At 41.3% G+C, this 72,089-nt stretch overlaps 5 gene segments (V, D, J or C); all 5 read left to right on the top strand.

The window, feature by feature from the left end:
• The first annotated feature begins 3,946 nt into the window (after positions 1 to 3,946).
• Positions 3,947 to 5,116, top strand: LOC136665236 (Ig heavy chain V region XIG14-like). The segment is given in 2 exon segments: positions 3,947 to 3,998; positions 4,809 to 5,116. Coding segments are annotated over 2 exon segments (360 nt in total).
• A 12,728-nt stretch (positions 5,117 to 17,844) lies between these two features.
• Positions 17,845 to 18,297, top strand: LOC136665345 (immunoglobulin heavy variable 4-38-2-like). The segment is given in 2 exon segments: positions 17,845 to 17,887; positions 17,990 to 18,297. Coding segments are annotated over 2 exon segments (351 nt in total).
• A 23,684-nt stretch (positions 18,298 to 41,981) lies between these two features.
• On the top strand, positions 41,982 to 42,584 carry LOC136665235 (immunoglobulin heavy variable 3-7-like). The segment is given in 2 exon segments: positions 41,982 to 42,030; positions 42,271 to 42,584. Coding segments are annotated over 2 exon segments (363 nt in total).
• A 1,402-nt stretch (positions 42,585 to 43,986) lies between these two features.
• Positions 43,987 to 44,444, top strand: LOC136665234 (immunoglobulin heavy variable 2-26-like). The segment is given in 2 exon segments: positions 43,987 to 44,029; positions 44,119 to 44,444. Coding segments are annotated over 2 exon segments (369 nt in total).
• A 16,508-nt stretch (positions 44,445 to 60,952) lies between these two features.
• LOC136665232 (Ig heavy chain V region 6.96-like) lies at positions 60,953 to 61,707 on the top strand. The segment is given in 2 exon segments: positions 60,953 to 61,037; positions 61,394 to 61,707. Coding segments are annotated over 2 exon segments (399 nt in total).
• The last annotated feature ends 10,382 nt before the right edge of the window (positions 61,708 to 72,089 follow it).

Raw genomic sequence — 72,089 nt, 5'->3', positions numbered from 1 at the left:
TGTCTTTCTTTTGCTGCAGGTGTGAAATGTGATGTTGATCTAGGGCAGCCCCGGTCAGTGGTCATAAAGCCAGGAGACTCTCTGACCCTCAGCTGTAAAGTGTCTGGATATTTAGTTACTGATAATAGCTACGTGACGGGTTGGGTTCGACAGCCTGCAGGGAAACCTCTGGAGTGGATTAACCACATCTGGGGTAGTGGGGGCATAGCATATAAAAATTCTCTGAAAAGCAGGTTCAGTATTTCTAAAGATGCATCCAGCAGCACAGTGACTTTACAGGGACAGAGGATGGAGCTTCAGGACACAGCTGTGTATTACTGTGCCCGCTATCCACACACATTCAAAACATTAAAGAGTCTGTACAAAAACAGATGTTGTGGACTTTACTTGCTATTATTTCCAGTCCATAACGGTCATAAAGAACAAGTTAATAAATTCTCAGTGTCAGGAAAACAAGCAGAGACCAAACAATTTCACAGAAAATGACAAAAGTCTCAACAGCTCAAAATATCATCATTTATCATCCACATCATCCACCTAATCCACAGTTCCAAAGATAGATAGATAGATAAATAGATACTTTATTGATCCCCAGGGGAAATTCAAGGTCTCAGTAGCTTACATACATCACATACAACAATCACTAAGCAGCAATGGACTAATAAAGTTTAAAAAAAAAAAAAAAAAAAAAAGAACATCAAAAGGTGAAGAGGAAAAGGGACATAAAAATTCTGTCTTTGACTTAGGGAAGAATATCAAGCCCAACTCTCACCTCAGATCCAAACAAATCCACAACTCTGTAATCCTTTCAAGACCATGTTCACAATTTTAATCCAATACACATTTTATAGAATTCAGAAGATGTTTCCTCATCATTTGCCAGCTCTCTGATCTGTTTTGGCACTGGAAAAGGGTTTGTTGTTTATACGCAGCCCTGGCGTCATACGGTGAAGGAGAATCACTGGAGGAAATGGCTGCTCTTTTAAAGAATGGTGTCAGAGCAGTGGTAGAGGATGTGGAGAAGTGGGCGGGGCTGTTTGGAGGGGGTCTTCAGAGTGAGAGACCTATGCAAAGTCAGAGTCCTTTAGAGGCTTTTTATTCCCAGTCTCCACTCAGTCTTTATGCTGGATCAACACCACTCAGTGACCTGGAGAATGGACGTGAAGACCTTCTGGAGCTTTCTGTTCATGTCTCTCGCTACAAGTAAGATCCTGCTGCTTCTCTACTGGATGTTATTGTTGTCAGCTCCAAGAACATGTCATTTAAGGTGGACAGAACAAAAAGTCAATACAAGGACATTGTGTATCATTTGTATCGACACGTCATGAAGTTTTGGTGCAGTCTAAACAACAACTGACATGTTCTAGTTCTGTAAAGTAACTGGACGGTGAGAAACACAGGGACGTGCTGTTGCTTTATTAATTGATGTGTTGTTTCTTTTAGAGAGTTGGGGTCAAACGCTGATCCAGTCTGAAGCAGCGGTCATTTCTCCTGGAGGGTCTCATAAACTGACCTGTACAGCATCTGGACTAGACTTTGATGGCCGCTGGATGCACTGGATTAGACAGGCTCCTGGAAAAGGCTTAGAATGGGTTGCAGCTATTGCGGGTGACAGCAGTAGCAAGTACTACTCTCAATCTGTCCAAGGAAGATTCACTATCTCCAGAGACAACAGTAAAGACCAGCTGCATCTGGAGATGACGAGTGTGAAAGACACTGACACGGCGGTGTATTACTGTGCTCGAGACCCACACTGACACAAGAGCTTACAGCGCAGTACAAGAACCCCTGCAGTGTGGAGGATGAAGGAGATGTAGTTCCTTTCATTTCTGTGTCTCTAGGCAATGCAAGTTCATTTATAGGAGACATTTCATACACAAAAGGCAGTTTAAAGTGCTTTACCGAATCAAAATGGACTGTAAAAAACAGTTCATTTTTAAAGTGTATCATCAGAGCAGAGCAGGCTACAGTAGAGTTTACTAACACAATGTCAATTTTTAGTATTTAATACAAAAAAATTCAGCACCCATGTAATTATTTATTGTGGCCGGCCTAAGGCACACCTGTGCAGTTCAGTGTATATAAAGAAATGTAATAAGTGTAAGGGCAGTGAGCGTTTGGCGAGTGGTGACTTTTGTGCATGACCCCATCACACTGTCCCTACAGCACAGAGACAGGCTCTGGATTTACACACATCTGAGTAATAACTGGTAAAAATTTTGAAGAAAAAAAATGCCAAAATGGCACAACTCAAAGGGTGGATTATATGAATCAAAGTGAAAAAATTCAAATTAAAAAACAGAACAACCTCTCCAGAGAATGGGGACTGAACATATTTTCTGCTTTAAAAACAGTCAAAAGAGAATTCAGAATTCCTTCTTATATTTGCTTCATCTCTCAGATCAGAGCGGCTCCCACTTGTTTGTGCTAACTCTTCTTAGCATTCTTTTTTCCTCTTATTTTTGAGTTGAGCTAAACCCATTTTTCCCCTTCATTTCTGCAGCCTCATTAAACCACCAGTCAAACGTCAATCAAGGTATGACAGAGGTGTACTGTTTGCCACAGCCTTAAAAGCAGGGACCAGCAGGTACATCTGGTTGTCACTAATTACCCTTTGGTATTCTGGAACATTGAGTCTCCCAGAGTATCGGTGCCTCCCTTCCGTCGCCCCCTGCTGGCATCCGGTGGCACAAGCTGACCCTTACATTCTCAGAAGTATTGTCTAGGCAAGTCTAGCCAAGTCTAGCACTTTACAGTTTTTTTCTGTAAAATCATTACAAATGTGTTCTGTTATCTAGAACACCCCTCATTAACAACACCTTACATCTAGCCATTCATCCTTTTAACTTAAAATCACCACTGTCTGAGCAAAACTTGAGCTTCCCTTGACATTATGTGAGTGTCACAGTGACCAGGTCAATAGGTCTGTTCTAAAAGTGCTTGGAATTACACATTTCTCCATTGACTCACATTGAAAGTTGTTCATGTTTTTCTCCTGAAAAGTAGCCATTTTGGAAAGAGGAGGTTATTGTCTCACAGCAGCGATATGCAAATCACCCCTAACTCTCCTCATAAGAGCAGTGTGTCTCGCTGCAGCAGTGTCCATCCTCTAAACACAGCACAAACATGTTGTGTTCAGTTTCTCTGCTGCTGCTGACCGCTGCCTCTTGTGAGTCTTTCAGCTCAAGCCTCACTTCACTTTGTCTAATTCACTGCTTCAAACGTACTCAGATCTTTCTTCTTCTGCTCCTTCCACAGGTCATCACGGAACAGATTGGATCCGACAACCTGCAGGAAAAGCTTTAGAATGGATCAACCACATTAATTATGATGGAAGCATAGCTGCTAAGGATTCACTGAAAAACAAGTTCACCATCTCTCGAGACATGTCCAGCAACACAGTAATTCTCCAAGGAAAGAATCCGGAACCTGGAGACACAGCTGTGTATTACTGCACTCGATACACACACTGATACACAAAGACCACAGTGCTGTACAATAACTACTCACCTATACTCCACACCATGATGAAGTGTGAACAATGGACTGGAAGTGACCTGTGGACATTAATACATGTTTACACCACACACACACACACACCCTGGCTTGTGAAATTTATGGTGGTAACAATTTGGATGGATATTTCGTTATTTTACCCAGAGAACCACTGGTGTCCATTACTTCTAAAAACAGAATTAAAGGTTGCTGTATCAGTTATTAATAAATGTTTCATTACACAAGTCCACTTCAGATGACCTTGAGCCCCACCGTGCACAATATAGTTTTGACTTGCATTTGATCATGCAGAAATTAAAATACTCTTGAAAATATTCTGAAATTTTAATGTAGTTGTGTCTGAGGGTTGGAAGGTCACAGGAGTTTTGTTGTGTTTTTCTGTGCTTTACACATCTATCTCTTCTCACTGTACACCAATTACTGAACCTACATGGACCTCTCAGTCAAAATCCTGAAGTTTGCAGATGATACTAGCAGAGCATGTACTGATAGCTAAGGAAGTTCAACCTGCCCCAGAAGCTGATGATGCAGTTCTACACAGCCATCATAGAGTCTGTCATCATCACATCCATTATTGCATTCAGTGACAACTTGAATTTCTACCTGAAATAAAAGTCTAACTTTACACACAACATTGATGTTAAAGGTGTAATCAGTCATTTCATCCTACAAAGTGCACCGTAAAATTCTTATTAATATTATATTTTATAACATTCTCTTTAAAGTCCAGCATCACATCAGATGAAGAATGAAATTACTTTGTTGTCCCTGAATGAACCAGTTTATTCTCCATAGAGTGGATATATAAGGGTATATGAGGGTAGTCAAATTGAAAGCAGACTTACTACAAAATCTATCATGCATCCAGGCCACTAGGTGTCAGTATGAGTTCTGTTTCATAACACGATGCAGAATCATTGGAGAACATTACAGTAAACATTACCTGGTGTTAAACACGAGGGGGCGATCTTACTTCACTCACACAATATACACCACTGGAGTCCTCTCATGGGTCACTAGATAAACAAATACCAGCTTCCTCCCACTGGACCGCTGTGTATTTAGGAGATCAGACTCTCTCTATTAAAGTGTGGAGAACATTTAAGAGCCCACAGCTCCAGCTTCAACCCACATTTCAACACCAACCATGTTCTCTACATCTCTACCGCTCCTGCTGGCAGCTGCTTCCTGTCAGTTCCTCAGTAAACAACACTCAACACTATTTAGATTATGTTCATGTACAAGATGATGAATCTAATCACTTTGCATTTCTGTGTATTTCTAATCTACAGGTGTCCATTGTTATGAACTGACCCAGCCTGCTTCTGTGGTGATCCGTCCAGAACAGGCACTCACCATCGACTGCAAGGTCTCGTATTCAGTTAATAGTGAGCACACAGGTTGGATCCGACAGCCTTCAGGAAAAGCTCTGGAGTGGATCGGATGGATCAGTAACAGTGGGGGCACAGCTTACAGTGATAAACTGAAAAACAAGTTCACTATCTCTAGAAACACTGGGACAAACACAATAACATTACGAGGACAGAGTCTGGACACTGGGGACGCAGCTGTGTATTACTGTGCGAGGGAGTCACAGTGACACACACTAATGAACACGGTGTACAAAAGCCCACAGCAGAGTGTCTAGACAGCTCATACATTGCTTCATATTGTTTTTTTTTTTCTTTCATTCATTAATTAGTAAATTTGAAGAGTCCATAGCCAGTAACACTGTTGAGGGTCAAGAAACCTTACTATGTTTTATTTTGTAAATAATATATAGCAGAACACTCTCAGAAACAAATGCCAATTGCGTTGATTAGGTTGCAGACTGGGGTTCCATATCCAACACAGACAACCATACAGCACTACACCAACTGAAGTCCTTGGACAAGATTCCTAACCCTACATTCACTAATTCCTGTAATATGATGGTAACAGGAGGTCACTCTGGGAAGTGTTGCCAAGTGCTGTAAATGTAAGTATAGGTAGTTTCTCTCGAGACTGGGGTGTTCAGGACCGTTGATTAGGAAATGTAATTATATCTTAGTTCAATTGCTGTTGTATTTATTTATTTTTTTAAATTTTTTATTTATTTATTTATTTTTTTACAAAGTGAAGTATATTTTATATTTTATTGTCCATGTTACTAACTGTGTTTCACATATGAGAGTGTTTATGAATGTCTTAAACTCTATACTGTCCAAAGGTAAAGGACTCACAGGAAGCCCCTCTCTCATTCTCTCTCAGACCCAAAGCATGAGAAAATGTAAACAAATGCCATATGTTTCGCCAATATGGAAAAATAACCATATATAAAGGAAACAGAAAAGAGCAGAAAGGGAGAGACGAATGGAATTGACCTGATATTCTCCTAGCCCCTATGGCTGGTAAGATGCTGTCCCTTTGTGAAATAAAAAATTATTTTAACCTCTAGACGGTGTTTGGCAGAGAATCTTCTTCATCATCCACACCACACCACCCCAGAAGAAATACACAACAAAATTATTCACTGTATGTGCAATGCTTTGAGTCCAGCTTCTTTTATTCTATTTATTTCATTTTATTTCAGTGTCCTAATGCACTGTTGAATATTTATTTTCATGCATTTACTGACTGAGTTACAAACGCCTACAATTGTAGTCAGTGATTTAGTATTACAAAAGCTGAGAAAACATTCCATTCACATCCTACTGAGATTGTCCCTCAGTCACAGCAGAGGCCTGTAATATTTCGTAAAGATCTGAGAATGTTGAAATGAAATTTCCAGTAGGGGGCATTCACTAAAAAGTCCAATTTTCTCTTAATGCAACTGCAGCTGTTTTTCATAACACTGACTCGTCATGCAAATGTTGTCACATCTCTTCTGCATAAACAGAGTAAAATGAGCAGATCTCTAGGTTTCTGCTGACTTTGACCAGCTCTGTGTCCATCAACATAATGATCATCACCTACTTTCTGCTGCTGCTCGCTGCAGGATGTGAGTCAGATGTTTCTCTCTCTGTGAAGATCCATATGAATGCATTTGAACAATGAAATAAAAATGTAATCAGCTGCTCCTCTGTGCCTCTGTTTAGGTGTCCACTCTCAGGTCGTCCTCACACAGTCTGAACAGTCAGTAACACTGTCTCCAGGTGGATCCCACAAACTGACCTGTGCCTGCAGTGGGTTCAGTGTGGGTGACCACAGGATGCACTGGATCCGTCAGGCTCCTGGGAAAGGACTGGAATGGATCATGCACTATTATACTAACTCAGACAAAGGCTCAGCCCAGTCAGTTCAGGGCAGGTTTACTGCGTCCAAGGACAGCTCCAATTTCTACCTGCACATGACTCAACTGAAGGCTGAAGACACTGCAGTGTATTACTGCGCTAGACACTCACAGTGGTGGAACTCATACAGACAGCTGTACACAAACCATGCAAGTGAAGAACAAAGCAGACATGGTCAGAAATAAGAGTCTGCGTAAAACTTTCGATACAACATTGATGTTAAAGGTGTAATCAGTCATTTTATCCTACAAAGTGCACCATACAATTCTTATGAATATTATATTTTATAATTCTCTATGAAGTCTAGCATCACATCAGATGAAGAATGAAATTACTTTGTTGTCCCTGAATGAACCAGTTTATTCTCCATAGAGTGGATATATAAGGGTATATGAGGGTGGTCAAATTGAAAGCAGAATTACTACATAATCTATCATGCATCCAGGCCACTAGGTGTCAGTATGCGTTCTGTTTCATAACACGATGCAGGATCATTGGAGAACATTACAGTAAACACGACCTGTTATTGAACACTAGAGGCGATCTTCCTTCACTCACACAATATACACCATGGTGATGATGAACACTATTCAGACACTTTAAATAAGCATTGCACAATCATTTCACTGCACCTTCTGTAAAGTTGGATTTCATTCATCCTTCAGTACATAATGCATCATCTACACAATGTTACTTCATTTACATGTTTTTATATTTCAATATGTATATATGGTTACAACTTCATCACATCACAATGGTATATCACAACTGCACTTTATGTAAATTATGTAAATAATGTTATATATTGCACTTCTGGTTAGATGCTAACTACATTTCATGGGTCCTGTACTTGTACTCTGCACAATGACAATAAAGTTGAATCTAATATAATTTAATGGAGTCCTCTCACAGGTAACTAGATAAACTGACCAAGTCTGCTTCTGTGGTGGTCCGTCCAAAACAGGCTCTGACCATCGACTGCAAGGTCTCGTATTCTGTTACTAGTGAGAATACAGGTTGGATCCAACAGCCTTCAGGAAATGCTCTGGAGTGGATCGGATATATCAGCAGCGTTGGGACCCTAATTTACAATGATAAACTAAAATACAAGTTCACTATCTCTAGAGCCACTTGAACAAACACAGTAACATTACATGGACTGAGTCTGGACACTGGGGACACAGTTGTGTATTACTGCGCCAGAGAGAGAGGCTCACAATGACACAAACTAACACACCCAGCTGTAGTGGAGTATGGACCGAATAAGAGTTCTTCATAAAAACTCTCCACTCTAACAAGGATTTTCGTTTTGCAACAGAATCCAACATTCCACAGGATTGTATGTGTGTACGCAGACCCGTTTTAAAACACACACACGGACTCACTTAAAGCCTGCATCAAAGGACGCCTGGTTACAGCCAGATAACAAACCCATTTTATTATGCTTTTAAGCAAAAAGGAACTTCAAACAAAGTGGGATAACTATGAGTTACAATCCCGTTTTTACGACGAGTGGCGCCTAAATGACGGAACGTTATCTCCTGACCAACAAACAGGTGGCCCCAAAAATTTGACCTTGCACTGAACTCCTGGAAACTCATCCGCAAAGAACGAACAGCATGGATCAACAAGCGACCCCAAGTGGACATTGGCGAAACTACGCCTCGCCCGAGGTCGCCTAAACAATAACGAAAATTAATCAAATTCTGATAAATATGTGTACGCGATATGTATGAATGTCACTCTTTGTGTCTCCAGATGAACATCTATCAACCAATGAAGTGATGTGTATTACTGTTTTCAATCATGAACGAAAGTTCTGTCTCTAACTAAGAAAACGAATTAACATCTTCTAACATAATATTGTAAATGGGACGTAAGCACGACGTACCCAAAATAAAATTATATGTAGATGTTTGATATTAATAATCCAGGACACTCATTGTGATATGTCACTAACATGTATAGGAAATTTCGGTATACACAAATTTTCTATCTTATTCTTTCTAGGATCTCTCTCTGATTCCTGCCTTCCCCCTTTCCTCTCTCGGGAAGCCAGTCACGTGAGCCTCGAACCCCGGATCCAATCAAAGGAAGGGCACCTCCCAATAAGGCGTGACCGCGCTACCTTTGAAAAGAGGGTGCCGACTCATTTTCTCGCTCTTACATATTTTCGCTCTTACGTTTTTCTCTTACGTTTTTTCTCTCTGAACATTCTCTGAACGCTCTCTTAACTTCCTCTTCTGAAGCTCTTAGCTTCCGCCTTACTCTCGCTACTTCTGCTTACTTCACGCGCTACCACGCGCTCTATCTTAAGCTATTTCTTTAAGTTCCAACCTCTCGAAGCGAGACGTTTCCTCTTCTCCACGCCGACGAACAAAGACTTTTGAAGGACCTCACTAAGCTCCCAGGAGACGTCTTGAGTTAGCTAGTGTGAAAGAAATTTATGAATACGTCGAGTGATTTGAATACCTTCTTTTCTTTTAATTGTGTTTATGTTTTATCGCCCAATCTAAGTTTAATCTCACGACTGATCAAAGCAGGTGAACTTATTCATGGCCAGAGTAAGAAACACCACCGAGATAGAAGAAAGTCGTAGAATAAGTAAGCCTATTGAATCGATTTTCAGTTCTGGATCTGCAGGAACTAGTGAAACTTTTCGTCCAAAACGTCCATATGGTTGGACTCTCCTGCTCAGGACAGTGAGCCAAAGAGAGGATCCTGCCGCCTGCGTCATTACGCTCCGAGTACGCCCGAGGTGACTTGACCGACGAAGAAAGAACTCCACGCTGACCCAGCCTGGAAACTTCCGCGGGAGAACTGTGGAACCAAGCGAGACGCCATCACTTCCAGGACCTCAGAGAGCCTCTGTACCCAACGGGTGGTGAGAATCGATGAAAAAGTAAGCTAAACCTACACATTTCCAGAGCTGAAAATTGAATTAAGTCTCTTGATAAATTTATACGTTAATTAAACCTCAGTTAGCAACGCATTAGTCACAAGCCATAGTGCCTAGCTTATCTTTAAAGTCGAATCGGCTTCCCCTGCGTTGATGCCGTGAGATTTCAAGGATATGCTATGTTAAGTAAATATCCTTCTTCCTTTTGTTAATAAATACCTTCATTATTTGAAATCACAGTGTGTGGAGTCTGTTCATTAAGAGTCTGAAGATCCTGAAGATCTCACTTAGCTTGGCTATCATTCATTCTCAAACTAATTATTAACGTTTTAATTGCTTAAGCCAATTATAAACTTTAATTACTATCATTAGTCAAATATCAGTAATCATAAGAGTTTGAATAAGGTCAACGCTATAAACACAATATATAAATATATATCAAATATATATTCATATATTACGGTATATGCATCAACCATAGCATATTATCATTAGTATACTACACAGCTTACAAAAACAGTGAATCTGCACAGCAGCTGTAAAACACGGAGATGTAAATATCAAGCCTTAACACTAGGGGACAATTATCCTTCACTTACTGCAGGACAATGCAACAGATTCTATTGGACAGATGTGTGTTTATGTAAATCCACATCTGTATTCTGTGCTGCAGATAAAAACAGTTGGCTATTGGTTAATGGTGATATCACTTCATCCCTCAGAAGTGGATCTGTCCATTTTCAGCCATTAAACATGATCTTCATGGGTCTAAGCTTTGCTCAGTGCTGTGTTGTTGTACTGATGATAACACAAGGTACGTTTGACTCAGAGTATGGTTCAAAATCTTCTGGATTGTTCTTAACTGTTTCTTGCTTGATTTTCCTCAGATGTTGTAATTGCTGACGTCCTTCTCGGCCAGTCTTCTGCTGAGGTGAAAAAACCTGGGGAGAGTGTGAACATCTCCTGTAAAATAAGTGGTTATACCATGAACAGCTATGACATGCACAGGATAAGTCAGAGACCAGGGAAAGCTCTGGAATGGATGGGATGGATGAACACTGGTACCAATGCTGCAACATATGCAGACTCCACTAAGGACCACTTTGTAATGACTGAAGACGTGTCCACGAGTACACAGTTCTTACAGGCCAAGAGTCTGAGGGTGGAGGACACTGCTGTTTATTACTGCACTCGAGACCACAGTGATGGAGATGATGGAGCAGCTGAACAAAAAACACACTCTGAACAAACTGAAGCACTTCCTGTTCTTGTCCATACACAAGAAACCCACAGTGGGTGTCAGTTAACACTCCAACATCAATTTTACTCAGTAGGAATCTTAGTATTTTATTCCACAACCAGTTAAAGTACAGTAACATTGCACAATAATTATGTGATTTTATACACTTCATTGAAACTCTAAGATTTTAGCATACATACAGAAGTGGAACTGTGTTCCTTTCATGATGGAGCTCTGTCAAGTGCCTCTGGGAAAGATGAAGTGGTGGTGGTCATCCAGAGCTAATAATCCAACAACAGAACCCAGACACCCTCATGCTTCTGTCCAAATTTAATCAGAGCCCCACACCCATGTTCTAACATCTAATATAAGGACTCCCCACAGGAACAGAAGCATTTACTACAGGTCAATCACTGTCGATGCCATGTGAAGGACTGGCGACCCCTCCAGGGAGTATACCTGCCTTGCGCCCAATGATTCCAGGTTCCAATGACCCACCGCGACCCTGAACTGGATAAGCGGTTACAGATAATGAATGAATGAATGAAAATCACTATCGATGCTGTACCCATCAGAAAAAAAATGTTGGACAAGCTCAAGTTTAAAATTGTGTGGACGTGCTGTATTTGTGACTCCTCTGGATGTCCATCCTGACCACTAGAGGGCAGCTGAGTATGACAGCTCTGACCTCACTAACTCCATGTGACTGAGTGACATTGTGAAAATGGAAATGACAGCGACAGTGGTTTAGAGCTGAAACTCAGCACTGATGAGGTCATTCTTACAGTCTTTCTGTCCTTTATGCAAAGTGACCTCGCCGTCCTTTCTGTATGAAAACCAGCTTCTCCTGTCCACTGCACTGGAGACTGAGATAGCGTCTTCAACACAGCACCATGTTCTTCACATTTCTGCTGATGCTGACCACAGCAATGGCCTGTGAGTGTCTTTATGGACTGGAATACAGAAAAATCCCATCACACACCACAGCATTTATCACTGTGTCCAGCTGGAACTGAGCAGTTTGTTGACGCTGGAGATGAACAAGGCTATTAACCTTTGTCTTTCTTTTGCTGCAGGTGTGAAATGTGATGTTGATCTAGGGCAGCCCGAGTCAGTGGTCATAAAGCCAGGAGACTCTCTGACCCTCAGCTGTAAAGTGTCTGGATATTCAGTTACTGATGATAACTACGCGACCTTACAGGGACAGAGGATGGAGCTTCAGGACACAGCTGTGTATTACTGCGTCCGCGTTAGACCCACACACATTCAAAACATCAGAGAGTCTGTACAAAAACAAAAAACAGATGTTGTGGACATTACTGGGTAGTTTTTCAGTCAATAACGGTGAGAAAAGCACAACATATTCAACAGAAAAAGAGCAGAAACCAAACATTTTCACAGGATATTACACAGAAGCCTTAACATCCCCAAATAATTACCTGCAAACAATACTGAATATTTAAAGCTTCTATCTTTGAGGGAGAGAAGAAAATCAAGCCCCACTCTCGCCTCAGATCCAAACAAATCCTGTATGTAATCCTCTCAAGACCATGTTCACACTTTTAATCCAGTACACCTTTATTTGTAAAATTCAGAAGATACTTCCTCACCATTTGCTAGCTCTCTGTTCTGTTTGTGCACTGGGAAATAGTTTGTTTTTATACGGAGCCCCGAATCCATTAATGGCAAAAAGTGTCTCTGTCCAAAAAGGCTCAGAAGTTTATATCCTCCACTGCCCACTCCACTGTGGCCAAGACACAGCATCTGGAGGCATTTGGAAGGTGGCAAAATATGACAAAGATACAGTTGGCTACTTACTTACTTACATCCACTTACAAACATACTATTCCACCTTAAAGGAGTTTCTGAATAAAAACACACAGTAGGCACAATTTGTTCTGCTGTGACAACAGTAGCTATAAAGAATTGTCTACATTTTCTTTCACTCTGAGGACAGAGTCAACACTGTGGGTCTGAAAAGATGTGGAGCTGTCAGGAAGCTTTAACTGAGGACAGGAAATAGACACACAAGATGATCATTTCCAAATTGAACAAAGAACCTGCTGGTGTTCTCAGAAATATCAATTGTCTGAATCCAAGAATTGTAGTGCATTCACTGAATGAACCAATTTATACTCCATAGAGTGGTTCCCTCACATGGGGGTGGGCATGTTTATATTAAGTGTAGTGCAGAGTCTGATATATTCAGGTCACTAGGTGTGAGTATAATGTCTGTGTCGTATGGTGAAGGAGAGTCACTGGAGGAAACGTCTGCTCCTTTAAAGAATGGTGAGGAGAGCAGAGGATGTGGAGAAGTGGGCGGGACTGTTTGGAGGGGGTCTTCAGAGTGAGAGACCTATGCAAAGTCAGAGTCCTTTACAGGCTTTTTATTCCCAGACTCCACTCAGTCTTTATGCTGGATCAACACCACTCAGTGACCTGGAGAATGGACGTGAAGACCTTCTGGAGCTTTCTGTTCATGTCCCTTGCTACAAGTAAGATCCTGCTGCTTCTCTACTGGATGTTATTGTTGTCAGCTCCAAGAACATTGTCATTTAAGGTGGACAGAACAAAAAGTCAATACAAGGACATTGTGTATCATTTGTATCGACACGTAATGAAGTTTTGGTGCGGTCTAAACAACAACTGACATGTTCTAGTTCTGGACGGTGAGAAACACAGGGACGTTCTGTTGCTTTATTAATTGATGTGTTGTTTCTTTTAGAGTGTTGGGGTCAAACACTGATCCAGTCTGAAGCAGCGGTCATTTCTCCTGGAGGGTCTCATAAACTGACCTGTACAGCATCTGGACTAGACTTTGATGGCTACTGGATGAACTGGATTAGACAGGCTCCTGGAAAAGGCTTAGAATGGGTCGCAACTATAACGGGTGACAGCAGTAGCAAGTACTACTCTCAATCTGTCCAAGGAAGATTTACCATCTCCAGAGACAACAGTAAAGACCAGCTGTATCTGGAGATGACGAGTGTGAAGGACACTGACACGGCGGTGTATTACTGTGCTCGATATCCACACTGACACAAGAGCTTACAGCGCTGTACAAGAACCCCTGCAGTGTGGAGGATGAAGGAGATGTAGTTCCTTACATTTCTGTGTCTCTAGGCAATGCAAGTTCATTTATAGGAGTCAGTTTAAAATGGTTTACAGAATCAAAATGAACTGTAAAAAAACAATTTATATTCATTTCAATGTTAATTTTTAAAGTGTATCATCAGAGCAGAGCAGAGCATGCTACAGTCGAGTTTACTAACACAATGTCAATTTTTAGTATTTAATACAAAAAAATTCAGCACCTATGTAATTATTTATTGTGGCCAGCCTAAGGCACACCTGTGCAGTTCAGTGTATATAAAGAAATGTAATAAGTGTAAGGGCAGTGAGCGTTTGGCGAGTGGTGACTTTTGTGCATGACCCCATCACACTGTCCCTACAGCACAGAGACAGGCTCTGGATTTAAACACATCTGAGTAATAACTGGTAAAAATTTTGAAGAAAAAAAAGGGTGGATTATATGAATCAAAGTGAAAAAACTAAAATTAAAAAAACAGAAGGACCTCTCCAGAGAATGGGGACTGAACATATTTTCTGCTCAAAAAACAGTCAAAAGAGGATTCAGAATTTCTTCTTATATTTGCTTCATCTCTCAGATCAGAGCGGCTCCCTCTTGTTTGTGCTAACTCTTCTTAGCATTCTTTTTTCCTCTCATTTTTGAGTTGAGCTAAACCCATTTTTTTCCCTTCATTTCTGCAGCCTCATTAAACCACCAGTCAAACGTCAACCAAGGAATGACAGAGGTGTACTGTTTGCCACAGTCTTAAAAGCAGGAACCAGCAGGTACATCTGGTTGGCAATAATTACCCCTTGGTATTCTGGGACATTGAGTCTCCCAGAGTATCGGTGCCTCCCTTCCATCGCCCCCTGCTGGCAGCCGGAGGCACAAGCTGACCCTTACATTCCCAGAAGTATTGTCTAGTCAGATCTAGTCAAGTCTAGAACTTTACAGTTTTTCTGTAAAATCATTACAAATGTGTTCTGTTATCTAGAACACACCTCATTAACAACACCTTACATCTAGCCATTCAGCCTTTTAACTTAATATCACCACTGTCTGAGCAAAACTTGAGCTTCCCTTGACATTATGTGAGTGTCACAGTGACCAGGTCAATAGGTTTGTTTTAAAAGTCAAATCAAATCAAAGTTTATTCATATAGCGCTTTTCACAACAAAAAGTCGTCACAAAGCAGCTTTACAGAGAACCGGGTCCAAGCCTCCTATGAGCAAGCCAGGCGCAACAGTGGCAAGGAAAAACACCCTCAGCACACGAGGAAGAAACCTTGGAAGGAACCAAGACTCATATGGGGAACCCATCCTCCTCGGGTCGACACCGGAGACAAAACAGAGAACAGAACAGAAGTAAAAGTGAAATAATGACAAATGAAGGGGTTATAGTAATGTGAATGTAGTATATTAGTGATGTATGAGTCTGAGGAAGGAGGAGGTGATCAGTGATTCTGTGCGAGTTAAAAGTAGGTGCAGAGATAATTTGAGATAAAACAGCATGGCCAAGCATGATAGTGTAGATGAGACAATCACTAACTGCTGAGGATGTTATAGTGCGCTTTCTAATATAGCGTGGCTGTGGACAGATATCAAAGTTTAACGCAATTTCATATGTGATTAGATGGTGATCAGAGATGGTCTCATGTAGCGAGAGATTGGATAGATTCTTTATCTCAGTGCCCCGTGTTAACACTAGGTCCAGTGTATGTTTGCATTGATGAGTGGGCACAGTAACATTCTGAGTGAACCCTAGCGCATCCAAAATTGATTCAAATGCAATTTTAAGTGGATCATGATCCTTCTCAAAGTGAATATTGAAATCACCAGCAATTAAAAGTGCTTGGAATTACATATATCTCCATTGACTCACATTGAAACTTGTTCAGGTTTTTCTCCTGAAAAGTAGCCATTTTGGAGAGAGGAGGTTATTGTCTCACAGCAGCGATATGCAAATCACCCCTGACTCTCCTCATAAGAGCAGTGTGTCTCTCTGCAGCAGTGTCCATCCTCTAATCACAGCACAAACATGTTGTGTTCAGTTTCTCTGCTTCTGCTGACCGCTGCCTCGTGTGAGTCTTTCAGCTCAAGCCCCACTTCACTTCATCTGATTCACTGCTTCAAACGTACTCAGATCTTTCTTCTTCTGCTCTTTCCACAGGTGTGTTCTGTGCTACTGAGATGATCCAGCCGGACTCAGTGGTCATCAGACCAGCAGAGACTCTGACCATCAACTGTAAAATTACTGGAGCTTCTATCACTGACAGCAGCAGTCATTTTGGAACAGATTGGATCCGACAACCTGCAGGAAAAGCTTTAGAATGGATCAACCACATTAATTATGCTGGAGGCATAGCTGCTAAGGATTCACTGAAAAACAAGTTCACCATCTCTCGAGACACGTCCAGCAACACAGTAACTCTCCAAGGACAGAATCTGGAGCCTGGAGACACAGCTGTGTATTACTGCGCACGAGACCCACACTGATACACAAAGACCAGAGTGCTGTACAAAAACTGTTGATTCATTTTCAGTTATCCAGTGTGCAGACCTCGGCGTAGTGTTTTGTTAAAATAATGAGATGTGTACCTGAAGAAGATATAATTAAATAAGCAGCATATATTTTCCCCAAATTTGAATATCTTCTTTCAATATTAATAGTAAGATCATGCTACGACAAATTCTAAGAACACAAAGGGAGTTTAAACCGCCCCCCAAACCCCTGACAAGTAACTTCCCTAAGTAACCCAAAGAAATTCATTCACACACACCACACACCCTGGCTTTTGAACTTCATGCTGGTAATAATTTGGATAGATACCAAAGGTGTCTGATATGTCCATAAACACTCTGAAAGGTTAATTAATAAGACCCCAGTACAGGTTCCACCACTAGTCCATTTCAGATGCCCAGAGACGTGGAGAGTTCTGTGGCTTCCACCATGCACTGTACCATATTAACGCATATTTGAACATGCAGCAATAAACAGTTATTTCTCACAATAGATTATCGAAGCGTTCCTGAGAACATTCTGGAATTTTAATGCAGTGTTGTCTGAGGGATGGAAGGCCACAGGAACTTAATGATGTTTTTCTGAGCTTTTCACAAACAGATGTTTCCATTATGAGATCACATCTGGTATATATGATGACAATGACCCAAAGCACACAGCTAAAATAACAAAGGAGTGGCTTCGGAACAACTCTGTGACTGTTCTTGACTGGCCCAGCCAGAGCCCTGACCTAAACCCAATTGAGCGTCTCTGGAGAGACCTGAAAATGGCTGTCCACCAATGTTCACCATCCAACCTGACGGAACTGGAGAGGATCTGCAAGGAAGAATGGCAGAGGATCCTCAAATCCAGGTATGAAAAACTTGTTCATTCCCAAGAAGACTCATGTCTGTACTAGCTCAAAAGGGTGTTTCTACTCAATACTGAGCAAAGGGTCTGAATACTTATGATCATGTGAAATTTCTGTTTTTTTTTTTTTTGTTTTTTTTTTTATTGTAAAAATTGTTTTTTTTTCTGTCAAGATTGGGTGGTGAGTGTACATTTAATGAGAAGTAGAACTTTTTTGATTTTAGCCAATGGCTGCAATGAAACAGTGAAATTTAAAGGGGTCTGAATATTTTCCGTACCCACTGTACCTGCTCTTAAACACTAGGAGGCGATCTTACTTCACTCTCACAATATACACTACTGGAGACCTCTCATGGATCACTGGATAAACAAATACCAGCTTCCTCCCACTGGACCTCTGTATTTAGGGGATCAGACTCTTTCTAAAGTGTGGAGAACAGCGAAGATTCCAGCTTCAACCCACACTTCAACACCAACCATGTTCTCTACATCTCTACTGCTCCTGCTGGCAGCTGCTTTCTGTCAGTTCCTCAGTAAACAACACTCAACACTATTGAGGTTATGTTCATGTCCAAGATGATGAATCTAATCACTTTGTATTTCTGTGTATTTCTGATCCAAAGGTATCCACTGTGAAGAACTGACCCAGCCTGCTTCTGTGGTGGTCCATCCAGACCAGGCTCTGACCATCGACTGCAAGGTCTCGTATTCAGTTACTAGCTATGCTACAGGTTGGACCCGACAGCTTTCAGGAAAAGCTCTGGAGTGGATTGGAAATATTTATAGCAGTGGGGGCACAGATTACAGTGATAAACTGAAAAACAAGTTCACCGTCTCTAGAGACACTGGGACCAACACAATAACATTACGAGGGCAGAGTCTGGACACTGGAGACACAGCTGTGTATTACTGCGCCAGATACACACAGTGACACAAACTAACACACCCGTCTTACAAAAAAACACAGCAGACTCTCTAGAGTCAAGTTCCTCACTGTTTTGTACTTTTACATTTCACCCAGACATTAAAGAGCATGGGTTGTGGTCAAAGTCCGGCTAAAACAACAGACTCTGAAGACTTCATCAGGAGGGAAAATGAAAGTGGGAATTAAAGAATGAATTCATCAGCTGTCTTATGAAGGTTTTGGCAATTCCTTCACTGACCCTGGCTCAGTCTGGAGCCAAATGACATCACAAGGACAGATACATCTATCAATCTATTATCTATTGATCAGTGACTAAAAGCAGTGAGACCCTGGTACACACTCAGAAAAAAAGTGTAGAAGAATATTATTAGTCACTAAATGTACAAACAAATGTAAATGTACCTTTAAAATAGGTACAACAATGGTGTTAAATTCCAGTTGTGTTCCCTAAAGGTACGTTACATACTCTTCTCCAGAAAGAGAGGTGAATATTTGAAAGCTTTCAATAGAGAACTGTGTAAAATAAAATAATATTATATTTCATGGTGATAAAACAGGATGTATGACATCGGCACAATTTAAAACCTAAAATTATAATAGAATAATGTTCCCTAACTAAATTATACTGAACATGTACCTTTGAGGATACCACCACAGTGACAGTTTTTGTGACAGTGTATGTCTTTTTTACATATTTAGTGCTGACAAATCTACATTGTTGACTAAACCTGAAGTGCTACCAGCTGATGTTGTTGAATCACTTTTAAAGGTTCCTCCTTAATCATATGCGAGTATGTAAATATCTAGTCCATTACCACTGTGAACCAGCTACATCCACAATGTGTATAAAACTCCTGGACTGAAGCTCCCAGACACAGAGCAAAGATGAGCTGGACTCTGCTGTTCCTGTTGGTCTCTGTACCATGTAAGTGGACACTGGTCATTGTTTAAATGCTGTAGCTGTCTCTTTATGACAAAATATAATAAATCTAATGGTTTAATGATGTGTTTCCTTTTCTCAGACGTCCATGGCATCAGTCTGAGCTCGTCTCCTGATCAGGTGAAGTCTCCTGGACAATCAGTGAAGATTTCCTGTCAAATCTCTGGCTATGCCCTCACTGATTATGGCACAGCTTGGATCAGACAACCTCCAGGAAAAGGCTTGGAGTGGATTGGGATCATCTGGAGTGGTGGATCTATAGACTCTGGCTCTTCCTTTAAGAATCGCTTCACAATATCCAGAGACACCAGCAGCAACGTGCTTTTCTTAGACATCAGCAGCTTGGAGACTGGGGACACGGCTGTTTATTACTGCGCCAGATATTACACCATGTTACAGCTGAGTGAGAGTACTGTGCAAAAACGTACTGCCATCTGTTTTAATCCATATGCAACATTCATTCAACTGGAAGGGAAACAAAACAATAAGCCACACACTTTTAAAGCTATTTTAACTATAATTCATTACATAAAAAACAATTTAAAGCTTCTGGAAGTAATTCAGAGTAAATTATTTGATTAAAAAATATATCAGACTTGTGTATGGTACTTCCCATATTCAACCCTTGCTGTCAGTGCAACAGTCTGCTCTTGAATTCAGAGAGAATTATAGATGATAACATATCAGACTTATTAACATCACAGCATTATCTTTACATTCAGACTAGAATTCCTCACACTCAATTACTGAAATGATCAGAGCATCTCTAACATTAGAAACAAACACAGATTCAGTCTAAAGACACTGTGAAGAATGCTGGGTAATGATCTCATTAATATATACTTCAGTATAAATGTACAGGAGGTCAGTGTTATACAGGTAGTGTAGTCAGTACAGTAAAGTAATACTGAATCTCTCTTCCATTTTTCTGTCTCATATTAACAGTCCCCAGTGTCTCAGCAGCTCCACTGAACTCTACAAGGCCTTGAGTGTAACTGGTGTATTATTCACAGTCCAGTAGCATCCACTCCTCCCTCATAAAGACCCTAAATCATCTCTAGTGCTACTGAGAAGCAGGGAGGTTAAGGTAATCACAATGAAAGGTCGAACAGGTTCTGTAGCGTAGTGGATAACAGCACTGAAGTACAAGTGGAAGGCTGGGGTTTGATTCCCTGCTTGGCACACTAAGCCTGTAAGAGCCTTCGGGCAAGACTCCTAATCATAAACACTGTCAGTCAGTGTGGATTAGACCACCCCAGAGCCCAGTCCTCAGCAGCTCTGAATGGGTTTGGGATGAACTGGGGCCGTTCTGAAATGTCCATGATTCCTCTCTGCAGCTGTGTTTATTATCACTAATATCTGGGTTAATATTATTAGGCTAAGAGTGATGTCACTTCTGTAATTCTCCTGTGTATTTGAAATGGTCACAGTATGTGATGGATAAAGAGAGAGGTCCTGCCACAGTCTCAGTTCTTTCCCAGTAGGGGGCGCTCAGAGTCTAATAAACTCAGTGCCACAGCTGACTTTGTTTACCTCATCATCTTCTTATGCAAATGTCTCAGTGAATGTGTTCTGTCCATAAAGAGAACAGCTGAAACTGTGGGTCTGGAGACAGACATCAACCAGAACCATGTTCCTCACATCTGTCGTCCTGCTCTTGACTGTACCATGTAAGTCTGCTCTGTATCAGCTCTGAGGTCGTCCTCACACAGTCTGAGTGGTCAGTAGCAGTGACCCATTAGGATGCCATTAGTTTAATAACAAATCATATCTGCTATGATTCTACTGGTGTTATTAATCTTTAGCTCTTGTGAGTTGAGTAAGTAGTTCTATTTATTGATGATGAGTGTTCATTCTATTCTTCTACTCATCCTTTATGCTTTGTGTCCATTGGCAGGTGTCCACTCTCAGGTTGTTCTCACACAGTCTGAACAGTCAGTAACAGTGTCTCCAGGTGCATCCCACAAACTGACCTGTGCCTGCAGTGGGTTCAGTGTGGGTGACCACAGGATGCACTGGATCCGTCAGGCTCCTGGGAAAGGACTGGAGTGGATTGTTTACTATTATTCTGACTCTCATAAAAGCTCAGCCCAGTCAGTTCAGGGCAGGTTTACTGCGTCCAAGGACAGCTCCAATTTCTACCTGCACATGACTCAACTGAAGGCTGAAGACACTGCAGTGTATTACTGCGCTAGAGACGCACAGTGGTGGAACTCATACAGACAGCTGTACACAAACCCTGCAAGTGAAGAACAAAGCAGACATGGTCAGAAATAAGAGTCCGAGTAAAATTTTAGAGACAACATTGATGTTAAAGGTGCAATCAGTCATTTTATCCTACAAAGTTCACCATAAAATTGTTATGAGTATTAAATTTTATAACATTCTCTGTGAAGTCCATCATCACATCAGATGAACAATTAAATTACTTTGTTGTCCCTGAATGAACCAGTTTGTTCTCCATAGAGTGGATATATAAGGGTATATGAGGGTGGTCAAATTTAAAGCAGACTTACTAAAGAATCTGTCATGCATCCAGGCCACTAGGTGTCAGTATGAGTTCTGTTTCATAACACGATGCAGAATCATTGGAGAACATTACAATAAACAGCAGGGGACAGTCACAGGTCGTGGGCGGTTTTTCTGAAGCTGCTGTTGTTCCCACTATGCTCCTGCTGTTAAACACTAGGGGGCGATCATACTTCACTCACACAATATATACCACTGGAACACTCTCATGAGTCACTAGATAAACAAATAGCTTCCTCCCACTGGGCCGCTGTGTATTTAGGAGATCAGACTCTCTCTATTAAAGTGTGGAGAACAGAGAAGATCCCACAGCTCCAGCTTCAACCCACACTTCAACACCAACCATGTTCTCTACATCTCTACTGCTCCTGCTGGCAGCTGCTTCCTGTCAGTTCCTCAGTAAACAACACTCAACACTATTGAGATTATGTTCATGTCCAAGATGATGAATCTAATAAATTTGCATTTCTGTGTATTTCTAATCTACAGGTGTCCATTGTTATGAACTGACCCAGCCTGCTTCTGCTTCTGTGGTGGTCCGTCCAGACCAGGCTCTGACCATCGACTGCAAGGTCTCGTATTAAATTACTAGCTCTTGGATAGCTTGAATCCAACAGCCTTCAGGAAAAGCTCTGGAGTGGATCGGATGGATCAGTAGCGGGAGCACAGCTTACAGTGATAAACTAAAAAACAAGTTCACTATCTCTAGAAACACTGAGACAAACACAATAACATTACGAGGACAGAGTCTGGACACTGGGGACACAGCTGTGTATTACTGCGCGAGGGAGTCACAGTGACACACACTAATGAACATGGTGTATAAAAACCCACAGCAGAGTGTCTAAACAGTTCATACATTGCTTCATATTGTTTGTTCATAATGTTATTAATTCATTAATTAGTAAATGTAAAGAGTCCATAGCCAATAACACTGTTAAGGGTCAAGAAACCTTAGTATGTTTTATTTTGTAAATAATATATAGCAGAACACTCTCAGAAACAAATGCCAATTGTGCAGATTAGGTGGCAGACTGGTGTTCCATATCTGACCCAGACAACCATACTACACTACACCAACTGAAGTCCTTGGACAAGTTTCCTAACTCTACATTCACTAATTCCTGTAATATGATGGTAACAAGAGGTCACTCTGGGAAGTGTTGCCAAGTGCTGTAAATGTAAGTGTAGGTAGTATCTCTCAAGACTAGGGTGTTCAGGACCATTGATTAGGAAATTAGGTTAAGTATATTTTATTGTCCATATATGCATATGTTACTAACTGTGTGTCACATGTGATAATGTCTCTCAGACCCAAAGCATGAGAAAATGTAAACAAATGCCATATGTTTCACCATATTTGGAAGGGAAAAATAACCATATATAAAGGAAACAGAAAAGAGCTGAAGGGGAGAGACAAATGAAATTGACCTGATATTCTCCTAGCCCCTATGGCTGGTAAGATGCTGTCCTTTTGTGAAATCAAAATGTATTTACACTTCTAGACGGTGTCTGGCAGAGCATCTTCTTCATCATCCACACCACACCACCCCAGAAGAAATACACAACAAAAGTATTCACTGAATGTGCAATGCTTTGACTCCAGCTTCTTTTATTCTATTTATTTATTTGTGTCCTAATGCACTGTTGAATATTTATTTTCATACATTTACTGACTGAGTTACAGACACCTACAATTGTAGTCAGTGATTTAGTATTACAAATGCTGAGAATACATTCCATTCACATCCTACTGAGCTTGTCCCTCAGTCACAGCAGGGGCCTGTAATATCTCATAAAGATCTGAGAATGTTGAAATGAAATTTCCAGCAGGGAGCGGCATTCACTAAAAATTCCACAGTTCCCTTGATGCAACTGCAGCTGTTTTTCATAACACTGACTCGTCATGCAAATGTTGTCACACCTCCTCTGCATAAACAGAGTAAACTGAGCAGATCTCCAGGTTTCTGCTGACTTTGACCAGCTCTGTGTCCATCAACATAATGATCATCACCTACTTTCTGCTTCTGCTCGCTGCAGGACATGAGTCAGATGTTTCTCTCTCTGTGATGATCCATATGAATGCATTTGAACAATGAAATAAAAATGTAATCTGCTGCTCCTCTCTGCCTCTGTTTAGGTGTCCACTCTCAGGTCGTCCTCACACAGTCTGAACAGTCAGTAACACTGTCTCCAGGTGGATCCCACAAACTGACATGTGCCTGCAGTGGGATTACTCTGAGTAGTACTCTTATGCACTGGGTTCGTCAGGCTCCTGGGAAAGGACTGGAGTGGATCATTTACTATTATTCTGACAGTAGCAAAAGCTCAGCCCAGTCAGTTCAGGGCAGGTTTACTGCGTCCAAGGACAGCTCCAATTTCTACCTGCACATGACTCAACTAAAGGCTGAAGACACTGCAGTGTATTACTGTGCTAGAGACACACAGTGGTGGAACTCATACAGACAGCTGTACACAAACCATGCAAGTGAAGAACAAAGCAGACTTGGTCAGAAATAAAAGTCTAAATGAACCGTTAACATCAATCTTGCCTCTACTAAAGATGCAATCAGTAATTTTTCCAACAAAGTGTAGCATGTAATAGTTATGAAAGATATTTAAAAAAATGCATCACATCAGATGAAGTATGAAATTAAATTGCTGTCCCTGAATGAACCAGTTTATTCTACCAGTTTAGTTGGTCTCCAGTATATAGTGGTGTCCAGATTTAAAGCAGACTTACTACAAAGTCTATCATTCATCCAGGCCACTAGGTGTCAGTATGAGCTCTATTTCATAACACAGAATCATTGGAGAACATTACAGTAAACAGCAGAGAAAAGTTACAGGTCATTGGCGTTGTTTCTGAAGCTGCTGTTGTTCGTAATATGTACCTGCTGTTAAACACTAGGGGGCGATATTCCTTCACTCACACAATATACACCACTTGATCTCTCTCATGGGTCACTAGATAAACAAATACCAGCTTCCTGCCACTGGACCTCTGTGTATTTAGGAGATCAGACTCTCTCTATTAAAGTGTGGAGAACAGAGAAGATCCCATAGCTCTAGCTTCAACCCACACTTCAACACCAACCATGTTCTCTACATCTCTACTGCTTCTGCTGGCAGCTGCTTCCTGTCAGTTCCTCAGTGAACAACACTCAACACTATTGAGAGTGTGTTCATGTCCAAGATGATGAATCTAATCACTTTGTATTTCTGTGTATTTCTGATCCACAGGTGTCCACTGTTATGAACTGACCCAGCCTGCTTCTGTGCTGGTCCGTCCAGACCAGGCACTGACCATCGACTGCAAGGTCTAGTATTCAGTTACTAGTGAGAATACAGGTGGGATCCCACAGCCTTCAGGAAATGCTCTGGAGTGGATCGGATATATCAGCAGCGTTGGGACCCTAATTTACAATGATAAACTAAAATACAAGTTCACTATCTCTAGAGTCACTTGGACAAAACAGGAACATTACATGGACAGAGTCTGGACACTGGGGACACAGCTGTGTATTACTGCGCCAGAGAGAGAGGCTCACAGTGACACAAACTAATGCACCCATCTTACAAAAAAGCACAGCAGAGTCTCTAGAGTCAGGTTCCTCACTGTTTCGTACTTTTTCATTTCACCCAGACGTTAAAGAACATGGGTCGTGGTGCTGCTAAAACAACAGACCCTGAAGACTGAGACAGTAGTGTTGATCATTTTATAAGATAAAATAATTTATTTAAAATGTCAGTTACACTTTCCATTTTCTCAGTCAATTTCTTTAATTTTGGGAAAAGAGTATTACTATATACTGGAATATAGTATTCCATATTAATTATCAACCCTTTATTGACAGCCCATATGTCAAATAGCAACAGTCCAGTTTGAAGTCAAGTCTCAGGTTGGTGATTTACCTGATTCTGAAACAGGATTAACTTGTAAAGTAATATATATATATATATATATATATATATATATATATATATATATATATATATATATATATATATTACTTCCCAAAATAAATATGATCCTGTGTGATGCATTTTTACATTTTAAGACATGGTGCTCATTTAATGCAGTGATATAAACATCAGGAAACACTCCACTATTCCAGCCCTGGCTCACTACTGTAGAACAGCTGGTGTATTCCATTGAGACTGGACCCCAGTGAATCTGCACTGCAGCTGTAAAACACGGAGATGTAAATATCAAGCCTTAACACTAGAAGGCAATATATTTCACTTACTGTAGGACAACGCAACGTATTCTATTGGACAAATGTGTGTTTATGTAAATCCACATCTGTATTCTGGGCTGCAGATAAAAACGTTGGCTATTGGTTAATGCTGATATCACTTCATTTCTCAGAAGTGGATCTGTCCATTTTCAGCCATTAAACATGATCTTCATGGGTCTAAGCTTTGCTCAGTGCTGCGTTGTTGTACTGATGCTAACACAAGGTACGTTTGACCCAGAGTATGGTTCAAAATCTTCTGGATTGTTCTTAACTGTTTCTTGCTTGATTTTCCTCAGATGTTGTAATTGCTGAGATCCTTCTCGACCAGTCTTCTGCTGAGGTGAAGAAACCTGGGGAGAGTGTGAAGATCTCCTGTAAAATAAGTGGTTATAGCATGATGAGCTACAACATTCACTGGATAAGGCAGAGACCAGGGAAAGCTCTGGAATGGATGGGATGGATGAGCACTGGTAACAATGCTGCAGCATATGCAGCCTCCATGAAGGGCCACTTTGTGATGACTGAAGATGTTTCCACGAGTACACAGTTCTTACAGGCCAAGAGTCTGAGGGTGGAGGACACTGCTGTTTATTACTGCGCTCGAGACCACAGTGATGGAGATGATGGAGCAGCTGAACAAAAACCACACACTGAACAAACTGAAGGTGGTCCTGTTCTTGTTCATACACAGGAAACCCACAGTGGGTGTTAGTTAACACTCCAACATCAACTTTACTCAGTAGGAATCTGAGTATTTTATTCCACAACCAGTTAAAGTACAGTAACATTACACAATGTCAACATTTCTGATTTTATACACTTCATTGGAATTCCAAGATTTTATTATACACCTATGCAGCTTCTCCTGTCCACTGCACTGGAGACTGAGACAGCGTCTTCAACACAGCACCATGTTCTTCACATTTCTGCTGATGCTGAACACAGCAGTGACCTGCGAGTGTCTTTATGGACTGGAATACAGAAAACTCCCATCACACACCACAGCATTTATCACAGCATTTATGACAATATTTATTTATCAGCATTTATTTATTATTATTCCCTCCCTCTTAATTGTGCTAACTCTTCTTGCATTCTTTTTCTCCTTCTTTTTGAGTTGAGCTAAACCCATTTTCCCTTTCTTTTCTGCAGCCTCAGGGGGTTAAACCATACCAGTCAAACGTCAACAAAGTTATGACAGAGGTGTACTGTTTGCGACAGCCTTAAAAGCAAGGACCAGCAGGTACATTTGGTTGGCACTAATTACCCCTTGGTCTTCTGGGACATTGAGTCTCCCAGAGTAGTGGTGCCTCCCTTCCTTCGCCCCCTGCTGGCAGCCGGTGCCACAAGCTGACCCTTACATTCCCTGAAGTATTGTCTCGTCAAGTCTAGTCAAATCTAGTGGATTTTGTTATTTCAGCCATATACAGCGTAGGGTACATAATGAAACTAAACATTGTTTTTCCGGGATCTAGGTGCTACACACTTAAAAATGATGGTTCTTCAAGGGTTCTTTAATAATGAATATGGTTCCATATAGAACCCTGAACACGTGAAGAATCTTTTGCAGGAGAGAGGTTGTCTCACAGCAGCGATATGCAAATCATCCCTGAATCTCCTCATAAGAACAGTGTTAAATAAGAACATTTTAAATAAGCTCCAGCCCAGAGTGGACAGCTCTGTGACGTATGGCTTCCACGGTGCAGAGCATAGTTTTAACTTCCATTTGAACACACAGCAATAAATAATAACTGACAATGTATTAATGTTAATGCAGTGGTGGGTGAGGGTTGGATTGTTACACAAACTGATTTCTGCTGATCCCCTGCATGTTTTAACACAAGTGTAAAGCCTTCACAGGGGAGTAGAAACTAATTCTACAACAGGAAAACACTTACTTAAAGCTTCTGTCTGAGAGAGAGGAGAAAATCAAGCTTCACTCTCACTTCAGTATCAAACAAATCCACAGCTGTGTCTGTTCAAACTTCAGCCGTGAGAAGACAGTTAAACACTAGGGGTCTGAAAGGATGTGGAGCTACCAGGAATCTCTGAGAAAAGGAAATGAACACATGTCTAAATTAAACAAAGTAGCTGCTGATGTCCAAGAAATGAATGAACCAGTTTATACTCCATAGAGTGGGTCCCTCTCATGTGGGTGGGCATGTTTATATTAAGTGTAGTGCAGAGTCTGATATATTCAGGCCACTGAGTGTTAGTTTAATGCCTGTGTCGAATGGTGAAGGAGAATCACTGGAGGAAATGGCTGCTCCTTTAAAGAATGGTGTCAGAGCAGTGGTAGAGAATGTGGAGAAGTGGGCGGGGCTATTTGGAAGGAGAGTTGAGAGGGAGAGACCTATGCAAAGTCAGAGTCCTTTACAGACTTTTTATTCCCAGTTTCCACTCAGTCTTTATGCTAGATCAACACCACTCAGTGACCTGGAGAATGGACGTGAAGACCTTCTGGAGCTTTCTGTTCATGTCCCTCACTACAAGTAAGATCCTGCTGCTTCTCTACTGGATGTTATTGTTGTCAGCTCCAAGAACAGGTTATTTAAGGTGGACAGAACAACCAGTCAATACAAGGACATTGTGTATCATTTGTATCGACACGTCATGAAGTTTTGGTGCGGTCTAAACAACAACTGACATGTTCTAGTTCTGTAAAGTAACTGGACGGTGAGAAACACAGGGACGTTCTGTTGCTTTATTAATTGATGTGTTGTTTCTTTTAGAGTGTTGGGGTCAAACGCTGATCCAATCTGAAGCAGCGTTCATTTCTCCTGCAGGGTCACATAAACTGACCTGTACAGCATCTGGACTAAACTTTGATGGCAACTGGATGGGCTGGATTAGACAGGCTCCTGGAAAAGGCTTAGAATGGGTGGCAATCATAAGATATGACAGTGCTAGCAAGTACTACTCTCAATCTGTCCAAGGAAGATTCACCATCTCCAGAGACAACAGTAAAGACCAGCTGTATCTGGAGATGACGAGTGTGAAGGACACTGACATGGCGGTGTATTACTGTGCTCGAGACCCACACTGACACAAGAGCTTACAGCGCTGTACAAGAACCCCTGCAGTGTGGAGGATGAAGGAGATGTAGTTCCATTTATTTCTGTGTCTCTAATTAATAACACTGTCATTTCAATGTTTAACTAAAACTAAATGTATATTGCTGATATATTGTTCATTTCAAAATACATACACTTCATAAGTTACAGCAGAACAAGCTACAACAGAGTCTACTAAAGAGTCTTAGACGTTGCTTCAGCATTTCTGAACTTTTTCTCAGATCTGAAGTGAGACTGGAGCTGGATTTTCTCCTCTCTCTCAGAGTGTAAAGCCTTAAGTGTTGTTTATCTGTTGGGAACAGTTTTTGGTGAGACACCTGATCTTGTTCAGTTGTTATGAGCCCCATTTTCTCTCTGTGTTGAACACCACTTTTTACTGGACATTAAGTAAGTAACAGGTGAGTGGTGGTGTTTTCTCAGTGCTGTAGAGGTGCAGTGTGTAATTTTGAATTTTGTTATATATTTGTTTGTGTGGTTTGTATAAATGAATTTTATCATTTTTTATGCACTTCTATGAGCCACTGAACCTGATGATACTGGGAAGAGCTTTGTGTTTACAAACATTTCTCACCCTCAATTTTACCTCTCCCTGGTGAAATAACACACAGAGTTGCAGGCAGAAGTGAAGTGCTCAGTATCAGCCTCTAGGGGGCAGCTGTGCTTTACTGTAAATGTTCACATTTAAAACCATTCAGTTCAGATTGTCCTTAAACTCTACCTGGAGATGGAGGACATGTCTATGGAGGAATAACACAAAACAGTATAAATCACAAAAACAAATTATGGGATGGTGGAAGTCGTCCAGATGTGGTGTGGTCTAACGTCCACGGTGTGTAACAAACATTTACCAACATGTACCAATTACTCAGCTTCAGCTTTTTGTGCCATGAAAGTATGAAATGCACACACTGTTACTGAAAATACCCGTCTGATATAGGGTTGGCTTTAGCTTTGTTAAATCCACCCAGAACATCTGGAACATCACTCATTAAAACCAGCTTTAGTTCTAGTCTTTCACCACTGTCTGAGCAAAACCTTGTATCTCCATTATTGCTGTTATTAATTGTATGATGAAATTTGTAAACACCAGCTTCCATTGACATTATGTGAGTGTCACAGTGACCAGGTCAATAGGTTTGTTCTAAAAGTGCTGGGAATTACACATTTCTCCATTGACTCACATTGAAAGTTGATTATGTTTTTCTCCTAAAAAGTAACCATTTTGGAGAGAGGAGGTTGTTGTCTCACAGCAGCGATATGCAAATCACCCCTGACTCTCCTCATAAGAGCAGTTTGTCTCTCTGCAGCAGTGTCCATCCTCTAAACACAGCACAAACATGTTGTGTTCAGTTTCTCTGCTGTGTATTACTGCACACGACAATCACACTGATACACAAAGGCCACAGTGCTGTACAATAACTACTCACCTACACTCCACACCAAGTGCAATGGACTGGAAGTCACTAATGGTCACTAATACACCTCTAAGTCATACATTCACACAGGGTTTTAAACTTCAAACTGGTAACAATTTGATGCATGTTTAATTTTACCCAGAGAGCCACTGATGTCCATCATTTACAGAAACATTCTGAAAGTTTGGTTAATCAGACCCTAATTAATGTTCCACTACACAAGTACATTTCAGATGCCCAGAGAAGTGCTCAGTTCTGTGGCTTACACCATTCATTATACCATTTTAACATATATTTGAACATGCAGTAAATAATGATTACTCACAATGCATTATCAAAATTATCAATTTCTGACAGATATTTTCCAATACAGCCTTTGCTGGAGGCCTCATCCATCTCCTGATGATGTCATTGTGAGATTATATCTGCTCCCACAAGACCATGCCCAATGTCCAATATGTCTGTCAGAACTGTAAAACATCATTTCAGAGCTCCGAGGAGAATGAGCACCGATTGAACATGATTCTTGATTTTCTGATCTGTGAATTATTAATACGTCTTATTCCTGCAGGTGTGAGTGGTCAGACACTGACCGAGTCTGAGCCGGTGGTCATAAGTCCTGGAGGGTCTTACACACTGACCTGTACTGGCTCTGGATTCACATTCAGTGACTATTGGATGAGCTGGATCAGACAGGCTCCTGGGAAAGCACTGGAATGGATTGCACACATTTATGACAGCAGTAACATTTACTTTTCCTCAGCACTGAAAGGACGATTCAGCATCTCCAGAGACAACAGCAAAAGTCAAATCTACCTTCATTTAAACAGTCTGAGGAGTGAGGACACTGCTGTTTATTACTGTGCTCGATAGCCACAGTGACACTGGGCCTTATTGTGCTGAACAAAAACTCCCCAGCTGTGTTTATTATCATTCTACAGCTCTGTGTCACAGTCTGAGAGCACACTGCCGTCCTTTAACACACAACATGGCCATTCAGTACAGAGTTATTCCACACTCAAGAACACACCACACTCTTCACAGTGGGTGACCTGAGGATTCAACCCATTTAGGAACACAACTTTTAAACATCCGGATTGTTGACTGATTCATTCTCACTCATAGTCCTTACATTATTCAAAAGAGAAGATGTTTTTCAGAATCTTACAATGTTCCTTTTCTCAGATATGAGGATTGTAGTACACCTCAAACAAGTGTGTATTTGATATAATGCTGTATGTACAGTGTTGTTTTGCGTGATTGAGGATGCAGTGTCTATTTCAGCCGCTAGAGGGAAACCACCTATAACTTTATACGGCATGAAGGGTTTATTTCCTGCAGTTGTGTTTGTGAAAAACCCAGGGTCAGACCAATATGTTTTGTTGACGTGTTTCATTTCCAGTCATTCAGACTTTTCCCTTCATATGTAAATCACCCCTGACTCTCCTCATAAAGGCAGTGTGTCTCTCTGCAGCAGCGTCCATCCTCTAAACACAGCACAAACATGTTGTGTTCAGTTTCTCTGCTGCTGCTGACCGCTGCCTCGTGTGAGTCTTTCAGCTCAAGCCCCACTTCACTTCTTTTGATTCACTGCTTCAAACGTACTCAGATCTTTCTTCTTCTGCTCTTTCCACAGGTGTGTTCTGTGCTACTGAGATGATCCAGCCGAACTTAGTGGTCATCCGACCAGCAGAGACTCTGACCATCAACTGTAAAATTACTGGAGCTTCTATCACTGACAGCAGCAGTCATTTTGGAACAGCTTGGATCCGACAACCTGCAGGAAAAGCTTTAGAATGGATCAACCTCATTTATTATGATGGGGATATACGTGCTCAAGATTCACTGAAAAACAAGTTCACCATCTCTCGAGACACGTCCAGCAACACAGTAACTCTTCAAGGAAAGAATCTGGAGCCTGGAGACACAGCTGTGTATTACTGCGCTCGATACACACACTGATACACAAAGGCCACAGTGCTGTACAATAACTACTCACCTACACTCCACACCATGAAGAAGTGTGAACAGTGCACTAGAAGTGACCAGTGGACACTAATACACCCCTACACCACACACACTGGGTTTTTTAACCTTATGGTAAAAGTTTGGATGCATGTTGTATTTTACCCAGAACACCACTGATGTCCATTATTTACAGAACCACTCTGAAAGGTTGGTTAATCGGACCCCAGTATATGTTCCAACACATGAGTCCATTTCAAATAAGCTCCAGCCCAGAGTAGTTAGTCATTGTGACTTATGGCTTCCACCATGCATACTACAGTCTCAACTTGCATTTGAACACAGCAATGTAAATATGGAAACTGACAATGTATTAATGATAAAGCAGTGGTGTCTGAGGATTGGAATGTCACACAAACACAGTGTTTAACTGTTTAAGGACACCATCCCTATTCAGTAATAAAATAATGACACATCTACACTCATCAATACCCTGCCTTTCCTGAATGCTCTTATTTCCCATAGATGTTCTGATCTGGTGACATTCAACATCCTCTGAATAACATCATCCACACTGTGTCCCTAAGCAATGTTCCAAAAGCTAGTGTAAAGACTTCACAGAGAAACAGAAGCTCTTACTGCAGGAAAGTCCTCATTGATGCCCTTATTGTGCAAATGATTGTTGGACAAACTCAACTCTGATATGGCGTGGACGTGCTGTATTTGTGACTCCTCTGGATGACCATCCTGACCACTAGAGGGCAGCTGAGTGCAACAGCTCTGACCTCACTAACTCCATGTGACTGAGTGACATTGTGGAAATGGAAATTACAGCAACAGTGGTTTAGAGCTGAAACTCCGCACTGATGAGGTCATTCTTACACTGTCTTTCTGTCCTTTATGCAAAGTGACCTCGCCGTCCTTTCTGTATGAAAACCAGCTTCTCCTGTCCACTGCACTGGAGACTGAGACAGTGTCTTCAACACAACACCATGTTCTTCACATTTCTGCTGATGCTGACCACAGCAGTGACCTGTGAGTGTCTTTATGGACTGGAATACAGAATACTCCCATCACACACCACAGCATTTATCACTGTGTCCAGCTGGAACTGAGCAGTTTGTTGACGCTGGAGATGAACAAGGCTATTAACCTTTGTCTTTCTTTTGCTGCAGGTGTGAAATGTGATGTTGATCTAGGGCAGCCCGGGTCAGTGGTCATAAAGCCAGGAGACTCTCTGACCCTCAGCTGTAAAGTGTCTGGATATTCAGTTACTGATGATAACTACGCGACTGGTTGGATTCGACAGCCTGCAGGAAAACCTCTGGAGTGGATTAACCACATCTGGGGTGGTGGGAGCATAAGACTCTCTGAAAAGCAGGTTCAGTATTTCTAAAGATGCAACCAGCAGCACAGTGACTTTACAGGGACAGAGGATGGAGCTTCAGGACACAGCTGTGTATTACTGCGTCCGCGTTAGACCCACACACATTCAAAACATCAGAGAGTCTGTACAAAAACAAAAAACAGATGTTGTGGACATTACTGGGTAGTTTTTCAGTCAATAACGGTGAGAAAAGAACAACATATTCAGCAGAAAAAGAGCAGAAACCAAACATTTTCACAGAATATTACACAGAAGTCTTAACATCCCCAAATAATTACCTGTAAACAATACTGAATATTTAAAGCTTCTGTCTTTGAGGGAGAGAAGAAAATCAAGCCCCACTCTCGCCTCAGATCCAAACAAACCCATAAAGGTGTGTAATCCTTTCAAGACCATGTTCACACTTTTAATCCAGTACACCTTTATTTGTAAAATTCAGAAGATACTTTCTCACCATTTGCTAGCTCTCTGGTCTGTTTGTGCACTGGGAAATAGTTTGTTTTTATACGGAGCCCCAAATCCATTAATGTCAACAAACTAAGTGTCTCTGTCCAAAAAGGCTCAGAAGTTTATATCCTCCATTGCCCACTCCACTGTGGCCAAGACACAGCATCTGGATGCATTTGGAAGGTGGCAAAATATGACAAACCTACAGTTGGCTACTTACTCAAACATACTGTTCCACCTTAAAGGAGTTTCTGAATAAAAACACACAGTAGGCACAATTTGTTCTGCTGTGACAACAGTAGCTCTCCAGAATTGTCTACATTTTCTTTCACTCTGAGGACAGACTCAACACTGTGGGTCTGAAAGGATGTGAAGCTGTCAGGAAGCTTTAACTGAGGACAGGAAATAGACACACAAGATGATCATTTCCAAATCGAACAAAGAACCTGCTGGTGTTCTCAGAAACATCAATTGTCTGAATCCAAGAATTGTAGTGCATTCACTGAATGAACCAGTTTATACTCCATAGAGTGGTTCCCTCACATGGGGGTGGGCATGTTTATATTAAGTGTAGTGCAGAGTCTGATATATTCAGGCCACTAGGTGTCAGTATAACGTCTGTGTCGTATGGTGAAGGAGAATCACTGGAGGAAATGGCTGCTCCTTTAAAGAATGGTGTCAGAGCAGTGGTAGAGGATGTGGAGAAGTGGGCGGGGCTGTTTGGAGGGGGTCTTCAGAGTGAGAGACCTATGCAAAGTCAGAGTCCTTTACAGGCTTTTTATTCCCAGACTCCACTCAGTCTTTATGCTGGATCAACACCACTCAGTGACCTGGAGAATGGACATGAAGACCTTCTGGAGCTTTCTGTTCATGTCCCTCGCTACAAGTAAGATCCTGCTGCTTCTCTACTGGATGTTATTGTTGTCAGCTTCAAGAATAGGTCATTTAAGGTGGACAGCACAAAAAGTCAATACAAGGACATTGTGTATCATTTGTATTGACACGTCATGAAGTTTTGGTGCAGTCTAAACAACAACTGACATGTTCTAGTTCTGTAAAGTAACTGGACGGTGGGAAACACAGGGACGTTCTGTTGCTTTATTAATTGATGTGTTGTTTCTTTTAGAGTGTTGGGGTCAAACACTGATCCAGTCTGAAGCAGCGGTCATTTCTCCTGGAGGGTCTCATAAACTGACCTGTACAGCATCTGGACTAGACTTTGATGGCTACTGGATGCACTGGATTAGACAGGCTCCTGGAAAAGGCTTAGAATGGGTGGCAATCATAAGATATGACAGTGCTAGCAAGTACTACTCTCAATCTGTCCAAGGAAGATTCACCATCTCCAGAGACAACAGTAAAGACCAGCTGTACCTGGAGATGACGAGTGTGAAGGACACTGACATGGCAGTGTATTACTGTGCTCGAGACCCACACTGACACAAGAGCTTACAGCGCTGTACAAGAACCCCTGCAGTGTGGAGGATGAAGGAGATGTAGTTTCTTCCATTTCTGTGTTTCTAATTAATAACACTGTCATTTCAATGTTTCAGCCACTAAAGTTAACGCCATATATTGTTGATATATTTTTCATTTTAAAACACATACACTTCATCAGTTACAGCAGAACAAGCTACAACAGGGTCTACCAACTTTTTCTCAGATCTGAAGTGAGACTGGAGCTGGATTTTCTCCTCTCTTTCAGAGTGTAAAGCCTTAAGTGCTGTTTATCAGTTGGGGACAATTGATCTTGTTCAGTTGTTATGAGCCCCATTTTCCTCAAAAACTGCACTATTTACTTAGAGCAGTGGTGCTTTATCAGTGCTGTAAATGTGTAGTGTGAATTGTGTAAATTAATCGTATTATTTTCAATGATGCAATTCTATGAGCCACTGAACCTGATGATACTGGGAAGAGCTTTGTGTTTACAAACATTTCACACCCTCCATTTTACCTCTCCCTGGTGAAATAACACACACTGAGTTTCAGACAGAGATGAAGTGCTCAGTATCGGCCTCTAGGGGGCATCTGTGCTTTACTGAAAAAGTTCACCTTCAAAATCATTCAATACAGACAAAACAATGAGACCCACAAAAAGTAATGATGGGATGCTGTAAATCACACTCACCAACAAGGACCAATAAACCTGTTTCAGCTTTTTCTGCAGCTGAAGTGTTCAGTTCACACTCTGTTAATGAAACTTCTGATGTAGAGTTAGGTCTAGGGTTACTGTGATCACTAGTGTGTACTAGCTACACATTCTGTCTGAACACTAAGCACTTTTGTGAGTTGCTCTGGATAAGAGCGTCTTCTAAATGATGTAAATGTAAATGTAGTTTTGAGTTAAGGGTTAGGTTAAGGTTAATAAAAGCATTGCAAAATCCGCCCATTGGTTAAGACCCCCCCAGTCACATGATGCCTCTGAGCACGGAGAATGAAGAGTAGCATCACCTTGCTCCAACATGTGAAACTCCACTGCTTCTTTTCAGACTGCCGCTAGCAACGTTATTGAGGCTCAACACACTTGAAGGTGAACACTGCCTGACGACTTAGTTACATCAGCTAACAGATGATTTTTAGAGGGCGGGGCATGCAAATTAAACCTTTCCTCTATAAACACAGACACTCACTGCATTATTCTCACCAGGGTTTGACTTTTCAGGAACAGCCATGAGACCGAGACACATGTTCCAGCTGACTTCCACATTAATGACTATAATCAGTAAGTAGACTCAGCTGTGGATCTGTTACTGATGTCCTGTGTGTGTTTACAGCAGACGGCTGTGTGTTTGTGTTTAAACTGAAATGATGAGCTGAGTGTATTTTGACAGGTTGTGGATGTCAGACACTGACAGAGTCTGAGCCAGCGGTCATTAAACCTGGAAACTCTCATACACTCACCTGCACCTTCTCTGGGATTGATGTTGGTGATGCAGCTATACCCTGGGTTAGACAGGCTCCTGGAAAAGACTTAGAATGGATCTCATTTATTTCTGCTCCAAGTGGTAGCACTAAATATTACTCTGAGTCTGTTAAGGGAAGATTCACCATCTCCAGAGACAACAGTAAGATGCAGGTGTATCTGCAGATGAACCAACTGAAGACTGAAGACACGGCAGTTTATTACTGCACACGTGAACCACACTGATACAAAACATTACAGCACTGTACAAAAACATACCTCACTTACAGAGTCCAGACCTCCACACACACCTCATACACATGATTTACAGCTCCCTCATGAACCAGAATGTCCTCATTGATGAAAACAGACTCCTAACCATCATGCAGTGTAAATACTTTTGAGTAAATACATACAGTTCAGGAACATAGTGCTGATTATTCCACAGTGATATTCAGGTGTGAGACATTAACACAGTTCCCATAATCAGAACTGTGGCTCTAAGCTTGATTTCTGGATGAAAAAAGAATGGGGTTTTTAGAAACTCCACTGTCACACCCTGTTGTTAAAACTGGTTCAATATCTGATGTGTTTGTGATGTCACTGTTCTGAATTATGAAGTGAAACTGTGAACATCACTCTGTCCATGCTACAAGTGAGATAACTGTGAATTGAAATGACATTGGAGGAAAGGAAGTCCTAATATAGGCATGACTCTACTACAGAATGAAGAGCCACTTAAGTTGTCTATGAATGGACGAATAAAATTTCTTTCAATGGAATAAAATCTCTTTCAATTAAATCACACAAAACGTACTTCTTTCTCCTGTACAGTCACAATTTTGGAGATACAAGGATTTTGTCCTTCAGCAGACATGGGTTTGTTAGTATCAGTGCTCATTATACCACATTAGAGCTTTACAATTTTTCTGTAAAATCATTACAAATGGGTTCTGTTATCTAGAACATCCCTCATTAAAACCAGATTTAGTTCTAGACTTTCAGCCTTTTAACTTCACATTACCACTGTCTGAGCAAAACCTTATATCTCCATTAATGCTGTTTTTAATTGTATGATGTAATTTGTAAACACCAGCTTCCCTTGACATTATGTGAGTGTCACAGTGACCAGGTCAATAGGTTTGTTCTAAAAGTGCTTGGAATGACACATTCCTCCATTGACTCACATTGAAAGTTGTTCATGTTTTTCTCCTGAAAAGTAGCCATTTTGGAGAGAGGAGGTTGTCGTCTCACAGCAGCGATATGTAAATCACCCCTGACTCTCCTCATAAGAGCAGTGTGTCTCTCTGCAGCAGTGTCCATCCTCTAAACACAGCACAAACATGTTGTGTTCAGTTTCTCTTCTGCTGCTGCTGCTGACCGCTGCCTCGTGTGAGTCTTTCAGCTCAAGCCCCACTTCACTTCGTCTGATTCACTGCTTCAAACGTACTCAGATCTTTCTTCTTCTGCTCCTTCCACAGGTGTGTTCTGTGCCACTGAGATGATCCAGCCAGACTCAGTGGTCATCAGACCAGCAGAGACTCTGACCATCAACTGTAAAATTACTGGATTTTCTATCACTGACAGCAGCAGTCATTATGGAACAGCTTGGATCCGACAACCTGCAGGAAAAGCTTTAGAATGGATCAACCGCATTAATTATGCTGGAGGCATAGATGCTAAAGATTCACTGAAAAACAAGTTCACCATCTCTCGAGACACGTCCAGCAACACAGTAACTCTCCAAAGAAAGAATCTGGAGCCTGGAGACACAGCTGTGTATTACTGCGCACGAGACTCACACTGATACACAAAGGCCACAGTGCTGTACAATAACTACTCACCTACACTCCACACCATGATGAAGTGTGAACAGTGCACTGGAAGTGACCAGTGGACACTAATACACCCCTACACCACACACACTGAGTTTAACTTTGTGGCAGTAAAAGTTTGGATGCATGTTGTATTTTACCCAGAGAACCACTGATGTCCATTATTTACAGAACCACTCTGAAAGGTTGGTTAATCAGACCCCAGTATATGTTCCAAAACATGAGTTAATTTGAAATAAATGCTCCAGCCCAGAGTGGTTAGTCATTGTGACCTATGGCTTCCACCGTGCATACTACAGTCTTAACTTGCATTTGAACACAGCAATAAAAATATGGTAACAGACAATGTATTAATGATAAAGCAGCAGCGTCTGAGGATTGGAATGTCACACAAACACAGCGTTTAACTGTTGGGGACAGGACAATATCCCTATTCAGTAATAAAATAATGACACATCTACACTCATCAAGACCCTGCCTTTCCTGAATGCTATTATTTCCCATAGATGTTCTGATCTGGTGGCATTACCTCCAACATCCTCTGAATAACATCATCCACACAGTGCCCCTCAGCAATGTTCCAACAGCTAGTGTAAAGACTTCACAGAGAAACAGAAGCTCTTACTGCAGGAAAGTACTTATTGATGCCCTTGTTGTGCAAATGATTGTTGGACGAGCTCAACTCTGATATGGTGTGGACGTGCTGTATTTGTGATTCCTCTGGATGACCATCCTGACCACTAGAGGGCAGCTGAGTACAACAGCTCTGACCTCACTAACTCCATGTGACTAAGTGACAATGTGAAAATGGAAATGACAGCGACAGTGGTTTAGAGCTGAAACTCAGCACTGATGAGGTCATTCTTACACTGTCTTTCTGTCCTTTATGCAAAGTGACCTCACCGTCCTTTCTGTATGAAAACCAGCTTCTCCTGTCCACTGCACTGGAGACTGAGACAGCGTCTTCAACACAGCACCATGTTCTTCACATTTCTGCTGATGCTGACCACAGCAGTGACCTGTGAGTGTTTTTATGGACTGGAATACAGAAAACTCCCATCACACACCACAGCATTTATCACTGTGTCCAGCTGGAACTGAGCAGTTTGTTGACGCTGGAGATGAACAAGGCTATTAACCATTGTCTTTCTTTTGCTGCAGGTGTGAAATGTGATGTTGATCTAGGGCAGCCCGGGTCAGTGGTCATAAAACCAGGAGACTCTCTGACCCTCAGCTGTAAAGTATCTGGATATTCAGTTACTGATAATAGCTACTCTACTGGTTGGGTTCGACAGCCTGCAGGAAAACCTCTGGAGTGGATTAACCACATCTGGGGTGGTGGGAGCACTTACCAAAAAGATTCTCTGAAAAGCAGGTTCAGTATTTCTAAAGATGCATCCAGCAGCACAGTGACTTTACAGGGACAGAGGATGGAGCTTCAGGACACAGCTGTGTATTACTGCGTCCGCGTTAGACCCACACACATTCAAAACATCAGAGAGTTTGTACAAAAACAAAAAACAGATGTTGTGGACATTACTGGGTAATTTTTCAGTCAATAACGGTGAGAAAAGAACAAGATATTCAGCAGAAAAAGAGCAGAAACCAAGCATTTTCACAGAATATTACACAGAAGTCTTAACACCCCCAAATAATTACCTGCAAACAATACTGAATATTTAAAGCTTTTGTCTTTGAGGGAGAGAAGAAAATCAAGCCCCACTCTCGCCTCAGATCCAAACAAATCCACAACTGTATGTAATCCTCTCAAGACCATGTTCACACTTTTAATCCAATACACCTTTATTTGTAAAATTCAGAAGATACTTCCTCACCATTTGCTAGCTCTCTGGTCTGTTTGTGCACTGGGAAATAGTTTGTTTTTATACGGAGCCCCAAATCCATTAATGTCAACAAAGTAAGTGTCTCTGACCAAAAAGGCTCAGAAGTTTATATCCTCCATTGCCCACTCCACTGTGGCCAAACACAGCATCTGGAGGCATTTGGAAGGTGGCAAAATATGACAAACCTACAGTTGGCTACTTACTCAAACATACTGTTCCACCTTAAATGAGTTTATGAATAAAAACACACAGTAGGCACAATTTGTTCTGCTGTTACAACAGTAGCTCTCCAGAATTGTCTACATTTTCTTTCGCTCTGAGGACAGAGTCAACACTGTGGGTCTGAAAAGATGTGGAGCTGTCAGGAAGCTCCAACTCATTCATTATCTGTAACCGCTTATCCAATTCAGGGTCGCGATGGGTCCAGAGCCTACCTGGAATCATTGGGCGCAAGGCGGGAATACACCCTGGAGGAGGCGCCAGTCCTTCACAAGGCAACACAGAAACACACACACACATTCACTCACACACTCACACCTACGGACACTTTTAAGTCACCAATCCACCTACCAACGTGTGCTTTTGGACTGTGGGAGGAAACTGGAGCACCCGGAAAAAAACCCACGCGGACACGGGGAGAACACACCAACTCCTCACAGGGAAGCTCTAACTGAGGACAGGAAATAGAAACACATGATCATTTCCAAATCAAACAAAGAATCTGCTGGTGTTCTCAGAAACATAATTTGTCTGAATCCAAGAATTGTAGTGCATTCACTGAATGAACCAGTTTATACTCCATAGAGTGGGTCCGTCACATGGGGTGGGCATGTTTATATTAAGTGTAGTGCAGAGTCTGATTTATTAAGGCTACTGAGTGTCAGTTTAATGCCTGTGTCAAATGGTGAAGGAGAATCACTGGAGGAAATGGCTACTCCTTTAAAGAATGGTGTCAGAGCAGTGGTAGAGGATGTGGAGAAGTGGGCGGGGCTATTTGGAGGGAGAGTTCAGAGTGAGAGACCTATGCAAAGTCAGAGTCCTTTACAGGCTTTTTATTCCCAGTCTCCACTCAGTCTTTATGCTGGATCAACACCACTCAGTGACCTGGAGAATGGACGTGAAGACCTTCTGGAGCTTTCTGTTCATGTCCCTCGCTACAAGTAAGATCCTGCTGCTTCTCTACTGGATGTTATTGTTGTCAGCTCCAAGAACAGGTCATTTAAGGTGGACAGAACAAAAAGTCAATACAAGGACATTGTGTATCATTTGTATCGACACGTCATTAAGTTTTGGTGCGGTCTAAACAACAACTGACAAGTTCTAGTTCTGTAAAGTAACTGGACGGTGAGAAACACAGGGACTTTCTGTTGCTTTATTAATTGATGTGTTGTTTCTTTTAGAGTGTTGGGGTCAAAAACTGATCCAGTCTGAAGCAGCGATCATTTCTCCTGGAGGATCTCATAAACTGACCTGTACAGCATCTGGACTAGACTTTGATAACTACTGGATGGGCTGGATTAGACAGGCTCCTGGAAAAGGCTTAGAATGGGTGGCAATCATAAGATATGACAGTGCTAGCAAGTACTACTCTCAATCTGTCCAAGGAAGATTCACCATCTCCAGTGACAACAGTAAAGACCAGCTGTATCTGGAGATGACGAGTGTGAAGGACACTGACACGGCGGTGTATTACTGTGCTCGACATCCACACTGACACAAGAGCTTACAGCGCTGTACAAGAACCCCTGCAGTGTGGAGGATGAAGGAGATGTAGTTCCTTCCACTTCTGTGTCTCTAATTAATAACACTCTCATTTCAATGTTTCAGCCACTAAAGATAACTCCATATATTGTTGATATATTGTTCATTTTAAAACACATACACTTCATCAGATACAGCAGAACAAGCTACAACAGAGTCTACTAAAGAGTCTTAGATGTAGCTTCAGTATTTCCGAACTTTTTCTCAGAACTGAAGTGAGACTTGAACTGATTTTCTCCTCTCTCTCAGAGTGTAAAGCCTTAAGTGTTGCTTATCTGTTGGGAACAGTTTTTGGTGAGACACCTGATCTCGTTCAGTTGTTATGAGCCCCATTTTCTCTCTCCGTCTTAAACACTGCACATTTTACTGGACATTAAGTAAGTAACAGGTGAGTGGTGGTGTTTTCTCAGTGCTGTAGAGGTGCAGTGTGTGATTTTGAATCTTGTTATATATTTGTTTGTGTGGTTTGTGTAAATGAATCTTATCATTTTCATGCACTTCTATGAGCCACTGAACTTGATGATACTGGGAAGAGCTTTGTGTTTACAAACATTTCACACCCTCCATGTTATCTCTCCCTGGAGAAATAAAATTCAGGCAGAAGTTAAGTGCTCAGTATCAGCCTCTAGGGGGCAGCTGTGCTTTATTGTAAAAGTTCACATTGAAAACCATTCAGTTCAGATTGTCCTTAAACTCTACCTCTGGAGATGGAGGACGTGTCTATGGATGAATAACTGTTTTAATACAGGTGCAAAAACAGTATAAACCACAAAAACAAATTATGGGATGGTGGAAGTCGTCCAGATGTGGTGTGGTCTAACGTCCACATTGTGTAACAAAGATTTACCAACATGTACCAATTAATCAGCTTCAGCTTTTTGTGCCATGAAAGTGTGAAATGCACACACTGTTACTGAAAATACCCGTCTGATATAGGGTTAGTTTTAGCTTTGTTAAATCCACCCAGAACATCTGGAATATCACTCATTAAAACCTGCTTTAGTTCTAGTCTTTCAGCCTTTTAACTTCACATCACCACTGTCTGAGCAAAACCTTCTATCTCCATTATTGCTGTTATTAATTGTATGATGAAATTTGTAAACACCAGCTTCCCTTGACGTTATGTGAGTGTCACAGTGACCAGGTCAATAGGTTTGTTCTAAAAGTGCTTGGAATGACACATTCCTCCATTGACTCACATTGAAAGTTGTTCATGTTTTTCTCCTGAAAAGTAACCATTTTGGAGAGAGGAGGTTGTCGTCTCACAGCAGCGATATGTAAATCACCCCTGACTCTCCTCATAAGAGCAGTGTGTCTCTCTGCAGCAGTGTCCATCCTCTAATCACAGCACAAACATGTTGTGTTCAGTTTCTCTGCTGCTGCTGACCGCTGCCTCGCGTGAGTGTTTCAGCTCAAGTCTCACTTCACTTCGTGTTATTCACTGCGTCAAACGTACTCAGATCTTTCTTCTTCTGCTCTTTCCACAGGTGTGTTCTGTGCTACTGAGATGATCCAGCCAGACTCAGTGGTCATCAGACCAGCAGAGACTCTGACCATCAACTGTAAAATTACTGGAGCTTCTATCACTGACAGCAGCAGTCATTATGCCACAAACTGGATCCGACAACCTGCAGGAAAAGCTTTAGAATGGATCAACCATATTAATTATGCTGGAGGCATAGCTGCTAAGGATTCACTGAAAAACAAGTTCACCATCTCTCGAGACACGTCCAGCAACACAGTAACTCTCCAAGGAAAGAATCTGGAGCCTGGAGACACAGCTGTGTATTACTGCGCACGAGACTCACACTGATACACAAAGACCACAGTGCTGTACAAAAACTGTTGATTAATTTTTAGTTATCCAGTGTGCAGACCTCGGCGTAGTGTTTTGTTGAAATAATGAGATGTGTACCTGAAGAAGATATAATTAAATAAGCAGCATATATTTTCCCCAAATTTGAATATCTTCTTTCAATATTAATAGTAATATCATGCTACGACAAATTCTAAGAACACAAAGGGAGTTTAAACCGCCCCCCAAACCCCTGACAAGTAACTTCCCTAAGTTACCCAAAGAAATTTATTCACACACACCACACACCCTGGCTTTTGAACTTCATGCTGGTAATAATTTGGATAGATACCAAAGGTGTCTGGTATGTCCATAAACACTCTGAAAGGTTAATTAATCAGACCCCAGTACAGGTTCCACCACTAGTCCATTTCAGATGCCCAGAGACGTGGAGAGTTCTGTAACTTCCACCATGCACTGTACCATATTAACGCATATTTGAACATGCAGCAATAAACAATTATTACTCACAATAGATTATTGAAGCATTCCTGAGAACATTCTGGAATTTTAATGCAGTGTTGTCTGAGGGATGGAAGGCCACAGGAACTTAATGATGTTTTTCTGAGCTTTTCACAAACAGATGTTTCCAGATATGATGATATGCACAGCAGAGGGCAAAACACATGAGAATCTTGCAGTGTCTTGTTCAGAATGTGGTGTTTAAACTTGAGGTTTATTTGCAGATTAATTTTTGACAGATACTTACCACTACAGCCTTTGTTGGAGGCCTCTTCCATCCCCAGATGTGATCTCATAATGACAACATCTGGGGATGGAAGAGGCCTCCAACAAAGGCTGTTTCCATGAAACCATGCCCAATGTCCAATATGTCTGTCAGTACTGTAAAACATCATTTCAGAGCTCAGGTATGATGTATAATGTGATGTAAATTAGAGGTGTGATGTATTATATTTGTAAAGGAAGCTTGCAGTGATAAATATAGTGCTGTGAAATCTCTGCTCCCCCCTGGTCCAAATTTTCAGAAAATCCACAAAACAATTCTTTGGTATGAGCTTTTGCATATTTTTGCCTGTGAAGGATGGGCTTATTGAAAATTTTCTTGAATACAAATACATCCAGTGCACCCCAGGGTCAGAGGGAAGTGATGATCTAATCCTGTGGTCATCAGTTTGTATGAAATCATGAGCGTCTTCAAAGGCATTATTCTCATCTCTGCACGTTTCATAGGTGAGGAGAATGAGCACCGATTGAACATGATTCTGGATTTTCTGATCTGTGAATTATTAATACGTCTTATTCCTGCAGGTGTTAGTGTTCAGACACTGACCGATTCTGAGCCGGTGGTCAAAAGTCCTGGAGGGTCTCACACACTGACCTGTACTGGCACTGGATTCACATTCACTAGCCACTGTATCGGGTGGATCAGACAGGCTCCTGGGAAAGCACTGGAATGGATTGCCCACATTTATGACAGCAGTAACATTTACTTTTCCTCAGCGCTGAAAGGACGATTCAGCATCTCCAGAGACAAAAGCCAAAGTCAAATCTACCTTCATTTAAACAGTCTGAGGAGTGAGGACACTGCTGTTTATTACTGTGCTCAATAGCCACAGTGACACTGGTCCTTATTGTGCTGAACAAAAACTTCCCAGCTGTGTTTATATCATTCTACCTCTGCCTTCCTTTAACAGACATGGCCATTCAGTACAGAATTATTACACACTCAAGAACAAACCACACTTCTCAAAGTGGGTGACTTGAGGATTCAACCCATTTAGGAACACTACTTTTAAACATCCGGATTGTTCACTGATTCATTCTCACTCATAGTCCTTACATTATTCAGAAGAGAAGATGTTTTTCAGCATCTTACAATGTTCCTTTTCTCAGCTGACTTTGCAGAGACGTTTCTGGGAATGAGGATTCTAGTACACCTCAGATATAGTGGGTACGGAAAGTACTCCGACCCCTTTAAATTTTTCACTCTTTGTTTCATTGCAGCCATTTGCTAAAATAAAAAAAAAGTAAATTTTATTTCTCATTAATGTACAATCACCACCCCATCTTGACAGAAAAAAACAGAAATGTAGAAATTTTTATCAATTTTTTAAAAAAGATAAACTGAAATTTCACATGGTTATAAGTATTCAGCCCCTTTGTTGTGACACTCATATTTAACCCACATGCTGTTCATTTCTTCTGATCCTCATTGAGATGGTTCTACTCCTTCATTGGAGTCCAGCTGTGCTTAATTAAACTGAATAGACCTGATTAGGAAAGGCACACGCCTGTCTATATAAGACCTCACAGCTCCCAGTGCAAATGAGAATCATGAGGTCAAAGGAACTGTCCAAGGAGCACAGAGACAGAATTGTGGCAAGGCAAAGATCTGGCCAAGGTTACAAAATAATTTCTGCAGCACTCAATGTTCCTAAGAGCACAGTGGCCTCCATAATCCTTAAATGGAAGAAGTTTGGGACGACCAGAACTCTTCCTAGACCTGGCTGTCCAGCCAAACTGAGCAATCATGAGAGAAGAACCTTGGTGAGAGAGGTAAAGAAGAACCCAAAGATCACTGTGGCTGAGCTCCAGAGATGCAGTAGGGAGATGGGAGAAAGTTCCACAAAGTCAACTATCACTGCAGCTCTCCATCAGTAGGAGCGTTTGGGGTGTTTTTCAGCTGCAGGGACAGGACGACTGGTTGCAATTGAAGGAACGATGAATGCGGCCAAGGACAGAGATCCTGGATGAAAACCTCTTCCAGAGTGCTCTGGACCTCAGACTGGGCAGAAGGTTCACCTTCCAACAAGACATTGACCCTAAGCACACAGCTAAAATAACAAAGGAGTGGCTTCAGAACAACTCTGTGACCATTCTTGACTGGCCCAGCCAGAGCCCTGACCTAAACCCAATTGAGCATCTCTGGAGAGACCTGAAAATGGCTGTCCACCAACGTTCACCATCCAGCCTGACGGAACTGGAGAGGATCTGCAAGGAAGAATGGCAGAGGATCCCCAAATCCAGGTGTGAAAAACTTGTTGCATCATTCCCAAGAAGACTCATGGCTGTACTAGCTCAAAAGGGTGTTTCTACTCAATACTGAGCAAAGGGTCTGAATACTTATGATCATGTGAAATTTCAGTTTTTCTTTTTTAATAAATTTGTAAAAATGATTTTTTTTCCTGTCAAGATGGGGTGGTGAGTGTACATTTAATGAGAAATAAAATTAGCTTTTTTTTTTTATTATTTTAGCCAATGGCTGCAATAAAACAGAGTGAAATTTAAAGGAGTCTGAATACTTTCCGTACCCACTGTACCTGCTCTTAAACACTAGGAGGCGATCTTACTTCACTCACACAATATACACCACTGGAAACCTCTCATGGATCACTGGATAAACAAATACCAGCTTCCTCCCACTGGACCTCTGTATTTAGGAGATCAGACTCTCTCTATTAAAGGGTGGAGAACAGAGAAGATCCCACAGCTCCAGCTTCAACCCACACTTCAACACCAACCATCTCTACATCTCTACTGCTCCTGCTGGCAGCTGCTTCCTGTCAGTTCCTCAGTAAACAACTGAGGTTGTTATGAGTGTCTTATGAGGGTTCTGGCCATTCCTTTACTGACCGTGGCTCAGTCTGGAGCCAAATGACATCACAAGGACAGATACATCTATCAATCTATTAACTATTGATCAGTGACTAAAAGCAGTGAGACCCTGGTACACACTCAGAAAAAAGTGTAGAGGAATTTTATTAGTCAGTGCAACTGCTCTTGAATTCAGAGAGAATTATAGATGATAACATATCAGACGTATTAACATCACAGCATTATCTTTACATTCAGACTAGAATTCCTCACACTCAATTACTGAAATGATCAGAGCATCTCCAACATTAGAAACAAACACAGATTCAGTCTAAAGACACTGTGAGGAATGCTGGGTAATGATCTGATTAATATATACTTCAGTATAAATGTACAGGAGGTCAGTGTTATAGTGGTAGTGTAGTCAGTACAGTAAAGTAATACTGAATCTCTCTTCCATTTTTCTGTCTTATATTAACAGTCCCCAGTGTCTCCGCAGCTCCACTGAACTCTACAAGGCCTTGAGTGTAACTGGTGTTTTATTCACAGTCCAGTAGCATCCACTCCTCCCTCATAAAGACCCTAAATCATCTCTAGTGCTACTGAGAAGCAGGGAGGTTAAGGTAATCACAATGAAAGGTCCAACAAGTTTTGTAGCGTAGTGGAATAACAGCATCGCAGTACAAGTGGAAGGCTGGGGTTTGATTCCCTGCTTGCTTAAACATCCCATATTACGCCTGTAAGAGCCTTCGGGCAAGACTCCTAATCATAAACACTGTCAGTCAGTGTGGATTAGACCACATCAGAGCCCAGTCCTCAGCAGCTCTGAATGGGTTTGGGATGAACTGGGGCCCTTCTGAAATGTCCATGATTTCTCTCTGCAGCTGTGTTTATTATCACTAATATCTGGGTTAATATTATTAGGCTAAGAGTGATGTCACTTCTGTAATTCTCCTGTGTATTTGAAATGGTCACAGTATGTGATGGATAAAGAAGAGAGAGGTCCTGCCACAGTCTCAGTTCTTTCCCAGTAGGGGGCGCTCAGAGTCTAATAAACTCAGTGCCACAGTTGACTTTGTTTACCTCAGTGGCTTCTTATGCAAATGTCTCAGTGAATGTGTTCTGTCCATAAAGAGAACAGCTGAAACTGTGGGTCTGGAGACAGACATCAACCAGAACCATGTTCCTCACATCTGTCGTCCTGCTCTTGACTGTACCATGTAAGTCTGCTCTGTATCAGCTCTGAGGTCGTCCTCACACAGTCTGAGTGGTCAGTAGCAGTGACCCATTAGGATTCCATTAGTTTAATAACAAATCATATCTGCTATGATTCTACTGGTGTTATTAATCTTTAGCTCTTGTGAGTTGAGTCAGTAGTTCTATTTAATGATGATGAGTGTTCACTCTGTTCTTCTACTCATCCTTTATGCTTTATGTCCATTGGCAGGTGTCCACTCTCAGGTTGTCCTCACACAGTCTGAACAGTCAGTAACACTGTCTCCAGGTAGATCCCACAAACTGACCTGTGCCTGCAGTGGGTTCAGTGTGGGTGACTACAGGATGCACTGGATCCGTCAGGCTCCTGGGAAAGGACTGGAGTGGATTGTTTACTATTATTCTGACTCTCATAAAAGCTCAGCCCAGTCAGTTCAGGGCAGGTTTACTGCGTCCAAGGACAGCTCCAATTTCTACCTGCACATGACTCAACTGAAGGCTGAAGACACTGCAGTGTATTACTGCGCTGGAGACGCACAGTGGTGGAACTCATACAGACAGCTGTACACAAACCCTGCAAGTGAAGAACAAAGCAGACATGGTCAGAAATAAGAGTCTGAGTAAAACTTTAGAGACAACATTGATGTTAAAGGTGTAATCATTTATTTTATCCTACAAAGTGCACCATAAAATTCGTATGAATATTATATTTTATAATTATCTATGAAGTCCAGCATCACATCAGATGAAGAATGAAATTACTTTGTTGTCCCTGAATGAACCAGTTTATTCTCCATAGAGTGGATATATAAGGGTATATGAGGGTGGTCAAATTGAAAGCAGAATTACTACAGAATCTATCATGCATCCAGGCCACTAGGTGTCAGTATGCGTTCTGTTTCATAACACGATGCAGGATCATTGGAGAACATTACAGTAAACACGACCTGTTATTGAACACTAGAGGCGATCTTCCTTCACTCACACAATATACACCATGGTGATGATGAATACTATTCAGACACTTTAAATAAACATTGCACAATCATTTCACTGCACCTTCTGTAAAGTTGGATTTCATTCATCCTTCAGTACATAATGCATCATCTACACAATGTTACTTCGTTTACATGTTTTATATTTCAATATGTATATATGGTTACAACTTCCACATCACATCTTTATGTAAATAATAACAACTGCACTTTATGTAAATAATCACAACTGCACTTTATGTAAATGATGTAAATAATGTAATATATTGCACTTCTGGTTAGATGCTAACTACATTTCATTGGCCCTGTACTTGTACTCTGCACAATGACAATAAAGTTGAATCTAATCTAATTTAATGGAGTCCTCTCACAGGTAACTAGATAAACTGACCCAGTCTGCTTCTGTGGTGGTCTGTCCATACCAGGCTCTGACCATCGACTGCAAAGTCTCGTTTTCAGTTACTAGCTATCACACAGGTTGGATCCGACAGCCTTCAGGAAAAGCTCTGGAGTGGATCGGATGGATCAGTAACAGTGGGGGCACAGCTTACAGTGATAAACTAAAAAACAAGTTCACTATCTCTAGAAACACTGGGACAAACACAATAACATTACGAGGACAAAGTCTGGACACTGGGGACACAGCTGTGTATTACTGCACCAGAGAGAGAGGCTCACAATGACACAAACTAACACACCCAGCTGTAGTGGAGTATGGACCGAATAAGAGTTCTTCATAAAAACTCTCCACTCTAACAAGGATTTTCGTTTTGCAACAGAATCCAACATTCCACAGGATTGTATGTGTGTGCGCAGACCCGTTTTAAAACACACACATGGACTCACTTAAAGCCTGCATCAAAGGACGCCTGGTTACGGCCAGATAACAAACCCATTTTATTATGTTTTTAGGCAAAAAGGAACTTCAAACAAAGTGGGATAACTATGAGTTACAATCCCGTTTTTACGACGAGTGGCACCTAAATGACGGAACGTTATCTCCTGACCAACTAACAGGTGGCCCCAAAAATTTGACCTTGCACTGAACTCCTGGAAACTCATCCACAAAGGACGAACAGCATGGATCAATGTCGACCCCAAGTGGACATTGGCGAAACTACGCCTCGCCCGAGGTTGCCCAAACAATAACGAAAATTAATCAAATTCTGATAAATATGTGTACGCAATATGTATGAATGTCACTCTTTGTGTCTCCAGATGAACATCTATCAACCAATGAAGTGATGTGTATTACTGTTTTCAATCATAAAAGAAACTTCTGTCTCTAACTAAGAAAACTTATTAACATCTTCTAACATAATATTGTAAATGGGACGTAAGCATGACATACCCAAAATTAAATTTTATGTAGATGTTTGATATTAATAATCCAGGACACTCATTGTGATATGTCACTAACATGTATAGGAAATTTCGGTATACACAAATTTTCTATCTTATTCTTTCTAGGATCTCTCTCTGATTTCTGCCTTCCCCCTTTCCTCTCTCGGGAAGCCAGTCACGTGAGCCTCGGACCCCGGATCCAATCAAAGGAAGGGCACCTCCCAATAAGGCGTGACCGCGCTACCTTTGAAAAGAGGGTGCCGACTCATTTTCTCGCTCTTACATATTTTCGCGCTCACGTTTTTCTCTTACGTTTTTTCTCTCTGAACATTCTCTGAACGCTCCCTTAACTTCCTCTTCTGAAGCTCTTAGCTTCCGCCTTACTCTCGCTACTTCTGCTTACTTCACGCGCTCTATCTTAAGCTATTTCTTTAAGTTCCAACCTCTCGAAGCGAGACGTTTCCTCTTCTCCATGCCGACGAACAAAGACTTTTGAAGGACCTCACTAAGCTCCCAGGAGATGTCTTGAGTTAGCTAGTGTGAAAGAAATTTATGAATACGTCGAGTGATTTGAATACCTTCTTTTCTTTTAATTGTGTTTATGTTTTATCTCCCAATCTAAGTTTAATCTCACGACTGATCAAAGCAGGTGAACTTATTTGTGGCCAGAGTAAGAAACACCACCGAGATAGAAGAAAGTCGTAGAATAAGTAAGCCTATTGAATCGATTTTCAGTTCTGGATCTGCAGGAACTAGCGAAACTTTTCGTCCAAAACGTCCATATGGTTGGACTCTCCTGCTCAGGACAGTGAGCCAAAGAGAGGATCCTGCCACCTGCGTCATTACGCTCCGAGTACGCCCGAGGCGACTCGACCGACGAAGAAAGAACTCCACGCTGACCCAGCCTGGAAACTTCCGCGGGAGAACTGTGGAACCAAGCGAGATGCCATCACTTCCAGGACCTCAGAGAGCCTCTGTACCCAACGAGTGGTGAGAATCGACGAAAAAGTAAGCTAAACCTACGCATTTCCAGAGCTGAAAATTGAATTAAGTCTCTTGATAAATTTATATGTTAATTAAACCTCAGTTAGCAACGCATTAGTCACAAGCCATAGTGCCTAGCTTATCTTTAAAGTCGAATCAGCTTCCCCTGCGTTGATGCCGTGAGATTTCAAGATTATGCTATGTTAAGTAAATATCCTTCTTCCTTTTGTTAATAAATACCTTCATTATTTGAAATCACAGTGTGTGGAGTCTGTTCATTAAGAGTCTGAAGATCCTGAAGATCTCACTTAGCTTGGCTATCATTCATTCTCAAACTAATTATTAACGTTTTAATTGCTTAAGCCAATTATAAACTTTAATTACTATCATTAGTCAAATATCAGTAATCATAAGAGTTTGAATAAGGTCAACGCTATAAACACAATATATAAATATATATCAAATATATATTCATATATTACGGTATATGCATCAACCATAGCATATTATCATTAGTATACTACACAGCTTACAAAAACAGTGAATCTGCACAGCAGCTGTAAAACACAGAGATGTGAATATCAATCCTTAACACTAGGGGACAATTATCCTTCACTTACTGCAGGACAATGCAACAGATTCTATTGGACAGATGTGTGTTTATGTAAATCCACATCTCTATTCTGTGCTGCAGATAAAAACAGTTAGCTATTGGTTAATGCTAATATCACTTCATCCCTCAGAAGTGGATCTGTCCATTTTCAGCCATTAAACATGATCTTCATGGGTCTAAGCTTTGCTCAGTGCTGTGTTGTTGTACTGATGATAACACAAGGTACGTTTGACTCAGAGTATGGTTCAAAATCTTCTGGATTGTTCTTAACTGTTTCTTGCTTGATTTTCCTCAGATGTTGTAATTGCTGACGTCCTTCTCGGCCAGTCTTCTGCTGAGGTGAAGAAACCTGGGGAGAGTGTGAACATCTCCTGTAAAATAAGTGGTTATACCATGAACAGCTATGACATGCACAGGATAAGTCAGAGACCAGGGAAAGCTCTGGAATGGATGGGATGGATGAACACTGGTACCAATGCTGCAACATATGCAGACTCCATTAAGGACCACTTTGTAATGACTGAAGACGTGTCCACGAGTACACAGTTCTTACAAGCCAAGAGTCTGAGGGTGGAGGACACTGCTGTTTATTACTGCGCTCGAGACCACAGTGATGGAGATGATGGAGCAGCTGAACAAAAACCACACACTGAACAAACTGAAGGTGTTCCTGTTCTTGTCCATATACAGGAAACCCACAGTGGGTGTCAGTTAACACTCCAACATCAACTTTACTCAGTAGGAATCTTAGTATTTTATTCCACAACCAGTTAAATTACAGTAACATTGCACAATAATTCTGTGATTTTATACACTTCATTGAAACTCCAAGATTTTAGCATACACACAGCAGTGGAACTGTGTTCCTTTCATGATGGAGCTCTGTCAAGTGCCTCTGGGAAAGATGAAGTGGTGGTGGTCATCCAGAGCTAATAATCCAACAACAGAACCCAGACACCCTTATGCTTCTGTCCAAATTTAATCAGAGCCCCACACCCATGTTCTAACATCTAATATAAGGACTCCCCACAGGAACAGAAGGATTTACTACAGGTCAATCACTGTCGATGGCATGTGAAGGACTGGCAACCCCTCCAGGGAGTATACCTGCCTTGCGTATATTGATTCCAGGTAGGCTCTGGACCCACCGCGACCCTAAACTGGATAAGCGGTTACAGATAATGAATGAATGAATGAAAATCACTATCGATGCTGTACCCATCAGGAAAAAAAAAATGTTGGACAAGCTCAAGTTTAAAATTGTGTGGACGTGCTGTATTTGTGACTCCTCTGGATGTCCATCCTGACCACTAGAGGGCAGCTGAGTACGACAGCTCTGACCTCACTAACTCCATGTGACTGAGTGACATTGTGAAAATGGAAATGACAGCGACAGTGGTTTAGAGCTGAAACTCAGCACTGATGAGGTCATTCTTACACTGTCTTTCTGTCCTTTATACAAAGTGACCTCACCGTCCTTTCTGTATGAAAACCAGCTTCTCCTGTCCACTGCACTGAAGACTGAGACAGTGTCTTCAACACAGCACCATGTTCTTCACATTTCTGCTGATGCTGACCACAGCAATGGCCTGTGAGTGTCTTTATGGACTGGAATACAGAATACTCCCATCACACACCACAGCATTTATCACTATGTCCAGCTGGAACTGAGCAGTTTGTTGACGCTAGAGATGAACAAGGCTATTAACCTTTGTCTTTCTTTTGCTGCCGGTGTGAAATGTGATGTTGATCTAGGGCAGCCCGGGTCAGGGGTCATAAAGTCAGGAGACTCTCTGACCCTCAGCTGTAAAATTTCTGGATATTCAGTTACTGATGATAACTACGCGACTTTACAGGGACAGAGGATGGAGCTTCAGGACACAGCTGTGTATTACTGCGCCCGCCGTAGACCCACACACATTCAAAACATCAGAGAGTCTGTACAAAAACAAAAAACAGATGTTGTGGACATTACTGGGTAGTTTTTCAGTCAATAACGGTGAGAAAAGCACAACATATTCAACAGAAAAAGAGCAGAAACCAAACATTTTCACAGAATATTACACAGAAGTCTTAACATCCCCAAATAATTACCTGCAAACAATACTGAATATTTAAAGCTTCTCTCTTTGAGGGAGAGAAGAAAATCAAGCCCCACTCTCGCCTCAGATCCAAACAAATCCTGTATGTAATCCTCTCAAGACCATGTTCACACTTTTAATCCAGTACACCTTAATTTGTAAAATTCAGAAGATACTTCCTCACCATTTGCTAGCTCTCTGGTCTGTTTGTGCACTGGGAAATAGTTTGTTTTTATACGGAGCCCCGAAACCATTAATGGCAAAAAGTGTCTCTGTCCAAAAAGGCTCAGAAGTTTATATCCTCCACTGCCCACTCCACTGTGGCTAAGACACAGCATCTGGAGGCATTTGGAAGGTGGCAAAATATGACAAAGATACAGTTGGCTACTTACTCAAACATACTGTTCCACATTAAAGGAGTTTCTGAATAAAAACACACAGTAGGCACAATTTGTTCTGCTGTGACAACAGTAGCTATAAAGAATTGTCTACATTTTCTTTCACTATGAGGACAGAGTCAACACTGTGGGTCCGAAAAGATGTAGAGCTCTCAGGAAGCTTTAACTGAGGACAGGAAATAGACACACAAGATGATAATTTCCAAATTGAACAAATAACCTGCTGGTGTTCTCAGAAACATCAATTGTCTGAATCCAAGAAATGTAGTGCATTCACTGAATGAACCAATTTATACTCCATAGAGTGGGTCCATCAAATGGGGGTGGGCATGTTTATATTAAGTGTAGTGCAGAGTCTGATATATTCAGGTCACTAGGTGTCAGTATAATGTATGTGTCGTACGGTGAAGAAGAATCACTGGAGGAAACGTCTGCTCCTTTAAAGAATGGTGTCAGAGCAGTGGTAGAGGATGTGGAGAAGTGGGCGGGACTGTTTGGAGGGGGTCTTCAGAGTGAGAGACCTATGCAAAGTCAGAGTCCTTTACAGGCTTTTTATTCCCAGACTCCACTCAGTCTTTATGCTGGATCAACACCACTCAGTGACCTGGAGAATGGACGTGAAGACCTTCTGGAGCTTTCTGTTCATGTCCCTCACTACAAGTAAGATCCTGCTGCTTCTTTACTGGATGTTATTGTTGTCAGCTCCAAGAACATTGTCATTTAAGGTGGACAGGACAAAAAGTCAATACAAAGACATTGTGTATCATTTGTATCGACACGTCATGAAGTTTTGGTGCGGTCTAAACAACAACTGACATGTTCTAGTTCTGTAAAGTAACTGGACGGTGAGAAACACAGGGACGTTCTGTTGCTTTATTAATTGATGTTTTGTTTCTTTTAGAGTGTTGGGGTCAAACGCTGATCCAGTCTGAAGCAGCGGTCATTTCTCCTGGAGGGTCTCATAAACTGACCTGTACAGCATCTGGACTAGACTTTGATGGCCGCTGGATGTACTGGATTAGACAGGCTCCTGGAAAAGGCTTAGAATGGGTCGCAACTATAACGGGTGACAGCAGTAGCAAGCACTACTCTCAATCTGTCCAAGGAAGATTCACCATCTCCAGAGACAACAGTAAAGACCAGCTGTATCTGGAGATGACGAGTGTAAAGGATACTGACACGGCGGTGTATTACTGTGCTCGAGACCCACACTGACACAAGAGCTTACAGCGCAGTACAAGAACCCCTGCAGTGTGGAGGATGAAGGAGATGTAGTTCCTTACATTTCTGTGTCTCTAGGCAATGCAAGTTCATTTATAGGAGTTCGTTTAAAATGGTTTACAGAATCAAAATGAACTGTAAAAAAACAATTTATATTTATTTCAATGTTAATTTTTAAAGTGTATCATCAGAGCAGAGCAGAGCAGGCTACAGTCGAGTTTACTAACACAATGTCAATTTTTATATTTAATACAAAAAAATTTTGATTATTTATTGTGGCCAGCCTAAGGCACACCTGTGCAGTTCATTGTATATAAAGAAATGTAATAAGTGTAAGGGCAGTGAGCGTTTGGCGAGTGGTCACTTTTGTGCATGACCCCATCACACTGTCCCTACAGCACAGAGACAGGCTCTGGATTTAAAAACATCTGAGTAATAACTGGTAAACATTTTGAAGAAAAAAAAGGGTGGATTATATGAAAGTCAAAGTGAAAAAACTAAAATTAAAAAAACAGAAGAACCTCTCCAGAGAATGGGGACTGAACATATTTTCTGCTTAAAAACAGTCAAAAGAGGATTCAGAATTTCTTCTTATATTTGCTTCATCTCTCAGATCAGAGCGGCTCCCTCTTGTTTGTGCTAACTCTTCTTAGCATTCTTTTTTCCTCTTATTTTTGAGTTGAGCTAAACCCATTTTTTTCCCTTAATTTCTGAAGCCTCATTAAACCACCAGTCAAACATCAACCAAGGAATGACAGAGGTGTACTGTTTGCCACAGTCTTAAAAGCAGGAACCAGCAGGTACATCTAGTTGGCACTAATTACCCCTTATTCTGGGACATTGAGTCTCCCAGAGTATCGGTGCCTCCCTTCCATTGCCCCCTGCTGGCAGCCGGAGGCACAATCTGACCCTTACATTCCCAGAAGTATTGTTTAGTCAGATCTAGTCAAGTCTAGAACTTTACAGTTTTTCTGTAAAATCATTACAAATGTGTTCTGTTATCTAGAACTAGAACTAAATTATCTAGATAATTTGAGATAAAACAGCATGGCCAAGCATGGTAGTGTAGATGAGACAATCACTAACTGCTGAGGATGTTATAGTGCACTTTCTAATATAGCGTGGCTGTGGACAGATATCAAAGTTTAACCCAATTTCATATATGATTAGATGGTGATCAGAGATGGTCTCATGTAGCGAGAGATTGGATAGATTCTTTATCTTAATGCCCCGTGTTAACACTAGGTCCAATATGTGTTTGCATTGATGAGTGGGCCCAGTAACATTCTGAGTGAACCCTAGCGCATCCAAAATTGATTCAAATGCAATTTTAAGTGGATCATGATCCTTCTCAAAGTGAATATTGAAATCACCAACAATTAAAAGTGCTTGGAATTACATGTATCTCCATTGACTCACATTGAAACTTGTTCATGTTTTTCTCCTGAAAAGTAGCCATTTTGGAGAGAGGAGGTTATAGTCTCACAGCAGTGATATGCAAATCACCCTTGACTCTCCTCATAAGAGCAGTGTGTCTCTCTGCAGCAGTGTCCATCCTCTAAACACAGCACAAACATGTTGTGTTCAGTTTCTCTGCTGCTGCTGACCACTGCCTCAAGTGAGTCTTTCAGCTCAAGCCCCACTTCACTTCGTCTTATTCACTGCTTCAAACGTACTCAGATCTTTCTTCTTCTGCTCTTTCCACAGGTGTGTTCTGTGCTACTGAGATGATCCAGCCGGACTCAGTGGTCATCAGACCAGCAGAGACTCTGACCATCAACTGTAAAATTACTGGAGCTTCTATCACTGACAGCAGCAGTCATTATGGAACAGCTTGTATCCGACAACCTTCAGGAAAAGCTTTAGAATGGATCAACCTCATTTATTATGATGGGGATATACGTGCTAAAGATTTACTGAAAAACAAGTTCACCGTCTCTCGAGACACGTCCAGCAACACATTAACTCTCCAAGGAAAGAATCTGGAGCCTGGAGACACAGCTGTGTATTACTGCACACGAGAGTCACACTGATACACAAAGGCCACAGTGCTGTACAATAACTACTCACCTACACTCCACACCATGAAGAAGTGTGAACAGTGCTGGAAGTGTACTGGAAGTGGTCGCCAATACTCCCCTATGTCACACACACCCACCCACACACACACACACGCACTGGGTTTTTTAACCTTATGGCAGTAAAAGTTCAGATGCATGTTGTATTTTACCCAGAAAACCACTGATGTCCATTATTTACAGAACCCCTCTGAAAGGTTGGTTAATCGGACCCCAGTATATGTTCCAACACATGAGTCCATTTGAAATAAGCTCCAGCCCAGAGTGGTTAGTCATTGTGACTTATGGCTTCCACCGTGCATACTACAGTCTTAACTTGCATTTGAACACAGCAATGTAAATATGGTAACTGACAATGTATTAATGATAAAGCAGCGGTGTCTGAGGTTTGGAATGTTACACAAACACAGTGTTTAACTGTTTAAGGACACTTTCCGTATTCAGTAACAAAATAGTGACACATCTACACTCATCAAGATCCTGCCTTTCCTGAATGTTCTTATTTCCCATAGAAGTTCTGATCTGGTGACATTACCTCCAACATTCTCTGAATAACATCATCCACACAGTGTCCCTCAGCAATGTTCCAACAGCTAGTGTAAAGACTTCACAGAGAAACAGAAGCTCTTACTGCAGGAAAGTCCTTATTGATGCCCTTGTTGTGCAAATAATTTTTGGACGAGCTAAACTCTGATATGGTGTGGACATGCTGTATTTGTGACTCTTCTGGATGTCCATCCTGACCACTAAAGGGCAGCTGAGTATGACAGCCGTGACCTCATTAAAGTCTTTGAGGGAGAGAAGAAAATCAAGCCCCACTCTCGCCTCAGATCCAAACAAATCCACAACTGTGTGTAATCCTCTCACACATGTTCACACTTTTAATCCTATACACATTTTTTTTTTTTTGTAAAATTCAGAAGCTACTTCCTCACCATTTGCTAGCCCTGTGGTCTGTTTGTGCGCTGGAAAATAGTTTGTTTTTATACGGAGTGCCGAATCCATTAAGGCAAGGCAAGGCAAGGCAAGTTTATTTATAGAGCACCTTTCATACAGAAGCAATTCAAAGTGCTTTACAGAAAAAAAAATTAAATTAAAAACCAGAGTAAAATCATAAATTTCCAATAAGACAATTACATAAAAAGAGTAAAATGATTAAAAAAATTTAAAATGACAATAAATGAAAAGAAATAAAAGAGATAAAATGCCGTTACAGAAAAGTGCAGAACATTTTAAACTGTTTGAGCTGTAAGCCTGCTCAAACAGGAGTGTTTTAAGCCTTGATTTAAATGTGTCTAACGTTGGGGCACTTCTAATATTCTCCAACAGCTGGTTCCATTTGAAAATGGCATAGTAGCTAAACGCTGCCTCTCCATGTTTAGTTTTGACCTGAGGCAGGACAACAAACTAAGTCAACAAACTAAGTGTCTCTGTCCAAAAAGGCTCAGAAGTTTATATCCTCCATTGCCCACTCTGCCGTGGCCAAGACACAGCATCTGGAGGCATTTGGAAGGTGGTGAAATATGACAAAACTACAGTTGGCTACTTACTCAAACACACTGTTCGACCTTAAATAAGTTTCTGAATAAAAACACACAGTAGGCAAATTTTCGTCTGCTGTGACAACAGTAGCTCTCCAGAATTGTCTACATTTTCTCTCACTCTGAGGACAGAGTCAACATTGTGGCTCTGAAAGGATGTGAAGCTGTCAGGAAGATCTAACTGAGGACAGGAAATAGACACACAAGATGATCATTTCCAAAACAAAAAAACACCTGCTGGTGTTCTCAGAAACATCAATTGTCTGAATCCAATAATTGTACTGCATTCACTGAATGAACCAGTTTATACTCCATAGAGTGGGTCCAGCACACGGGGGTGGGCATGTTTATATTAAGTGTAGTGCAGAGTCTGATATATTCAGGTCACTAGGTGTCAGTATAACGTCTGTGTCGTATGGTGAAGGAGACTCACTGTAGGAAATGGCTGCTCTTTTAAAGAATGGTGTCAGAGCAGTGGCAGAGGATGTGGAGAAGTGGGCGGGGCTATTTGGAGGGGGACTTCAGAGTGAGAGACCTATGCAAATATCAGAGTCCTTTACAGCCTTTTTATTCCCAATCTCCACTCAGCCTTTATGCTGGATCAACACCACTCAGTGACCTGGAGAATGGACGTGAAGACCTTCTGGAGCTTTCTGTTCATGTCCCTCACAACAAGTAAGATCCTGCCGCTTCTCTATTGGATGTTATTGTTGTCAGCTCCAAGAACAGGTCATTTAAGGTGGACAGAACAAAAAGTCAATACAAGGACATTGTGTATCATTTGTATCGACACGTCATGAAATTTTGGTGCGGTCTAAACAACAACTGAAATGTTCTAGTTCTGTAAAGTAACTTTTTTAATTGATGTATTGTTTCTTTCAGAGTGTTGGGGTCAAACGCTGATCCAGTCTGAAGCCGTAGTCATTTCTTCTGGAGGGTCTCATAAACTGACCTGTACAGCATCTGGACTGGACTTTGATGGCTACAGGATGCACTGGATTAGACAGGCCCCTGGAAAAGGCTTAGCATGGGTTGTAGCTATTAACAGTGACAGCAGTGGCAAATACTACTCTCAATCTGTCCAAGGAAGATTCACCATCTCCAGAGACAACAGTAAAGACCAGCTGTATCTGGAGATGACGAGTGTGAAGGACACTGACACGGCGGTGTATTACTGTGCTCGAGACCCACACTGACACAAGAGCTTACAGGGCTCTACAAGAACCCCTGCAGTGTGGAGGATGAAGGAGACGTTGTTCCTTCTATTTCTGTGTCTCTAATTAATAACACTGTAATTTCAATGTCTCGCCGACTAAAATTAACATAATATATTGTTGATATATTGTTCATTTCAAAATACATACACTTCATCAGTTACAGCAAATGAGCTTCTCCTGTCCACTGCACTGGAGACTGAGGCAGCGTCTTCAACACAGCACCATGTTCTTCACATTTCTGCTGATGCTGACCACAGCAGTGACCTGTGAGTGTCTTTATGGACTGGAATACAGACAACTCCCATCACACACCACAACATTTATCACTGTGTCCAGCTGGAAGTGAGTAGTTTGTTGACGCTGGAGATGAACAAGGCTATTAACCTTTGTCTTTCTTTTGCTGCAGGTGTGAAATGTGATGTTGATCTAGGGCAGCCCGGGTCAGTGGTCATAAAGCCAGGAGACTCTCTGACCCTCAGCTGTAAAGTGTCTGGATATTCAGTTACTGATGATAGCTACGCGACTGGTTGTTTATTTTAAAATACATACACTTCATCAGTTACAGCAGAACAAGCTACAATGGAGTCTACTAATGAATCTCAGATGTTGCTTCAGCATTTCTGAACTTTTTCTCAGATCTAAAGTGAGACTGGAGCTGGATTTTCTCCTCTCTCTCAGAGTGTAAAGCTTAATCTGTTAATCTGTTGGGAACAGTTTCTGGTGAGACACCTGATCTTGTTCAGTTGTTATGAGCCCCATTTTCTCTTTACGTCTTGAACACTGCAATTTTTACTGGACATTAAGTAAGTAACAGCTGAGCGGTGGTGTTTTCTCAGTGCTGTAGAGGGGCAGTGTTTAATTTTGAATCTTGTTATATATTGTTTGTGTGGTTTGTGTATTGTCCTTAATCTCTACCTCTGGAGATGGAGGATGTGTCTATGGAGGAGTAACTGCTTTAATACAGATGCAAAAACAGTATAAACCACAAAAAAAACTAATTATGGGATGGTGGAAGTCGTCCAGATATGGTGTGGTCTAACATCCAAGGCATCCACATATACCAACATGTACCAATTAATCAGCTTCAGGTTTTTGTGCCATGAAAGTGTGAAATGCAAGGCAAGGCAAGGCAAGGCAAGTTTATTTATAGAGCACCTTTCATACAGAAGCAATTCAAAGTGCTTTACAGAAAAAGAAATTACATTAAAAGCCAGAGTAAAATCATAAATTCCAATAAGACAATTACATAAAAAGAGTAAAATGATTAAAATGATTAAAACAATTTAAAATGACAATAAATGAAAAGAAATAAAAGAAATAAAATGCCGTTACAGAAAAGTGCAGAATATTTTAAACTGAGCTGTAAGCCTGCTCAAACAAGAGAGTTTTAAGTCTTGATTTAAATGTGTCTAACGTTGGGGCACTTCTAATATTCTCAGACAGCTGGTTCCATTTAAAAGTGGCATAGTAGCTAAATGCTGCCTCTCCATGTTTAGTTTTGACCCGAGGCAGGACTAACTGACTAGTTCCTAAAGATCTGAGATCTCTGCTCGGCTCATATCTCTGTAGCAGATCTGATAAATACGCTGGTCCTACCCCATTGAGACATTTATAAACCAGTAATAACACCTTAAAGTCTATTCTATAACAGACTGGTATCCAGTGTAAGGATTTGAGGATGGGGGTGATATGATCTCTTCTTTTGCTCCGAGTGAGAACTCTGGCAGCTGCATTTTGAATCAGCTGAAGCTGTTTAATGGTCTTTTTTGGAAGTCCAGCTAAGAGACCATTACAGTAATCAATCCTGCTAGAAATAAAAGCATGGATAAGTTTCTCCAGGTCTGGTTTAGTCAGAAAATCTCTAATCTTACTGATGTTCTTAAGATGGTAAAATGCTGATCTAGTAACCGCTTTAATATGACTACTAAAACTGAGATCTGAGTCCATTGATACACCAAGGTTGCGAGCCAGTTCTTTAGATTTGAGGGCTCTCGAGTCCAGATACGTAGCCAATCTTTGTCTCTCAGTGCTATTCCCAAATAGTATAATCTCAGTTTTATCTTTATTCAGCTGCAGAAAATTGTGTCCCATCCAGTTTGTGATGTGTTCAAGGCACTTGCTTAATAAGTCAACTGGGCCAGAGTCGTTTGGGGACAGGGCCATGTAAATCTGAGGATCATCTGCATAGCTGTGATAGGACAGCCCATAGTTCTGTAGAATCTGGCCAAGAGGAAGCATATATAAATTAAATAAAAGTGGACCAAGAATAGAGCCCTGGGGGACACCACAGGTTACTGGCATGTTCTCTGAAATATTATTTTCTATTTCTACAAAGTAGTTCCTGCCTTCCAGGTAAGAAATGAACCACTTCAGGACTGTTCCTGAGAGTCCAACCCAGTTTGCGAGTCTATCTATAAGAATCTTATGGTCAATGGTATCAAAGGCAGCACTAAGGTCAAGAAGTAATAGAAGAGATACCTTTCCAGCCTCTGTATTTAAGCGGATGTCATTAATTACCTTGATTAGAGCAGTCTCAGTGCTGTGATTAGACCGGAACCCGGACTGGAATTTGTCTAGGCTACTGTTTATGGACAAGAAACTAGTGATTTGCCTGAAAACTATTTTCTCAATGATTTTTCCCATGAACGGTAGATTAGAAATTGGCCTGTAGTTACTTATCAGAGAAGATTCTAAATTTTTCTTTTTTAGAAGAGGCTTTACAACTGCAGTTTTTAGTGAGCTCGGAAAACCCCCCGACATGAGTGAGGTGTTTACAATGTGGAGTATGTCTGGTGCTATAGTGTGAAACACACTCTTTAAAAAATTGGTTGGTAGTGTGTCAAGACTGCAAGTGGATGATTTGAGATGATTAACTGTGTCAGTTAAAATATTACTATCAACAGTACTGAACTCTGACATTTTAACTAAGGAGTTTTTATGAGGTGATGGAGAGGGTACAGACTCATTGTTGGATATAGATGTACTAATCGCTTGTCTGATATTCTGGATTTTAGTGTTAAAAAAGAATGCAAACTCATTACATCTCTCAGTTGATACTAATTCAGGGGCCATTGGTGTGGGTGAGTTAGTAAGTCTGTCGACCACGGTGAAGAGGATTTTGCTGTTGTTAGTGTTATTGTTGATGATGCTAGAGAAATAGGATTGTCGTGTTTTGCATATTGTCGCGTTGTATTGACGTAGCCTATCTTTGTAGATTTCTTTGTGAATATGAAGACTTGTTTTACGCCATCTGCGTTATGCCTTGCAACACTCCCTCTTTTGGATTTGAACAACAGAAGCATTTCTCCATGGTGCTTTCTGTTTGCAAGACAAGGCCTTCATTTTAACTGGCGCAATCTCATCCATTACACTGACAATTTTTGTATTAAAACTATTCAGCAAATCATCAACAGAGTTGGATCGTTCACATGGTGTAGTGCACAATTTACTCATGAAAAGTGTAGCTGTGCAGTCCTTTATAATCCTTTTCTTGACACAAACTCTTCTATCTCTGATGACTGGTGAGGCCCACATATCAAAGAACACACAGTAGTGATCTGACAGTGCGACGTCCTTCACAGTCACTGATATGTTGAGACTCTTTGAGATAACAATATCCAGCGTGTGACCATGACAATGAGTACTCCCTGTAACATGCTGTGAAAGATCAAAAGAGTCCAATATGGCAAGTAGTTCCTTGGCAAAACAGTCCTTGGGATTGTCGATATGTATGTTAAAGTCACCAGCAATAACAAAATGGTCAAAGTCTGTAGAAATAAAGGACAGCATCTCTGTAAATTCATCAATAAAATTAGCGCTGTACTTCGGAGGCCTGTAGACAGTTACTAGTAATATCTGTGGTGTCCCTTTCAAAACTACACAGAGATTCTCAAATGTTGTGAAGTCTCCAAATGATAACTGCTTGCACTGAAAAGAACCATGGAACAAAGCAGCTAGACCTCCACCTTTTCTGCTGGCACGAGATGCATTTAAAAAATGAAAATCTGGAGGAGCCGACTCCAATAAAACAGTTGCAGCACTACATTCATTTAGCCAAGTCTCAGTTAAAAGTATAAAATCAAGCCCATGTGCTGTAATAAAATCATTAATTAAGTGTAATGCACACACTGTTACTGAAAATACCCGTCTGATATAGGGTTAGTTTTAGCTTTGTTAAATCCACCCAGAACATCTGGAACATCACTCATTAAAACCAGCTTTAGTTCTAGACTTTCAGCCTTTTAACTTCACATCACCACTGTTTGAGCAAAACCTTCTATCTCCATTATTGCTGTTATTAATTGTATGATGTAATTTATAAATACCAGCTTCCCTTGACATTATGTGAGTGTCACAGTGACCAGGTCAATAGGTTTGTTCTAAAAATGCTTGGAATGACACATTTCTCCATTGACTCACATTGAAAGTTGTTCATGTTTTTCTCCTGAAAAGTAGCCATTTTGGAGAGAGGAGGTTGTCGTCTCACAGCAGCGATATGCAAATCACCCCTGACTCTCCTCATAAGAGCAGTGTGTTTCTCTGCAGCAGCGTCCATCCTCTAAACACACCACAAACATGTTGTGTTCAGTTTCTCTGCTGCTGCTGACCACTGCCTCGCGTGAGTCTTTCAGCTCAAGCCCCACTTCACTTTGTCTGATTCACTGCTTCAAACGTACTCAGATCTTTCTTCTTCTGTTCTTTCCACAGGTGTGTTCTGTGCTACTGAGGTGATCCAGCTGAACTCAGTGGTCATCAGACCAGCAGAGACTCTGACCATAAACTGTAAAATTACTGGAGCATCTATTACTGACAGCAGCAGTCATTATGGAACAGCTTGGATCCGACAACCTGCAGGAAGAGCTTTAGAATGGATCAACACCATTTATTATGACGGGAGCATAGCTGCTAAGGATTCACTGAAAAACAAGTTCACCATCTCTCGAGATACGTCCAGCAACACAGTAACTCTCCAAGGAAAGAATCTGGAGCACACACACACACACACACACACACACACTGGGTTTAACATTATGGCAGTAAAAGTTTGGATGCATGTTGTATTTTACCCAGAGAACCACTGATGTCCATTACTTACAGAACCATTCTGAAAGGTTGGTTAATCAGACCCCAGTATATGTTCCAACACATGAGTCCATTTCAAATAAGCTCCAGCCCAGAGTGGTTAGTCATTGTGACCTATGGCTTCCACCGTGCATACTACAGTCTTAACTTGCATTTGAACACAGCAATGTAAATATGGTAACTGGCAATGTATTAATGATAAAGCAGTGGTGTCTGATGATTGGAATGTCACACAAACACAGTGTTTAACTGTTTAAGGACACTATCCCTATTCAGTAACAAAATAATGACACATCTACACTCATCAAGATACTGCCTTTCCTGAATGCTCTTATTTCCCATAGAAGTTCTGATATGGTGACGTTACCTCCAACATCCTCTGAACAACATCACTCACACAGTGCCCCTCAGCAATGTTCCAACAGCTAGTGTAAAGACTTCACAGAGAAACAGAGGCTCTTACTGCAGGAAAGTCCTTATTGATGCCATTATTGTGCAAATAATTGTTGGACGAGCTCAACTCTGATTTGTGCTGTATTTGTGATTCCTCTGGATGTCCATCCTGACCACTAGAGGGCAGCTGAGTACAACAGCTCTGACCTCACTAACTCCATGTGACTGAGTGACATTGTGAAAATGGAAATGACAGCGACAGTGGTTTAGAACTGAAACTCAGCACTGATGAGGTCATTCTTACACTGTCTTTCTGTCCTTTATGCAAAGTGACCTCACCGTCCTTTCTGTATGAAAACCAGCTTCTCCTGTCCACTGCACTGGAGACTGAGACAGCGTCTTCAACACAGCACCATGTTCTTCACATTTCTGCTGATGCTGACCACAGCAGTGACCTGTGAGTGTCTTTATGGACTGGAATACAGAAAACTCCCATCACACACCACAGCATTTATCCCTGTGTCCAGCTGGAACTGAGCAGTTTGTTGATGCTGGAGATGAACAAGGCTATTAACCTTTGTCTTTCTTTTGCTGCAGGTGTGAAATGTGATGTTGATCTAGGGCAGCCCGTGTCAGTGGTCATAAAGCCAGGAGACTCTCTGACCCTCAGCTGTAAAGTGTCTGGATATTCAGTTACTGATAATAGCTACGCGACTGGTTGGGTTCGTCAGTCTGCAGGAAAGACTCTGGAGTGGATTAATCACATCTGGGGTGGTGGGAACACTTACCAAAAAGATTCTCTGAAAAGCAGGTTCAGTATTTCTAAAGATGCATCCAGCAGCACAGTGACTTTACAGGGACAGAGGATGGAGCTTCAGGACACAGCTGTGTATTACTGTGTCCGCTATACACACATTCATAACATCAGAGATTCTGTACGAAAACATGCAACATTTGTTGTGGATTTTACTTGCTATTATTTCCAGTCAATAACGGTCATAAAAAAACAAAAAAAATCATTTCTCAGTGTCAGGAAAACAAGCAGAAACCAAACATTTTCACAGAAAATGGCAAAATTCTCAACTGGTCAAAATATCATCATTTATCATCCACAGCCCCTAAAAAGAACATCAAAAGATCAAGAGGAAGTGCGACATAAAGCTTCTGTCTTTGACGGAGTGAAGAAAAGCCCAACTCTCAGCTCAAATCCAAACACATCCACAACTCTGGAATCCTTTCAAGACCATGTTTACAATTTTAATCCAATACACATTTTATAAAATTCAGAATATGGTTCCTCACCATTTGTCAGCTCTCTGATCTGTTTGGGCACTGGAAAAGAGTTCATTGTTTATACGCAGCCCTGGCTCCATAAAATAGTAACAAACTGTCCAAAATGGCTTACAAATTTACTCCCTACGTTGCCCGCTCTGCTATGGCAGAGAAACGGCATCTGGAAGCATTTGGAGGGTGGAGAAAACTCTGAATTTTAAAAAGCATGAAAAGAACTGAGAAGAACTGAGAAAAAGAACTGAGCACTTTTCCTGCACCATAATATTGGGTAATAATGGCTTATTTTTGCTGTTACAGTTAAATTACTTCATGATCATTTCATAATCAAACTGAATGAACCACTTTACGTTCCATTGAGTGGGTCCCTCACGTGGGAGTGGCCATGATTAAAGTCACCTAAACTAGGTGACAGTTTAGGCCTGTGTCGTATGGTGAAGGAGAATCACTGGAGGTAATGGCTGCTCCTTTAAAGAATGGTGTCAGAGCAGTGGCAGAGGATGTGGAGAAGTGGGCGGGGCTATTTGGAGGGAGAGTTCAGAGTGAGAGATCTATGCAAAGTCAGAGTTCTTTACAGGCTTTTTATTCCCAGTCCACACTCAGTCTTTATGCTGGATCAACACCACTCAGTGACCTGGAGAATGGATGTGAAGACATTCTGGAGCTTTCTGTTCATGTCCCTCGCTACAAGTAAGATCCTGCTGCTTCTCTACTGGATGTTATTGTTGTCAGCTCCAAGAACAGGTCATTTAAAGTGGACAGAACAAAAAGTCAATACAAGGACATTGTGTATCATTTGTATCGACATGTCATGAAGTTTTGGTGCAGTCTAAACAACAACTGACATGTTCTAGTTCTGTAAAGTAACTGGACGGTGAGAAACACAGGGACGTTCTGTTGCTTTATTAATTGAGGTGTGGTTTCTTTTAGAGTGTTGGTGTTAAATACTGATCCAGTCTGAAGCAGCGGTCATTTCTCCTAGAGGGTCTCATAAATTGACCTGTACAGCATCTGGACTAGACTTTGATGGCTACTGGATGAACTGGATTAGACAGGCTCCTGGAAAAGGCTTAGAATGGGTTGCAACTATAACAAGTGACAGCAGTGGCAAGTACTACTCTCAATCTGTCCAAGGAAGATTCACCATCTCCAGAGACAACAGTAAAGACCAGCTGTACCTTGAGATGACGAGTGTGATGGACACTGACACTGCGGTGTATTACTGTGCTCGAGAACCGCCCCAATTTACTTCGTCTGATTTACTGCTTCAGACGTACTCAGATCTTTCTTCTTCTGCTCTTTCCACAGGTGTGTTCTGTGCTACTGAGATGATCCAGCCGGACTCAGTGGTCATCAGACCAGCAGAGACTCTGACCATCAACTGTAAAATTACTGGAGCTTCTATCACTGACATCAGCAGTCATTTTGGAACAGCTTGGATCTGACAACCTGCAGGAAAAGCTTTAGAATGGATCAACCGCATTTATTATGATGAGGATATACATGCTCAAGATTCACTGAAAAGCAAGTTCACCGCCTCTCGAGACACATCCAGCAACACAGTAACTCTCCAAGGACAGAATCTGGAGCCTGGAGACACAGCTGTGTATTACTGCGCGCGAGAGTCTCACTGATACACAAAGGCCACAGTGCTGTACAATAACTACTCACCTACACTCCACACCATGATGAAGTGCAATGAACTGGAAGCCACCAGTGGTCACTAATACACCACTAAATCACACATTCACACAGGCTCTTAAACTTCACAGTGGTAACAATTTGATGCATGTTTAATTTTACCCAGAGAGCCACTGATGTCCATCATTTACAGAAACATTCTGAAAGGTTTTTTTTAATCAGATCCTAATTGATGTTCCACAACACAAGTACATTTCAGATGCCCAGAGAAGTGGTCAGTTCTGTGGCTTCCACCAATCATTGTACCATTTTAACATGTATTTGGACATGGAGCAGTAAAAAATGATTACTCACAGTGAATTATCGAAATATTCTTTAAAACATTCTGCAAAAATAATGCAGTGTTGTCTGAGGGATGGAAGGACACAAATTTAGTGGTGGGTTTTTTAAACTTTTCATATACAGATGCTCCAGACTCTTGGAATCTCATGATGACAGGACTGCAGAGGGCAAAACACCCACAACCCACATACAGTGTCTTTGACAGCTATTTTCCAATGCAGCCTTTGCTAGAGACCTCTTCCATTTCCTGATGTTGTCATTATGAGATTATATCTGCTCCCACAAGACCATGCCCAATGTCCAATATGTCTGTCAGAATTGTGAAAGATCATTTCAGAGCTCAGGTATGATGTATAACGTGATGTAAATTACAGGTGTGATTAATTAGATTTGTAAAGGAAGCTAGCAGTGATAAATACAGTGCTGTGAAATCTCTGCTCCCCCTGGTCCAAATTTTCAGAAAATCCACTTCTTTGGTATGAGCTTTTACATATTTTTGCCTGTGAAGGAGGGGCTTATTGAAAGTGTTCTTGAATAAAAAAAAACATCCACTGCACTCCAGGGTCAGAGGGAAGTGGTGATCTAATCCTGTGGTCATCAGTTTGTATGAAATCATGAGCATCCTCAAAGGCATTATTCTCATCTCTGCATGTTTCATAGGTGAGGAGAATGAGCACCGATTGAACATGATTCTGGATTTTCTGATCTGTGAATTATTAATACGTCTTATTCCTGCAGGTGTGAGTGGTCAGACACTAACCGAGTCTGAGCCGGTGGTCAAAAGTCCTGGAGGGTCTCACACACTGACCTGTACTGGCCCTGGATTCACATTCACTAGCCACTGGATCGGCTGGATCAGACAGGATCCTGGGAAAGCACCGGAATGGATAGCACACATTTATGACAGCAATAACATTTACTTTTCCTCAGCACTGAAAGGACGATTCAGCATCTCCAGAGACAACAGCAAAAGCCAAATCTACCTTCATTTAAACAGTCTGAGGAGTGAGGACACTGCTGTTTATTACTGTGCTCGATAGCCACAGTGACACTGGTCCTTATTGTGCTGAACAAAAACTCCCCAGCTGTGTTTATTATCATTCTACAGCCTGTGTCACAATCTGAGAGCACACTGCCATCCTTTAACAGACAACATGGCCATTCAGTACAGAGTTATTCCACACTCAAGAACACACCACACTCCTCACAGTGGGTGACTTGAGGATTCAACCATTTAGGAACACTACTTTTAAACATCCGGATTGTTCACTGATTCATTCTCACTCATAGTCCTTACATCATTCAAAAGAGAAGATGTTTTTCAGCATCGTACAATGTTCCTTTTCTCAGCTGCCTTTGCAGAGACATTTCTGGGAACGAGGATTCTAGTACACCTCAGATATAGTGGGTACGGAAAGTACTCCGACCCCTTTAAATTTTTCACTCTTTGTTTCATTGCAGCCATTTGCTAAAATAAAAAAAAAAGTAAATTTTATTTCTTATTAATGTACACTCACCACCCCATCTTGACAGAAAAAAAACTGAAATGTAGAAATTTTTACTAATTTTTTAAAAAAGATAAACTGAAATTTCGCATGATCATAAGTATTCAG

This window comes from Hoplias malabaricus, chromosome 13 (assembly GCF_029633855.1).
Source record: "Hoplias malabaricus isolate fHopMal1 chromosome 13, fHopMal1.hap1, whole genome shotgun sequence".
NCBI lineage: Eukaryota > Metazoa > Chordata > Actinopteri > Characiformes > Erythrinidae > Hoplias > Hoplias malabaricus.
Note: the sequence above shows the minus strand (reverse complement) of the source record. Positions and strands in the feature narration are given on the sequence as shown.